Source organism: Rutilus rutilus, assembly GCF_951802725.1.
Source record: "Rutilus rutilus genome assembly, chromosome: 14".
NCBI classification, from domain to species: Eukaryota; Metazoa; Chordata; class Actinopteri; order Cypriniformes; family Leuciscidae; genus Rutilus; species Rutilus rutilus.
Window position 1 is genome coordinate 34,217,607 of NC_140219.1, and position 72,089 is coordinate 34,289,695.

General features: G+C 41.6%; 5 protein-coding genes across 5 annotated transcripts; 2 read left to right on the forward strand and 3 right to left on the reverse strand.

Annotated features, from left to right (window-relative positions):
- Positions 1–21,408: 21,408 nt before the first annotated feature.
- On the forward strand, positions 21,409–23,586 carry LOC311303334 (uncharacterized protein; the record flags this gene model as incomplete). The annotated part of the gene is made up of 6 exons (XM_084429760.1): positions 21,409–21,710; positions 21,791–21,836; positions 22,061–22,152; positions 22,296–22,406; positions 22,682–22,949; positions 23,016–23,586. 6 exons carry the CDS (start codon positions 21,409–21,411, stop codon positions 23,229–23,231), a joined length of 1,035 nt encoding a protein of 344 aa, XP_084285886.1. The 3' UTR covers positions 23,232–23,586.
- A 1,703-nt stretch (positions 23,587–25,289) lies between these two features.
- Positions 25,290–28,271, reverse strand: LOC311303335 (uncharacterized protein; the record flags this gene model as incomplete). Its single annotated transcript, XM_084429761.1, has 7 exons — positions 25,290–25,375; positions 26,520–26,689; positions 26,910–26,983; positions 27,094–27,165; positions 27,539–27,798; positions 27,881–27,956; positions 28,107–28,271. 7 exons carry the CDS (start codon positions 28,269–28,271, stop codon positions 25,290–25,292), a joined length of 903 nt encoding a protein of 300 aa, XP_084285887.1.
- Positions 28,272–31,544: 3,273 nt separating this feature from the next.
- LOC311303505 (nuclear factor 7, brain-like) lies at positions 31,545–34,612 on the reverse strand. The gene is made up of 6 exons (XM_084430026.1): positions 33,972–34,612; positions 33,287–33,382; positions 32,945–33,175; positions 32,805–32,827; positions 32,605–32,723; positions 31,545–32,227 (listed from the first exon to the last, which is right to left on the reverse strand). Exons 1-6 carry the CDS (start codon positions 34,365–34,367, stop codon positions 31,683–31,685), a joined length of 1,410 nt encoding a protein of 469 aa, XP_084286152.1. The 5' UTR covers positions 34,368–34,612; the 3' UTR covers positions 31,545–31,682.
- A 16,470-nt stretch (positions 34,613–51,082) lies between these two features.
- LOC311303528 (uncharacterized protein) lies at positions 51,083–52,304 on the forward strand. Its single transcript, XM_084430057.1, has 2 exons — positions 51,083–51,302; positions 51,763–52,304. The coding sequence occupies exons 1-2, from the start codon at positions 51,218–51,220 to the stop codon at positions 52,200–52,202; spliced, it is 525 nt and encodes a 174-aa protein (XP_084286183.1). The 5' UTR covers positions 51,083–51,217; the 3' UTR covers positions 52,203–52,304.
- A 7,055-nt stretch (positions 52,305–59,359) lies between these two features.
- Positions 59,360–60,829, reverse strand: LOC311303336 (general transcription factor II-I repeat domain-containing protein 2-like; the record flags this gene model as incomplete). Its single annotated transcript, XM_084429762.1, has 1 exon — positions 59,360–60,829. The coding sequence occupies one exon, from the start codon at positions 60,827–60,829 to the stop codon at positions 59,360–59,362; it is 1,470 nt and encodes a 489-aa protein (XP_084285888.1).
- Positions 60,830–72,089: the final 11,260 nt, after the last annotated feature.

Consider the following 72,089-nt stretch of genomic DNA (forward strand, 5'->3'; position numbering starts at 1 on the left):
GAATTAAAGTAAATTCCTATACACTACCAGTGGACTAGCCTACCCAAAAAGTCAGATACGCAGAATTAGAAACATATCTGTTTCATATCAATATCCTAATCAACATTTTCAGACAATGTAAGCTTCATAAGACTATGAAAAACTATGTGAAAAAAGTATATTCAACAGGCTACTCGATCAACAGAGTTAACACAACTACAAGCCAAGTATACTTTGCATACTTAATTATACTTTAATTATATATCGATCAAAAGACTGAGTACAAGTACAGGCCAAATATACTTGGACTTTTCTCTCAGTATAAGTCAAGTACACGTAAGTGTAATTTGAAGTATATTTCTGAGAAGTACATAACGTATATTTTTGAGAAGTTTATAAAATGTAGATTGAAAGTATACTTTCTTATTTTTAGTCTAAAATAAGTATACTAATAGAACACTTGAATAAACTACATTTTCGCAAGGGAAGGGTCAGTGAATTTTTGTTTGTTTTTGTTTTACAGCTTAGATATAGGGCAGCAGAGTGGTGCAGTGGTCTATTTGTGTAGCCCTGCAATAGAGCGGCAGATACGTCCATGCTGCACCTCACCTCTAACCCAGTGCATGATGGGATAGGCTCTAGACCCCCATGCCATGACCCTCTAAAGGAAAAGCAAGTATAGCTATTGGTTGGATGGACTGATAGTTATTTATAGAGAAACTATGCTGCACTAGCCTGGCAAGCCAGACCTACATCAAGATGTTGGGTCTGGCAACTCACCATAGACACGCTCAATCCGAGGGGCGGGATAAACGGCTGTCTTTCAAATTCCCCCGGCACGCAGTAGGACAGCGCTTCAACCAACCAGAGCGTTTTCCCAACAGCAGAGCTTGATAGATTCAACTTTTGCCATATCTGGCCGACAAAACTACGAACACATCTTCCTTTTTTAAAGAATGACTTAAGTGCCGTTCTTTGCTCTTTTCTCAAAGAAAAACGTAACTCCAAGTCCTCCAGAGTCGCGGCCAAAGCCGATTCGAAAGACTGTTCTCCAGCAGCTCCGCCATTCTTTGTTTTCAAGTAGCAGGTAACCGTCGCAACTCTGTCGTCATTATGTTAAGCCCGCCCCGCCTACTCTATACACGACGTGATTGGCCTGACCCAATTTAGGTTTTTGCAGCTCGAAAGTCAGTGGAGAGTTGCTAGACTGCCCTGGCTGCAAAATACATTTTGCTGCCGCTAGGGTGCGTCTAGATTTCTAGGCTAATGCTGCACCTTATTGCTATAACATGTAACAATCATTTTGTGGTATCTGAACATATTTCTTTAACATAAAAATGTTGGTTTTAGGCATTACATAATTATAATTTGAAATTCATGGAAAGTAACAAAATGTGTCAAATGTGTGATTGCTTCACATTCAAGCGTAAATGCTTTTACAATTAAAACAGTGTTTGAAAGATATAGCACTGTAAACCAGCTTGTGATATTCCAGTTCAATGACAACAATCTGGTAAGTTGTTCAGGAAGTTTGTCTCCCTTCTGTAGCCTGAAGACATGAACAACAATATAGATATTTTTGTTCTTTAAACAGTATGTTTTTAACTTCTCACACAAGTCAGTGCCAAATTACAGCATTCATTTCCACAGGACAAATAAAAGCTGATACTCTAAACACAGTGGTCCAGATCAAATGTCATTCATACAGACTAAAATGTGTGGCACCTTTATTGTTAATTGTCATATTAATTTAGGTGACTACAACGTTTAATTATGATTATATAATTGTGTTGGCGATGAATTCCTCTTATTTAACAGGACAGACGAACCATCTCTCGCACAAGATGCCAAAGTATCTGCCTTTGTTGAGCAAATAAGAAGCCAGATGTTTAGTGTAAGGATTTATTCAACTCTATAACCCTTCTTTTTTTTTCTTTTTTTTTTACTTTTCCTGGGATTACACGTAACATATTGTTTCTACTTTCAGAGGACAGGTCATGATGTCTGTGGATCAGCAACATTTCCAGCAGGCAGAGAAATATCACAGAAGTATATTTAAGAATAGCTGTGTGCAGACATGAATGAAGCCTTTTCTATCTGTAATGCATGCCAAGGCTCACACTGGCAAATGTGAAGTACAGTGTGCGAGTTTACGTCACAATATGTTTTTTAGAATCCTTGCAGCATCAGACAAAATTCAGCCATGACGTCATCCTCTAGCGCGACCAGGAAATATTAAAGGGGCGCCTAGAGTACATGTCATCCACTTCTTCATCTGAAGGGACTGTGCAAGCAGGCTGGAGGCTTGGCGACGAGACGCAGTGTCTCGTTCCCTTATCTATCTCAGGAACAAGGTTACAGTCGTAGCCTGAGACGTTCCCTTTCGAAAGGGAACTCGCACTGCATCAGAGCACTAGGGGAAATATCTACCCACGCTGCCATGCTGAGGGGATGCTTTGCCAATTATGGCTGTTACAAGCACAAACACATTTAACTCAAAGTTAAAACCCCTTACTGCTTACACATCAGGCTGTCAGTAGCACTACTCCCTACGGCCACTGCCCGAGCCGACTTTAGAGGGGGGGTCCCTTAAGAGAGTACGGCCCAGAGCCTATAGGCCCTAGCCTGCTACTTTCGGGAGGACCAGTGTCAACCCCCATACCAGGGAGGCTATCATGCTTAATGCTGAAGCCAACAACCTGATTAGGTTTTTCAATACTCAACCACAGTCTCTAGCCAGAGATGATAGCTCTTTCGCAGTGCTATGGGAAGCGGAGGCCTCAGCAGGATGACTCTAAGAGCAGAGGAGGCCTCCCACACTTACACCAATGTGGTCTCGAGAGATTATTCTCATAGTGTGAAAAATTTATAGTGCAGAGCTCAGACAATGAAGGGCCTAAGAACAACTCTCCATTATTGAGAGAGCCCTTTTTCTGTACTACTACCTGCAATACTGTATACACTCACCTAAAGGATTATTAGGAACACCTGTTCAATTTCTCATTAATGAAATTATCTAATCAACCGATCACATGGCAGTTGCTTCAATGCATTTAGGGGTGTGGTCCTGGTCAAGACAATCTCCCGAACTCCAAACTGAATGTCAGAATGGGAAAGAAAGGTGATTTAAGCAATTTTGAGCGTGGCATGGTTGTTGGTGCCAGACGGGCCGGTCTGAGTATTTCACAATCTGCTCAGTTACTGGGATTTTCACGCACAACCATTTCTAGGGTTTACAAAGAATGGTGTGAAAAGGGAAAAAACATCCAGTATGCGGCAGTCCTGTGGGCGAAAATGCCTTGTTGATGCTAGAGGTCAGAGGAGAATGGGCCGACTGATTCAAGCTGATAGAAGAGCAACTTTGACTGAAATAACCACTCGTTACAACCGAGGTATGCAGCAAAGCATTTGTGAAGCCACAACACGCACAACCTTGAGGCGGATGGGCTACAACAGCAGAAGACCCCACCGGGTACGACTCATCTCCACTACAAATAGGAAAAAGAGGCTACAATTTGCACGAGCTCACCAAAATTGGACAGTTGAAGACTGGAAAAATGTTGCCCGGTCTGATGAGTCTCGATTTCTGTTGAGACATTCAGATGGTAGAGTCAGAATTTGGCGTAAACAGAATGAGAACATGGATCCATCATGCCTTGTTACCACTGTGCAGGCTGGTGGTGGTGGTGTAATGGTGTGGGGGATGTTTTCTTGGCACACTTTAGGCCCCTTAGTGCCAATTGGGCATCGTTTAAATGCCACGGCCTACCTGAGCATTGTTTCTGACCATGTCCATCCCTTTATGACCACCATGTACCCATCCTCTGATGGCTACTTCCAGCAGGATAATGCACCATGTCACAAAGCTCGAATCATTTCAAATTGGTTTCTTGAACATGACAATGAGTTTACTGTACTAAAATGGCCCCCACAGTCACCAGATCTCAACCTAATAGAGCATCTTTGGGATGTGGTGGAACGGGAGCTTCGTGCCCTGGATGTGCATCCCACAAATCTCCATCAACTGCAAGATGCTATCCTATCAATATGGGCCAACATTTCTAAAGAATGCTTTCAAATGGGGTTAAAAACCTGTGTAAATATATTTACCATGGTCCATTTATGTGCATAATAAAAAGAATACACTAGCCTACAAAATCGCATCAAGGTATATAAATGAACATTTGAATCTTCGGCTAAGCCGAAAGTATGACCTGAAACATCCTTAATACCATGACCTCCAGTAAAATATAAAACATAAAAATGACCAATAGCCAATTCTGGCTCCATAGCATATCAAATGAATTGTCAGGATGGCATACTCTCGCACCGTTGCTTGGAGCCTGGAGCAGTAATCGGGAACACCTGGTTGTGCAATTAGGAAATCCTACGGAGGCTACATGGTGCGTCCTTCAGAGGATGCATAGGCTGCATCCTTGAAGTCTTCAGTCCTTCGAAGGATGCAGCCTTCACATTGGGGCACAGCTAGTGTTTGCGATCCGCCAAAAAAAAAAAAAAAAAAACACGAAGAAGAAGAAGAAAACAACCCCTGAACCCCATTTCAGTTTCCGGCGCGGTGTAATACCGTACCTCACAGCACATCCAATACAAGTCAATGGAGGAGACAAAAACTACGATAAAACCTGTTGGAAAGCATCTTTTGCAGCGATTTTTGTGTGAGCATATCAGTGGACACCCCTGACCACTCGGTGAGTTTCATGTCTTTGTAAACGAAAGTTTAATGTGTTTTAGGAAGGAGTGTTCGAGTGCACCTATACACCCAGTCTACTGGTGGGGGGGAAAGCGAAAGAAAACTAAAATTCTCAGGACAGCAGCATTTGTCCAAATTTAATCTTAACCGTTCTATTTCATCAGAAACGATCTGTAAACAGGGCTTTAAGTGTAAAATACCGAACTTGTCCTTTAAGACATGGTTAAGCCTATTTTATAGCTTTTATAAATGTGTCTTAGAATAAAAACATTACTGTTGTGCATCTTGACAGAAAATGGTGGCACTGACATTAAGATGCATCAGAGCAATAAGGTATTTGGCAAGCATATGTTTGTAGTTGTAATATGAATATTGATGCTGCTAATAGTTGTATGTCTCTAATGTTTGACTCAAACTGAAATCCACTTTTGTGTTTTGTTACATTTTTCTTAAAATAGCCCTCACTGACACCGATGACTGGAATCTGGCATTCATTTCACTGTTTCACTGAAAATCATTACGTTATTCGAATCGTTCAAAATAAGTTTTTAGTCAGAATGTTCAAATGTTCTGAAATAGTTTTTCTTGTGTGGTTTGGTGGATAGAGCACTTCTGAATTGCTTTACACACATGTAGTGTTGACTCCTTATGTCATGTGGTTACCAGGTCTCCAAATGGCCTTTTTTTTTTTTTTTTACGCCTAGACATTTCTTGAACTAAAAGCTTACAGAAACTACATTTTTTGGGAGTATCATCCTCAAATTTGAATCAAAACACAGTCAGACATTCAGTTTTATATTCATGGTATTTTCAGGCCTTTGACATCAAAGTCTCATACATTTTACCGTAGTGAAGTTCATTCAAAGAAATCGTTTGTCACGTTCATGTATATTTTACCTTGATTTACTCTGTTCCTATAATACTTTGAGTTATTATGACTCTTGGGTAACAAAATTTCAAGTGTCTAGTTTCAAAAAAGACCAGAGTTATGAATAGACTGTAATGGACCATTAAATCCCCCATCACTGAAGTGGGCCGACACCTTTACCTCCAGCCATAGAGGGCGCTGTGGTCTCTGAATACCTGAAAAAGGTTTTCACAAAAGGGGACTCTTACTAAACCTGAGCCAAATATTGCTAAAGAACTCTTTATTTGTTTTTTTGTTTTTTTTTAATGTTTCTCGCTGAATACTTAATGTGGAAATTGTATTTTTATTTTTGTTTTACAAGAGTGTCTGTTACTTACCACCTATTTTTTACAGTCTATGCTTACCACACATGCTTTTATTTTGAAGTCCGTGAAGCGCAGCGGTGTGTGAATGTTGGCGCACTTTCAATGTGAAGCGCCATTCTGATTAACACCACCAGATAAGAGAGTTTTTGGGTCCAAACTGTGAAAATATAGCTTTAAAAAAGGTTTCTTTTTTTTTTTTCTCTTAGCTCCTGGCTGATGAAGGGCACAAGGTACTGAAACTTTGAGAGACTAAAGTGTTTATTGTATCGATCTCCTTTGAAGCTGTTAGTGGGTCGTTAGCATATATGCAGGAGCAGAAATCAGTAGCGGTGGGCAGATCGAGGCTTCGAAACAATCCGACACTGTCTCAACGGTGACACCTAGTGGTCACTTGCAGGTGTTGATCTGAAACAACCTTGACAACGAGCCATTAAAAAATGTGTTGTTTTTTTATTATTGTATTTTTCTAATATGTGAAGCTTGTAACCTGTAGGCTCCTCACTGTGCATAATGCTATTTTGGTCATGAAAAATGAATATTAACAAAAGAAATCAAGCCACAACGTCTCACTTTTTTATAGATTTTTACTCAAAAATATTAATTTCTCTGCTGTGGAAGGACTTAGCCTACTTCTTTTTTAACAGATAATTTCTCCAGCCTTTGAAAAAATCCTCTCACAAAAACCCACGAGGTCAAGATGCGTTGACTTCACTTTTAAACAGATGTGCGATTGTGTGGTCTGTTCCCGACCCTGTCAATCAAACGCTGATTCGGCAGACCCAGAGCCATAGAGAGAAAGAGTTGCGACACTCCCATAGACCTCCGTTGTAAAAAATGGCGGCGCTTTTAACCGCCTACTTCCGGGATTTGAAGATCGGATTAGTTCCAAACACTGTCATTTGGTCGTTGGACACCATTCACTTACATTGCTGCGCGTCGAGTTGTTCCAGAGGTAAATTGCTGAAATATCGACCTCTTTTGAATTGTCAACTGTCTATATTGTATCAGAGGCCCTTTGCGATGCTTATACTGGTCATCATTTTTATATGCATGGCGTAATTATTTATATTTTATGTTGGTTGTTTCAACCAATTTTCAAGCACTGCCTGCTAGCTAGCTAGCGCGACTTCGTCAGCTGTGACAGTAAGAGCTCGGTAATGAATCGCTGCCACCTTTATAGCGACTTAATTAATTTTAATCTTAATCTTAATTTAATTTTTTGGGATATACTAACTTTTCATAATGTTTTGTTGTCTTGAGTGAAGCAGCTTGTGTGAACAATGCTGGACATCTAGGATTGTTATGGCCATCACCAGTCCTGTCTGTTTCATGGATCACCTGCCCCTGGTTTTTGTTTTTCTTGTTCACACACACTCACACAAGCAGACATTTTTTGTTGTCTGTCATTGTTTAATAAAACATATTTTATTTGAAAACCTTCATTTGTATCAGCCATGCTTAATTGATGTCTCAACTCTCAATAGCTGTAACAGAAGTTACAAGTGTTTTGTTAGTGAATTGCTTAAATTACTTGGATTGAGTTACAGCTACCCTTACTCTTAGCCTACTCTGTACACTAACCCAGAGCCATAGAGGAAAATCTTCACTCTGCACTTACCTATAGACCCAAACATAAAAGCGTAAATTCGTTTTTTAATCTGTTATAGTTTTGATAATATGTGTATGGCTTAATCTTAAAATTATATTCTTAGTCTTAACATGATCATATTTCACGTTGTGGTCCTGGGGGTGGCCACTTTCATCAGAAGAAGTGAGCTATAGCTTCTAAGCGAATTCTGAACGGACCGCCACCGCAGACCTCTTTGCGTGATCAAAGGTAGGCTAATGGCTGAATCGGAATTTATAAGCAAAATCACGGGAATCAATAGCCTAATACAGCCCAGTTGTGCTAAAATAAATATCATGAGACGTCCATCATCAGATGAATGATACTGGAAAAGTTAAGTTATAGCCGCTAAAGCCAGTGCTACTACCCATGCGAACATGAACACTATAAGCTTTTCCCTCCAAAAATATAGTCTAAAACTTATCTCCAAATGCAAATGTCACAGGTCGGGGTGGGCCAAGCCAGACTGCACCCACCCCTGGGGACCGGGCACCGCCTCGAGGAGCGTGTCAAGGAACCAGACAAAAACAGAGGATAAAGGAATAACAATTTCTTTATTAAGTTAAAAGCAGGTAAATTTGAAAAGTCCTAATTAAAATCTCTTCTTTCGCCAGAAGCAATTCGATGGGCCCCCTGGACCGGAGCGGGATGGACGTTCGTGGACACCCTGCGGCTCGTCGGAGAGGAATCAGAGGAGGACGCACACCACTCAGGTAAGCCACTGGGTAAGTACTCTTTACAAGGCTCTCAAGGAAGTCTTGGCTACACGGACCCCATTCGGACTGGAACCAGGTAGGTATTCGCAGTGAGGATGGAACGAATGCCGGAGGCTGCCCAGAGGTAAGTATCCAGAGGACGGGGGTCCTCGACTCAGACGGGTCACAGGGACGCAGGTGGCGAGCGGGCCGGACCAGGAGGGGACCCTGAACAGCAGAACAACGCTTTAATCGAGACACATGCCGTAGTTACTCTCTTTCCTTCTGAACAGTAGCAACACTTTGCAACACGGGCGTGGAGGACCACCCGGCAAGAGGACACTTCACTTTGGCTGTGCCCTGCAACGATACAACAGGGTTCAATGGTTCAACAAGATGCGACACTCGACAATGATACCTTCTCTCCTTCTGTACAGGGCGGAGGCTTTCAGTGGGGACAGGTGGGGACCACCAGACGGAGAGGACGCTTCGAGGGAGACACTCCACTTGACTGTACACTGTAACCAGGTAACAGGATTCAACTTCCCAACAGCATATGGAACGTTTCAATTACAATACCTTCTCTCTTTCTGAACAGGACAAGCCTTCAATGGGACAGGTGGAGACCACCAGACGAAGAGGACACTTGAGCGGGACACTCCACTTCGGCTGTGCACTGTAACCAGGTAGCAGGGTTTAACTGTTCAACAGCATATCAAACGTTCACTCAAATACCTTTTCCTTTTCCGAACAGGACAGCGACTTTCAATGGGGCATGTGGAGACCACCAGACGAAGAGGACACTTGAGCGGGACACTCCACTTCGGCTGTGCACTGTAACCAGGTAGCAGGGTTTAACTGTTCAACAGCGTATCAAACGTTCATTCGAATACCTTTTCCTTTTCCGAACAGGACAGCGACTTTCAATGGGGCATGTGGAGACCACCAGACGAAGAGGACACTTGAGCGGGACACTCCACTTCGGCTGTGCACTGTAACCAGGTAGCAGGGTTTAACTGTTCAACAGCGTATCAAACGTTCATTCAAATACCTTTTCCGAACAGGACAGCGACTTTCAATGGGGCATGTGGAAACCACCAGACGGGAAGGATGCTCTAAGCAAGACACTCCACTTCAGCTGTACACTGTATCGATGCAACAGGATTTGACCATTCAGCAGTAATAAGACATTCAGCTGCAATACCTTCTCTCGTTCCAACCCGGGCAGCGGCTTTTGATAGGGACGTGTGGAGACCACCATACGGGAAGGATGCTTTAAGCAAGACGCTCCAGTTCAGCTGTACGCTGCAACAATGTAACAGGAATTAATAGATCGGCAGCATTAACAGAGCGGGGCTGTCTCGAATGGTAAGTTGGGCGCTTGATGTGACAAACCCTGTTCAGAAACAGCGGGTGAAAGACTATAGAGGAGAGTGCACAGCAGACTATTAATACTTCTCCACACGATAAACTTCACTCCATAAAACAAACCGTGTGAATCGTCACTTCAGGCACTGCATTCCACTCGCACACCGTACATTCGGGCCAGCACTCACCCACCGGTCTTTCTCCCACCAGATCGACTCTCGTCTCTCACACGGGCTCCACTTCTCTCAGAGACAGTCAAACGGATGTAGTAATCGTCACATTCAGTGCAGGAAGAACAAAGGTTGGAGACAGATCATTAATTCACTCGGTGTAATACTTCACTCGTGCCACACGCTTTCCAGACTCTCCACACCACTTCAGTGTCAGTTCATATAAACAACGGATCAAATACTCATCACTTTGCGTCTTTCCCACTGTCGACGATATCCCCTGGATTTTCACTGACAAACTTCACTCTCTCATTTCCATTTCTCGGCTTCAATCTTCGCCCCGCTTCACAGCCCAGCCTCAATACAAACAGCCCGCCGACAAAACACAGTATCTCACGGGAGGAAACCCAACCTATCACGGGGGAGAAAGAACCACACAGACTGTCTGTTTCCTCTCTCTTTTTAAAGCCCCATCTTAATGCGCGTTCCTCTCACAACACTCTCTGTAATTCCCCTCACCTGCTGTCAATCAGGCAATTGGCCTCGCTGCCATGGCAACAGATTTCGCGGTGTGATGAGACGACCATCCACAAGAGGTCTCCAAATAATACTGCCTTCACGAGGATTTTACTCTCTCTCTTTATCTGGCTTTTGTCACACCGTGACATACCCCCCTGCCAAACCGTTCTAGTCCCTAGAACGGGATCCGGACACCCAATCTCCATACCTGGATGGGGGTTGTCCCCGGTTCTCCCTTTGGGACCGTCTTGGCGGGGAATTCGGTTCCTCGGGCCTTGGCCCTATCCCCACTCTCTGAGGGACCACAGCCCATCCCACCACGGGAGGCATCCACACTGGTTCAGTAGGCGGTCTCTCTACAGCTGGTTTGAGGTAGTTTGGACAAGGGCGCATCAGATTGCGGTGGAGCACCCGCTCTGGCCCTGCTCTCCCTTCGGGACGAATGGCATACACAGGCTGATCGAGGCGCGGCTGTCGTTGGATCACATACGGCTGGGGCTCCCACCGATCACTGAGCTTACCCTTTCCTTGTCGTCGGTTATCTCGAACTAGAACTCTCTCGCCAGGCAGTAGTGGTGCACTTCGTGCCGTACGGTCATACAACCTCTTATTCTTGGCTGCGGCTTGGTTGATTCGGTCTGAGACCCGTTCATAGGCCAGTTGAAGGCGTTGATGGTGTCTGGTCACCCACCCCGTTACACTGCCTCCTTCTTCAGCCGCCGCAGTCCCCAGCAGTAGGTCCACTGGTAGCCTCACATGCCTTCCGAACATCAGGTAAGTTGGTGCGTAGCCGGTCGTACTATGAATGCTGTTATTATATGCCTGTACCATCGCCGGGAGGTTATCCACCCAATGTCCCTGTTGGTCACCTTCCAAGGTCCCCAAAAGACCAATCAGCGTCTGGTTAAACCTCTCACACCCTCCGTTCCCCTGAGGATGATAGGGCGTCGTATGAGTCTTCTTACATCCATACAATTGACACAACTCACGTACTACCCTGGATTCGAAATTGGGTCCTTGATCCGAATGGAACACTTCAGGGCACCCGAAGGGCTGGATGACATACCTCCACAGGGCATTAGCGGTAGTGATGGCGGTCTGGTCCAGAGTTGGGATGGCCCAGGCATATTTCGTGAAAAGGTCTGTAATCACTAAGATGTTCTGGATATGGTCGACCGGCCTACCCAGCGTCAGATAGTCCATAGCGATGATATGCATCGGTGCTTTGGCTCGAATGGGGACCATTGGAGCTCGAGGCTCCTTCCTGGCTTTAAACAGAGTGCAGCGCGAGTGCCGTTGTCCTCTCCTGCCCCTGATGACCAAGCTTGGTGTGGTAAGCATCCAGCAGGGCGTGACACCACTTCTCGGGAACCACTACCTGACAGACCGGGTCACCCGAGTGTGAGTCCTGAATGGACCGACAAATCACCCCCTCTTTCAGATGGAGCCTCTCCTTCTGGCCCAACAAGCCTCTCACAATTCGATTTTGCGCCCGGCGTTCCGCACCCTCCGGCCAATTGCCCCGCTCCAACCAGGCCCGGACCATTAACAAGTCCTCGTCTTCGCCCTGCCACATCCTCCAACGCTGTGGATCCCATCCCCAACTTGCAGGCGGCTCCTCCGGTGGCTGCCCCAGTGCCTCCACAATGCCCACCATCATTTCCTCATCACGGTCTGCCTCCAGCATGGGTCTCGGATCTTCCGACCCTCCTTCAGGCCACCTAGACAGCACGTCTGCGTTGGTATGTTCCCTTCCTGGCCGGTACTGTAGCTGATAATCAAAGTTGGCCAATTGAGCCACCCACCTCTGTTCTACCGCCCCCAGCTTGGCGGTTTGCAGGTGTACCAGCGGATTGTTGTCGGTCACCACGGTTACCTTTGCTCCCCATAGGTAGTCCTTGAACTTCTCACTGAGCGCCCACTTCATAGTCAGTAACTCGAGCTTGAAGGAACTATAGTTGGCATCGTTTCTCTCCACAGGGTGTAGACTCCGACTAGCATACGCGATGACTCTCTCTTCCTCCTGTTGTTTCTGGGCCAAAACAGCCCCCAAGCCCAGATGGCTAGCGTCCGTGTAAAGAATGAAGGGCTGTGTGAAATCGGCATATGCCAGAATGGGTGCTTGTAACAACTCTTGCTTGAGCTTCTGAAAAGCAATCTCGCATGCCTGGTCCCACTCCACCACTGGGGACCCTCGGCCCCGGACATGTCCCGTTCCACCCAGCAACTGGTTCATGGGTTTGGCGATCTTGGAGAAATCCTTGATGAATCTCCTATAGTACCCCACGAAACCGAGGAAGGATCGAACCTGGCGCACAGTCTTTGGGGCCGCCCACCCCTGTACGGCCGACACTTTCTCTGGGTCCACAGCGATCCCTGCCGCACTCACAATATGGCCCAGGAACTTTACCTCCTTCCGGAAAAGCTGGCATTTATCCGGTTGGAGCTTCAGCCCGTACTTCTCCAAAGAGCGGAACACCTGCTCCAGGTGCTGAAGGTGAGACTCAAAATCGGGGGAATAGATAATCACGTCATCCAGGTACACCAGGGTGGTATCCATCAGCTGGCTCCCTAAACAGCGCTGCATTAGTCGCTGGAACGTGGCAGGGGCGTTGCAGAGGCCGAAGGGCATCCGGTCCCACTCGTATAACCCAAAGGGGGTCGTGAAGGCCGTCTTCTCCCGGTCCCGCTCGTCCACCTGCACCTGCCAGTAGCCGCTCGCCAAGTCTAGTGTGGAATACCAGGCCGCCCGTGTGAGGCTAGTAAGGGAATCCTCGACTCGAGGCAATGGGAAAGCATCCCGCTTTGTCACTAGGTTCAACTTCCGATAATCCACACAGAATCTCCATGCGCCTGTCTTCTTCCTCACCAGTACGATCGGGGCCGCCCAAGGGCTGCTGCTCTCGCGGAAGATCCCTCTATCCAGCATCCCTCGCAACAGAGCACGAACCTCAGAGTACAATGTCGGGGGCACCGGTCGGTAGCGCTCTCTACTGGGTGTGGCCCCTCCAGTGGGAATTTGATGCTTAACGATGTTAGTACACCCATAATCCTCATCGTGGGTGGAGAACAACTGTGGCCATTTTGATAGGAAAGCCTTAAGCCGCCTTGTCTGATCCTCCGCCAGCCCTTCTCCCCGTAGGGACTCACCTCTAAGGTGGGCCGGCAGTCCTTCTCCAGCCTCTCTGCTGTGCATCCCCGTCTGCGCCAAAGCAACCTCCACTACGGTTGGGCCTACTTGGCTGAACTTGACTTCTCCTGGCTCTTGCACTTGCTGCGGTTTCACCGAGATGACTCGGGCTAGACGCTGATGACGATACAGTTGGATTGGAAAAGGATTCGTGTTCCGAACTCTCACCCGAATTCGGCCTCTTTGGGCGGATGCCAGTCCTCTGGCCACCTCCACCTTAGGACCTTCGTTGTGTGGTTCCACCAGCACCCACTCCTCCGGGTGGTAAAGTCTAGGGGGCACCCTGACCCAGACCATCGCCTCGCTTCGAGCCGGGACGGACAAAGCATAACGGCAAGCCACTCTCCCAGTGCTCTCCCGGTCCTCCTGCTGCTCGGCCAGGCAAACTCGGCGACAGTCTGCCCGAATACGCTCCCATTCTCTGCCCTCAGGTGTCACAGTCGCTCGGGCCGGCCCACGCTGGAACAGCTCTTCCCAGCAGTCGGAGATGACATTCATGCCCAGTAGGGCGCGATGAGACCCCAGACACACGTCACGAACCACCACCACTCCTTTCTGGGGTACAACCATACCGTGAATCTCCAGGTCTGTCACTACATAACCCACATACGGGATATCGAGCCCATTGGCCCCTCGCAGAGTTAACCAGGGGGCCTCAGTCGTCGGTCGGCCCTGGGTGCCGAATAGTTCCTGAACCACGCTCTCCGCAAACAGAGTGACTTGCGACCCCGTGTCCAACAAACACTGCACCTTCTTGCTGTTGACTCGGATCGTGATAATCGGACAGCGGCCCACTAGGCGTTCTTTAGACAGTCCAGGAGAAGAAGGGTCTGAAAAGGGGGTCCCGACCACTTGACCCACAGTGGCCGGAGACTCTAAAAACCCCCTTGTGAAGCGCGTCTGGAAGGGCACTAACGGATGTAATGTCCAGCTTCTCCACAACCGTTACAGATAGGACGCCCCTGTTCATCCCACTGGAATCGGGGACCCATGGGTCGGGCGAAACGACGCTCTGGAGGGCGACTCCCGTCAGAGTAGGTCCGCTCTCGCGGTGAAGGAAGTGAATGGAGGCGTTCTCGGCGGAGCTCTTCGACAACAGATTTGGACAGATCAGACATTTGTTCTCGGATATCCTTTTTCAATTCTTCCCGAAGGGCATGCTTCCAATCGGAGGTGGCAGGGGCCGAAGGCCCACTAACAGCGTTCGCCACCAGACAGCTGGGAGGATCTACACCTTCGGTGTGATCACGCTCAAGGGCCAGAGCTTCTCGCCGCAATTCTTCAAACGTGAGGTCAGGGTTCCGTCTCAACTGCACCCGCAGACTCTGACGTACTGGGCCCTCTCGTAATCCCAGCAAAAACTGATCTCGCAGTAGGGTCTCCTCGTCGCCCAGGCCGTGGTCCTATCTTCCCCTTAGCCTGGTGAACTGTTCCCTCAGTTGCAACGCGAATGGCCGAACAGTTTGTCGAGGCCCTTGCCTACAATTAAAGAATTTGGTTCTCAGGACAGCTACCGGGGTGGTGTCTCCGTATTGTACCGTGAGGAAATCAAAGATGGCTCGGACTGTGGTGCGGGTTGCTTCCGGTGCTGCCTGTACTTCTCTTCTTGCTTCTCCCTCTAGTGAATTTAATACGAACTGTACCTTCTGCAGGGCGTTCAGCCCTGCCAGGTATTCCACCTGGGCCTTCCATGCTGACAGGCTTAATTCTGACCCCGGACCTCCGTACTTCTGGGCCCACGGGGCCCCCATAAAGAAGGGCATAACCGGCTGTCTGGCCTCTGGCTCTTCTTCCTCTGCCATTTAGGACCTTGATCGCTCCACTCGAGACGGTAACCCTGCCGACTACGCCAAAGTTCTGTCACAGGTCGGGGTGGGCCAAGCCAGACTGCACCCACCCCTGGGGACCGGGCACCGCCTCGAGGAGCGTGTCAAGGAACCAGACAAAAACAGAGGATAAAGGAATAACAATTTCTTAATAATTTCTCAATAAGTTGGGCGCTTGATGTGACAAACCCTGTTCAGAAACAGCGGGTGAAAGACTATAGAGGAGAGTGCACAGCAGACTATTAATACTTCTCCACACAATAAACTTCACTCCATAACACAAACCGTGTGAATCGTCACTTCAGGCACTGCATTCCACTCGCACACCGTGCATTCGGGCCAGCACTCACCCACCGGTCTTTCTCCCACCAGATCGACTCTCGTCTCTCACACGGGCTCCACTTCTCTCAGAGACAGTCAAACGGATGTAGTAATCGTCACATTCAGTGCAGGAAGAACAAAGGTTGGAGACAGATCATTAATTCACTCGGTGTAATACTTCACTCGTGCCACACGCTTTCCAGACTCTCCACACCACTTCAGTGTCAGTGCATATAAACAACGGATCAAATACTCATCACTTTGCGTCTTTCCCACTGTCGACGATATCCCCTGGATTTTCACTGACAAACTTCACTCTCTCATTTCCATTTCTCGGCTTCAATCTTCGCCCCGCTTCACAGCCCAGCCTCAATACAAACAGCCCGCCGACAAAACACAGTATCTCACGGGAGGAAACCCAACCTCTCACGGGGGAGAAAGAACCACACAGACCGTCTGTTTCCTCTCTCTTTTTAAAGCACCATCTTAATGCGCGTTCCTCTCACAACACTCTCTGTAATTCCCCTCACCTGTTGTCAATCAGGCAATTGGCCTCGCTGCCATGGCAACAGATTTCGCGGTGTGATGAGACGACCATCCACAAGAGGTCTCCAAATAATACTGCCTTCACGAGGATTTTACTCTCTCTCTTTATCTGGCTTTTGTCACACCGTGACACAAAACTGACATTAACAAAATGCAATAATGCAATAACAGCTGAAAAAGTACTTGGGTGTGTGTTTTATTTTATATTTACCGTTCAATAATACAATCGCTGCTGTCTGTCCCATAGAAGAACATGACAGCCAGCGTATGTTTTGGAACTATTGGGGCTTACATGAACCACGTGACAGCCGTAGCGGCGACATCAAAGAGTGTCGCAACTCTTTCTCTCTATGGCTCTGGGCGGACCATGCCACCTGTCGAAACACTTGTGAAACACTCCGAAGCTTCATTTAGCCGTAGTCACGTGACATGGGTGTTTTGAATCGCGCTTCGGATCAGTGTTGCGAAACATCTGCGCTTCGGGATCTCGAAAAGCTTCGGAACGCCAGTTTCGCGTCAGCCATCCCTAGAAATCAGTGATGACCATTTCATTTGCTTATATGTGTTATGTAGAGAGTGTGTGTGATTCATTGTTACGGTCACATGCAGAACACAGTGTATTATTGCCTCGTTTCTCTTGATCTGCACTTCTGTTTGCACTTGTTTACAGCAAATTTGAGCCTTTATTTTTTTAGGTTTTTCTCTCTAAATTGAGATCGTAAGCTGTACCAAAAATAATTCATAGTTTTATCATTTGTCATTTAGTCCATATTGCACTTTAAAAGGAGATTGTTGTAATTAAAACAATTTATAAACTCATATAGGTCATAGAGGTAAAGCACTTTGAAATAAGTTTGTCAGTTGTTTAAAACTCATTTTTGGCAGGTGCTTTATCTGCATTAAACATTATTATTGTCAGTGTTAAAATAATTCATAATAATACAATAAGGCAAGGCTATTACATTAGCCTGCATTGTGCATACTAAAAACTTGATTTATTGTCACACTATTTATAGTGTAGTCAATTAGATTGCAAATGTGTATTCATTAGTTTGTACGTTTGTTATGGACATTTATGCACAATTTGCAGTGAGAAGTCTAATGTTTATTTGTTAGTTTCATTTTATTCAGCTCTTACGCAGTGGCGTGGCGTGGGGAAAATTTCTGAGGAAGCCAATTAAGACACAACCTCTAAGCTGTGTGTTTGTTTTAAGGGGTGGGGGCAGAAAATCATACGTTACCATTTGTATGTTGCTATTTGGATGAACTATTAGAGCGCCCAGCATCATCTTACCGGGACTTAACGTTACGCTTGTTACAATCCAACACTTTGAGCACGTAACGTTAACGTTAGATACCTAAAATATGTTGCGCATACAGCTCAACTAACGCGATTGTTATAAAGGTGTTTGAACAACAAAACACATCCTCTTGCACATATTTGACAATCGGAATATCAGATATATCCTGCTATAGCTAATAAATTAGTGAAATTTTGAATAAAAAAAGGAAATAAAAGCTGATCATTCAGCACTATTGTGGCTGCGGTGTGACAAGCAGTGAAAGACGCGTCTCCATGGGAACCATAAAGTGATACTACGATCAATAACGGTCGCCTTGAAAAACGTACGTGTGAAAAGGTTGTTTGTAAGGCTTACATTTAAATGTGTCTTTGTTTTGTTTTGAGTGTATGGTCAATAAATAAAGGAATTAAAAAGATGGGCACAAAACCACAAATCTTCCGCTATTTCATTCATTCATTCATTGACGATGATAACGTGATGTGATTGGCCTGATGCCAACAAGTTCATGGCTTCCCTTGACACTGTCCTGACCAATCACAGGGGAGCAGTGTCGTGACAATAGCGTCACCTGATTGGTTAATCATTCTTTTTTTTTTTCTATCAAGGGATGCCAACTCAGCCTGGCCTCCTCACAGACACAGGGTGCAGTACCATGTTTTCAACGCTCATTCACCATGTCACTTTTATAGGGGCGCTGTTTTACACATCATAAAACACTCAGTAATGAATGAAGAGAGACGATGAGGAGATGACAGAAGGACTACGTAAACTGTGAAAACAAAAGTGTTTATTAAATGACGATTATATTCTGAAAAAGTGAGGAAGCCTGGCTTCCCTTGGCCTCCGCAAGAAAACGCCACTGCTCTTACGGTGTTTTGGGAATAAAATTCTTCATAAACATCAGTTCCTGAGAGTAAATTGCATCTGTTCAGCCGGGAATGCTCATAGACCATGGGGTTTAAGAGCTGCAGACACTTTTATTTGAGTACGTCGTTTTCAGAAAATTCTCAAAAATAATGGCGCATATTCAGAGGAGAGAAGCAACTTTAAGGATATTTACCACCGGTTACATTAGGACTCACATCCACATCACTGATCCAACTGTAAATGAGCAGACAGACATACAGCAATAGAAAAGCATTCGCAGCATCAATGTTCAGTTTGTGTTTGAAATGCTGCATTTACAGTGATTGATTTCTGACGCTGAAGTCAAAGCTTAAGACTTTATTCTGAAGAGCGTTTCTGAGAAGTCTTACACATACGGCTCTGATCTGGGTAACACTTTATTTCCATAGTCCACTTTAGATATTCTACTGACTATAAGTAACTTGGCAGCTACAAGTCAACTTATTCTCCTAACCTGAACCCTAACACATAACCATAACCTACCAGTCTATTGACAGTCAACTACAGTCTACTAATACTCTAATGACAGTTAGTTGACATGTAGTTGCAAAGTTACTTATAGTTAGTAGAATATCTAAAGTGGACTATGGAAATAAAGTGTAACCGCAATTTGTAATCAGCCGAATCAAGTATTTCTACACTAAGCGTGTATATTTCATTAACACTTTTGTGGATTATTTCAACAACAAAAAGATCTAACCTTTATAACTGAAATAATTATTCATTCACAACAAAAACTTACATTTTTTTCATGTTTAAAATGAACTGGTTCAGTGATTAGAAAATATAATTATACTTTATTAACATGTGAAAATTGTAGAAAATGAATCTGTTAAGTGATAATTAGCCTGAAAACATGAATGCTAAAATGGTCTCTAAAATATGAAGGTAAAACAGTAGCAAAACTCGAGAGCTTGCTAATTTGAATGTGAGAACTTGTAAAATTAATATTTGTATTTGTAAGTTGAAATTTATACTTGCAGCTCTGATGTGAAAAGCTGCATCTATCGATTTGCACACACAGACAATACTCAGAACACCCGTGTTTTGAATTCGAAGTTGCAGATTAATAGTTACAAATGTGTAAAGTGTCATTTACATAAACAAAATGACAGGCACAATTGTGTACTACACATTTATCTTTGTGCTTTAGTTCAGTTTCGTTGTACAACCACAAGTCGGCACTCACAACCTCTCATATCTGGCAGTACAACTTCAAATCCTAGCGCTTTGACTTTTGCTACTCTTTTTGCGATATTCTGTAGCAAAACTCACTCGTGCACTTGTAAATGCAGACTTGAGAGAGCAGAGTCGGGGGCGGGGCTGGGGTCAAAATGAAGTAATATTATTGGTCGATGCCTCACCAATGAACAACGCAAGCCACAATGCAAACATTTGTATGCATATGTATCAGCTATTTTTTAAAACGCTTGGAAAATATTTTTATGAAATATCATTAGTTTTACTGGTTTTTATATATCAGTAAAAGCGCAGCAATGCCGTTTAATTGGTTGGAGCCATATGGGACGTTTTTTGCGCCATGACGTCACTACACAGAGCAGCTCGCGCCGTTTTGGTGGTGTTGGTCATAGACATCGTGGTGGTCGATCGATTGCGATGGCGGCATCAAACAATCCGAGAGTAAGTTTTTATTATTATTTTTTTATTTTTTTATAACCGTTCTAAAGAATAAAATACTTATTAAATTTTCCTTGAGTGACATTCTGTATATTAGGCTACTAATGAATAACGTTACCACTTATAAGTAGGTTTAAGGGTGGGTTAGTGTGTAAGGGATGGGTCAACAGTGGTAATTACAGAAATTAATTACAAATGTAATTACATAGGCCTATAGTTCTTTTTTTAAAGATAAGTATGTAAAAACATGCAAGTACACAATAAGTACATTGTACAAAATGATTAATTTAAATCTAGGTACATAGTAGTTAAGACCACGTAAAGTGGGACCCGCTTAAAGTTAACGTTTTGCCACAGACAGTTCTAAATGCTCAACATAATTCATCATTCTAGGCGTTTTCTCTGATAATATAAAATATTCAATATACAATGTACATCGACAAGGTTTTTAGCTACAAAGTCAAATTTTACCTCAAGGTGTTATCACATAAATGGCCGATTTACTGTACAGTAGCCTGTTTATTACACATCATAATTGAGTAACGTTATTCCAAAGTGCCGCGATGTGTTTATCCTTTTACTAGCTACCACACCTGTTGACAAAAAAAAAAAAAAAAAAAAAAAACCTGCATATGTTGGTTAGGTAGGTTTTGAAACCTGGTTTACGCTGGTAATGTGCTGGTCATAAGATGGTTTAGGATGCTCATGTGCTGGTCCTTAGCTGTTTTAAACTGGCCATGTGCTGGTCCTAAGATGGCCCTAAGCAACTAGCTCCTGCTCAGGACCAGCACATTACCAGTTTAAATCATACTTCCAAATCTACCTAGCCAGCATATGCTGTTTTTAAAAGGGACATCCATGCCTTTACCTGTTCAAAATACTACAGCTTAATAATACAAATACTTTTAGATGTATAGTTAAAATGTATGTATAACTTAAATATTATTGAAATGTAAAATAACTGTAATGTAATTGTTTCAATTAATATATTAATATTATTATCTTTCAGGAACTGTTCTTGAACCATTTATTACAACGGCTTTATACCCGTCTGTCACTTTGGCTGGAACGTGTTCCTCTTGACCTTGACTTCTTGGAATTTACATGTTCTCAGGAGCTGGTCATTTTTAGTGCCATCTCAAATCAGGTACCCATTCCACATGAACTGTATGATGCACTTTATCACGTACACCAGATGGTTGCAAACAGCACTAACATGGATGCACACGTCATGGTTTCCCAGGAGAAAGGAAACAATGGTCGTCCACGGATTGTAATTTCTAAGGACTCTGTATCCAAACTAATTACTTTAGGATTACCTGTGGCATGTATTGCAAGGTTGCTAGGGGTGTCCAAGTTCACAATTCATAGACGCATGGTGGAATGGGGATTGTCTGTGAAGGCAACCTACAGCAACATAACAGATGCAGAGCTAGATTCACTCGTGGCAACAATCCACACAAGCAATCCGGATGCGGGTTACAGAATGATGATGGGTCTGCTGAGAGCACAAGGTCATCGGGTACAATGGGACAGAGTTCGCTCTTCGATGCATCGAGTTGACACTGCAAGCATTGTGTTCAGGATGTCACAGTTAGGATGTGTGGTTAGGAGGACATACTCTGTCCCCAGCCCAAAGTCCCTGATGCACATTGACACAAACCACAAGCTGATACGGTAAGTTAAACATAAAAATTGTATTTATTATATACTGTTTGTGCAATTCAGTATTTGTGACAGAAATTTACTTTTTCAAGGTATAACATCGTGATATTTGGAGGTATTGATGGCTTCTCCAGGAAGGTAAAGATAAAGAGACTGCTTAATTGAACTAGAAGAGTGATGAATTAGTGAATGGTGGTTATTTTGATTCATAAACTTCTTAAAACACATACCAACAAAAGAATAATTGAAATAACTTGCCTTTTACGCAACAATTTTTTGTACTTGTCATAATACTTTCTAACAATGTAAATGAAAATGGAAAACAGGTATGATGTTTTTTAAAAACATGTTTATTAATGTAGATAATGTATCTTGGTGTGTCAAACAACAATCTGGCTTCTACAACACTGTCTTTCTTCCGTGAGGCAGTTCAGAAGTTTGGATTTCCACTGAGGTAAAACTTGACTTTTTTGTATGAAATAAGTGGAATATAGGTTTAAAGTACTGAGCTGATGTAAACATAAATACATATAACCATGGAAGGTTATGTAAACATTGTATGCTGACACATTATTTGTAATCAACATTTTTTGCCAGGGTTCGGGGCGATCATGGAGGGGAGAACGTAGATGTGGCCTGCCTTATGTTCTCTGTCCGGGGAACAGGGAGAGGTAGCTTCATTGCGGGTAAAAGTGTTCATAATCAAAGGTAAATTTTAATATTATATGATATATTTAACTCTTGTGCACTGTTCATTTAGAGTGTATACTATGACTTTTTAGGGTCAATAGAAATACACACAGTGATCAGTTTTTGCAATTATGCCACATTGTTGTGTTATCAAATTATTATTTGAAAATAGTATTCATTAAAACTTTAAGTTGCAGTCTTCCTCTCATAAAGATTATAAGATAATTTACCTGGGCTTCTGTTATAGAGCTGACCATGTTGAAACATTTTTTCCCCTCACTCCTTTAAAACAGAATTGAGCGATTGTGGCGGGATGTGTTCACTGCGGTTACCTCCCACTTTTACCACGTTCTGCACCAACTGGAAGAGAATGGGCATCTTGATCTGTCCAGTAGTCTTCACATCTTCTGCTGTCACTATGCCTTCATCCCACGGCTCCAAGCCCATCTCAATATATTTAGAGATGGATGGGACAACCACCCTCTTTCATCAGAGGGCAACCTCTCTCCTAATCAGCTGTGGCAACTGGGGCAGCAGTACCATTCTGAAGAGTGTGATGAGGTAGGCATGTGGTCTATTTATTTTTATCTTTTTTTTATTTTTTTATGCTAATTTATAATTTCTTAGATTCTACAGATTCCACAAATAGACTGGGAAAGCAGCGGTCTTATCCCCAGTGACACAAGTTCTGCCATCCAGGTTCCTGAAATTGAATGTCCACTGAGTTCAGAGGAACTTAATGAACTAAAGGCTGCTGTGGACCCAGTACAGCCATCAGAAAATTTCGGGGCAGATGTTTACATTGCTACACTGCAGTACATGCATAGCATTGGCTACATGTAAGAAAGTTGAAGTATCAGTAATTGAGATAAAACAACAAGAAAAAACACACAAAGAACAAGTCTGTCTTGATATTTTATTTTTCTTGAACTGTATCAGACAATAAATGTATTCATTTTAAGCAGTCTTTTGTCTTACTGCAACTGAAGCTGCCTCAAAAAAGCGCTCTGAAGTATAAATGCTGAACTAGTAAATGACAGAACAATTAAAAGTATCACTTTAACACAATGTAAACAAGTTTGAGTCATTTAATATTACATATCTAAAACAGTTCCTTTGAACAATTTCAACATTTTAAGTAAAACAGAAACATAACAATGCCTGAAATAACCATTTAAAGGGTTAGTTCACCCCAAAATGAAAATTATGTCATTAATGACTCACGCTCATGTCGTTCCAAGCCCGTAAGACCTCCGTTCATCTTCGGAACACAGTTTAAGATATTTTAGATTTAGTCCGAGAGCTTTCTGTCACTCCATTGAAAGTCAATGGACGACATACTGTCCATGTCCAGAAAGTGGCTCAATCTTAAGTTTATCAAGCGACGAGAATACTTTTTGTGCGCAAAAAGTAAACAAAAATAACGACTTTATGCCAAATAAAAGTATTCTCGTCGCTTGATAAACTTAAGATTGAGCCACTGATGTCACATGGACTACTTTGATGATGTCTGTATTGCCTTTCTGGACATGGACAGTATGTCGTCCATTGACTTTCAATGGAGTGACAGAAAGCTCTCAGACTAAATCTAAAATATCTTAAACTGTGTTCCGAAGATGAACGGAGGTCTTACGGGCTTGGAACGACATGAGGGTGAGTCATTAATGACATAATTTTCATTTTTGGGTGAACTAACCCTTTAAGATTTGCAACTGAAAGAAGTTCATGTAATTTTATACAAGGCCAAAACCAACGTCACTAGTGGCAATACAGCTTTCCAGGTGTTTTTTGAACTGGTCATAGGTTGTGTAATGAGCTGGAAGACGGAGAATGCAAAAACAGGTAGAGGATGTAGGGTGTTCTGCCTGTACCACCTTCACCTGCATGTCCTTCATGGGCAACTCCCAGGCCACCCAGAATTTGACCAGCTGCTTCAATTTACATTGATCAGCTAAAATGGAGCAGACAAATAGTGAACAAGATAAACTATCAAAACACTAATTTTACAATATATATGCAAGTTAGTGTTAAGATCTGTAAAATATTAATCAATAACATAAAGAAAAGGTTTGTATATGGATTTGTATCAGCACCAGGCAGTTTAATGGCCAGTTTTGCTATCAGGAAAGTACAACACAACATACCAGTTTCCACAAACTGCCTTAGGTACCCTGAAATTCTGCATTGGGTGGTAAATGGGGGTGCATTATCCTCCTCTTCTTCTTCTGCCATGGGCCAGATGATGTTGTTTAAGAGAACCTAATTATAATTTTAGTATTCAATAAGGGCATACTTTAAATGTATGAATCTACACTGGAATTAACATTCTGATAATTAATGTGGGGTAGTATAATTGAATAAATCACCTGTGTACTGCATTCAGCCATTGACTGGCTTGGAAAAACCACAGATGACACATCCGGTCGGGCCTCCAGTAACTGCCATACCTTGGTGTCTTTCAAACCTTCTCTGATCTGTTTTACTTGTCGCCAAGTTCGTGTCAGCACCTGATTATGACAATCATTTGATGAATCCCATTTGACTGAACATTAATGTAATTAGGAAACAAAATTTGTGTTAATGGATTATTGTGGTTTGTTTTGCTTTCTGTTTTTACAGTTTTTCATATAAACACATACAATTCTAACTTACTGCTAGACTGCTGAACCCTTGCATGAGGAGAAAAAAAAATCACTTACTGCATGCTGAAGAAGATTATGTAAGAGCCAAGTGCGGTTTGTTGTTGTCAACGCTGGAAGGTCCCAGGATATTGCCAGATGGTTAATCGTTGCCTTCTCATCCTCAGTAAAATCATTCTTTGAATCACCTGCAGCAAGCTTTATAAATAGTGAAAGAATACAATGAAATATACAAACTCATTTACCTCTATCAATTTGGCATCTACCGACTTACCATCTGTATTGTCTCCCTGATGTCAATGTCAGCCACATCTTCAATTGTGATGGTTGCTGTCTGTGGGGAGCCACCTACTAACACATGTATAATGGCTGGGCTCACACCTGCTAATGAAGGCCCACCATGGAGGAAAGAATGGCCAATAATCCTGCCTGCCATCACAAACAAGTCGCTCTGCAAAAGGACTTGGGAAGTAGATGGAATAAGGTGGTCTGCCTGGCCTTCAAATAATGCAGTGCCTCTTCCATTTCCTGTTGGTAAAGCAGAAAAGGCCAAAACTTTTTTGAGAAAAAATGACACTGTCTATTAATAAAAAAGATCACACACAATGTTTACAAAATAGTAACTGAGACATCTTTTTATAAAAATATTTTTTTCTAAACCTGTATGGCTGTCCTTTGCAGATCACAAAAGAAGATATTTGTCAGAATCGTATATGTTGTTTTCTATACAATGGCTCCAGAAAGATACTGTGGCTTTAAATTGATCGTTCCTTCTGATTGACAATTCAGTAGAAAGAACCAACATTTAAACTATCCAAAACTGTCCTAAAATCATGGAGAAAGACAGCCATACAGGTTTTGAACAACATAAGGGTGAGTATAACATGAGACATTTTGTGGCAAACTTGCTCTTTAAAGTTGTTGCATAGATAAGGTCCATGATGATATTCCTTCAAACAACTAACCTGCATTAAAGAGGAAACCATTCTGCAGCTTGTGCATTGCCATGCTTAGAAAATGGCGTTGAACACCATCCCCAGTGGCAACATCCCCTAAAAAATAGTAAACTTTAAGATGTATTACAGGTAAACAAGGTATATCATAAAAGGTATCAATAATTAAAGCAATATAGTGTATGGCATAAATGACAGTCTGTTATTAAGCATTTTAAACATTAGTATTACTGTAACAGTACCTTCCAGTCGGCATTGGAGAGGTCTAGCCCAATCAATTTTGGGGACCTTGTAAAAATTTATTATTCTCCCTTCCTGGTCCTCCATGTCTTCTCTGATATCGATTCTTATTTTCAATGGGGGCTCATCTTCTTTTTGTCGAAGTGCATACCGCCTGTAGAGTTTTGCTGCCCTTTCTGGAACCTCAATCAATTTCCAATCTGCAGCCCCCCAAAAAATAATTTCATGGTATAGTATCATGGAGAGAACTTTTACATCAACTTTTTACATTATGAGAAAATAAAACACAAAATCCATACCATCACACACTGAAGGTAGACTTTCAGCTGAAACAGATGCTCCCGGTGTTAAATGATTAGGATCAAGATGGAGAGTAGTGCTTTGTTGTGTGCTACTGCTTTGGGATGGTGTTGATGCACTTTCATCAGCAGAATGTCCAACCATAATCGAGGTAAAACTTTCAGGGAAGCTACAACAAAATACATAATCATCCATTGCCCATGTAGGCTTTAAGGAAAGTTTTAAACCTAAACAACAGAATACCTGAATAACAGAATTCACCAATTTTCTTCAAACCATTAACTTTCATAATTTTTCTCTTTTCTAGATATAGCAGTAGATCTATTTCATATTTGCTGTGGACAGAAAAAAACCATCCTCTCCCTACACACCTATAATGTCTACAGTACCTTTCTCCACATGTGCTTGCATGATAAGGCATCACTTCTGCAGGAAATTCTTCACCACATATCGGGCAGGCATCCTAAAGAATGAGAGAGACTCAATATGACATCAGACAGGTGTACATAACTGTTACGGACTGCAACTTTATGTTTTGTCTTGACCTCACTTTCAACGTAGATAACCTCTTACCAGACAAATTACATCTGAATCATTGCTCAGTCCTTGGGCCTCTTCATTTTCTTTTTCAGATTCAGATTCTACCTGGAAAACAAAACAAAACAAAACCAAAAAAAATCAGATTCTATTTATATTCAATATAAAAAGAAGGATCATTAAAACTACGGCAAAGGCCAAATAATAGATATACGTAAAAAAAATAATAGATGGCTATATAAAAAAAAAAAAAAAAAAATCCATGAAATAAGTGTGACTGAAGGTAGCAGCTGAGCCCACCATCTATTCAGATATTCAGTAATAACCTAAATAGCTCAAGAAACCGAACAATACACCTGACCCTTGGACATAAAATAGATAACTAACCTCTTGTAGTGGACTCTAAAGACACTTTAGATCTGTTTATTGTATACATATATACTTTATCAGTTTTTGCGAATGATACTGAAAAATAACTTACAGTATTATTACTCTGACAATCCTCAAGGTGACATGGCAGCAACTGTAATGGGACTGATGTACCACAGGTCATGCAGATGTTTTTGGGCATGTTCTGAAATTCAGGTGCATCATATGGCAACGGGGTTAAATCAATTTCTTCTTGGAGGGGGACGATATAGATGACATTCTTCCCATTGTTAGAGGAGGCTTTCAATATTTTTGCTGTGTAGCCCTGGGAACCTTGGGGCAGAGAAGTAGTTTTCCTTTGTCCACTGCCCCCTTTTAAACATACACATAAAAAACAATAACAATACTGGTAAAAGGATTAAACATGAAAATGCATTTGGTTTCATAAACTTACCTGAGGCTTTTTGGAGAAGCCAACCACCCCTTAAATTTTGCAACTTTGGGTACTCCTGAAAGAGTACTTTGGTTATCTGGATATTAAAAGGCATAGATGTAAGTATTAATGCAACAACAACGAAAACATTTACATGTACACAATGTAAAAATGTACGAACAAAAGCTTAATATCTTTTATGTTTCCAAAAACATATTTAAACATGAAGTTTTGCACCATGGCTCACCTCAGTATGATCAGCATCATCTGGAATATTTACAGTTCTTCTGCCTAGGCCTGCTTGTAAGAGGACTATTTCATCTTTGGGAGTCTTTTGGGAGTTTTTTGAAATCAAGCAAAACTGGAGCTCTAAAAACCTTACAGATGTAACTCTCGCAGGTTCAGGTGCCATTTTCTTCATTCGTTTACGGCCTCCATTGTAAATTGCTGGAAAAGCTCTTTAATAAAACAACAAAATATGTGTAAATACGTAAAGTTATTATTAAATTAACACTTGCAGGAACAGACCATTTGCAGTGTGACTAAAATAGGAGACAATCAAACATTCAATGTAAACTAATATTAAACACAACATAAAATGCACAAATATTTGAATTGACAATTAATGGACACCTTTAACCAAAACAACTCTTAGTTCACTAATCAGTGGTACAATTCCCCTTTAGCTACCTGGATTTATGAGCCTTGCTTAAGGCTGTATAGACCAATTTGGAGTAAACATCATAGTTACATCTCTTGCAGCTGTGTGCACATTGTGGTGTCAGAAAAACAATGGTAACAAGTGAAGGAAAACAAGTAAAATCCATGGAATAAGAGAAAATGTATTGCTGTGCCTTTGGATATCAGAATCAGAATGCAAATAATCTTTAAAAAATATCATCATCAAAGAGGCCATTTGAAGCTAAATGCAGACGTTTAAACAGACATACTATGGATGAAACCTGCTATGAATACTCTACTTTTATATAATAATAGGTCTACATAATATTTACATATGCAGTTCATAGGGGACATATTGTATTAGCCCTACAGTTACAGGATGTATTATTATTTAAACCTATATCAATTTATGTAACATTTACCTACTTTTTCTCACAATTCTGTTTTTTTTCTCTGTATAACCTAGTGAGTTTGTAAATTTAGAAATATGGGATTAAAAAAAAGTAGCATGGGATATAAATTCATGATTCTGAGCTAAGTGCAAAAGAGAGAATGATGAGTAGTTTTTCCTTTTCAGAATTGTCAGATAAAATCTTGTAATTGCGCAAATAGTTAGAATTTTTAAATTTAAAGTCAAATTACCCTTTTTTATATATTTTCTTATTTCATTTCTTCCATAGACTAATACTATTCTGCCACCAGAGAGGCTCTGCCCATTAAAAAAAACACTGTTTGCAAACACTGAATTTGTCTTTTAATGACAGATCATGGATGGGCCATAATGGGGTTCTTTCCTGAAACTAGTGCTTACTAGCTTACATCTTGACCACATCACACCAACAGATTGCTTACCAACAGAAATAAAAAGACATTACTGAATCTGCAACCTTGCATGCAATAGAACAAATATATAATTTTTTTTAATTTTTTCCCCATAATTAAAAAAAAAAGTATATAAATATGAACACTTGACTACGAAGGGGGCTTTGGGTATACAATTCCTTACCTTTGCATTTCATGTTGAACTGTGTTTGGCCTACTGACAGCCTGGCCAACCCCAAAGGAAGCACTGGTACCAGGTTGAGGTGCCACAGTGGGAGAACTGTTGGAATTCCCCTGTGCTTGAGGGTTGCTATGCTTTTGTATGCAGCTAAGCAGATTCCTTACAGCACTTTCTATTTCTGAATTCTGCTCCTGTAAAAAGAAAACATAAGTGCATTCACATTAAATGCAACAACAACAACAACAATAATAATAATAATAATTTAATTATTAGCAAGAAGTGACCCACCCCACATGAATAGTACAGTGTAATGATTCTATTACAAAAAGGTTGGTCACAAAGTATCTTGTCTTGTTTGTTTTTTAATCAGTACCCATGGTGGGATGTGTACACTGATTATAAAAATGCAGATATTTTTCTTATTTTTCAGAATCTTTCATGTTAGCTTAAAAAACATGCTTAATGCATTGTAAAAACTGTCATTTTCATAAACATTATAAACATTTAGGCAATTATTGTACCATGCACATTTATTAAACAATTTAATTAACAAAAAATACATGAGAAGGCACTTATAAATTTTAACTTTGCAGTTATATATAACAGTCTTTAACAATACTGAATGTATAAAAAAATATATAAAAAATAAAAACTTACTCTCGGATTGTTTGATGCCGCCATCGCAATCGATCGACCACCACGATGTCTATGACCAACACCACCAAAACGGCGCGAGCTGCTCTGTGTAGTGACGTCATGGCGCAAAAAACGTCCCATATGGCTCCAACCAATTAAACGGCATTGCTGCGCTTTTACTGATATATAAAAACCAGTAAAACTAATGATATTTCATAAAAATATTTTCCAAGCGTTTTAAAAAATAGCTGATACATATGCATACAAATGTTTGCATTGTGGCTTGCGTTGTTCATTGGTGAGGCATCGACCAATAATATTACTTCATTCTGACCCCAGCCCCGCCCCCGACTCTGCTCTCTCAAGTCTGCATTTACAAGTGCACGAGTGAGTTTTGCTACAGAATATCGCAAAAAGAGTAGCAAAAGTCAAAGCGCTAGGATTTGAAGTTGTACTGCCAGATATGAGAGGTTGTGAGTGCCGACTTGTGGTTGTACAACGAAACTGAACTAAAGCACAAAGATAAATGTGTAGTACACAATTGTGCCTGTCATTTTGTTTATGTAAATGACACTTTACACATTTGTAACTATTAATCTGCAACTTCGAATTCAAAACACGGGTGTTCTGAGTATTGTCTGTGTGTGCAAATCGATAGATGCAGCTTTTCACATCAGAGCTGCAAGTATAAATTTCAACTTACAAATACAAATATTAATTTTACAAGTTCTCACATTCAAATTAGCAAGCTCTCGAGTTTTGCTACTGTTTTACCTTCATACTAAAAGCTCTATTTATGTAAAGTGAAATATAAATGAAAACGTGTGTTGTATGGATATTGATTAAATATTGAAAACCGGACTCAATAACACATCCATACTCCACACACCAAACATCACTGTTGAAGAAATCACGTCCCTTCCTCTGGTTTAATGCTGTAGTTACTCCAAGTTTCCTCACACAAAACCTCACAGCAACACAAACAAAATTATTACACAATCATTTATCCAGTTGACTCTAATATGCAGAAGCAGAAAACTTTATAGACCAAACCTGAGAAAACGGCACCATCTTGAAACATTTTTATTTTTTTTATTTTAAAGCTTTGCCAACAAAACAAAAGTCTATTAACAAAGACTGCATCATTTTATAGTTAAATGGCCCTGGGCTAAAAATAAATTGGCAGTTTTAATGAGTTTCAATGGGGACATTTTTGTCCTCAAGGTCCTGAGTGTAAATATTTTGTGTACAATGTGGAAATGAAATAAGAAAATTCTAATAAAAATACACACTTGTGCAAAAATGTATGCAGTTTGCATTAACACAGGAAAAAAATTATAAAAAAAAACCCAGAAAGAGACAAACATGTCCTTAAGGAAACACAAGGGTAAAATTGGCTCAAACCTTTATTGAAGTGTGATTGATCAATGAAACCCTTTGATTACAGTGCTATTATTGAAGCATAATTTACAAAACTGTATTAATCTAGAAGCTGAAGCAGATTTAACTGTGATTTTCTGCTGTAATAAACAGTTTAACTGGTAAGATCCTCAGAGGAGAAGTTGTGCAGTAATTAGATAAGAATGGAAAGACAGTCTCTGTGAAGGATGTCCTGAATCTGCACAGACAGTCTTTAGTTACAGGATCAGAGAATGACACTGTTCCTCTGTCATAGTCCAGCTGAACTCTCACACGCTGAAGCTTCTGTTTAACAGTGAAGTAAGTGCCGGGTTGCTCTGGGGATTGTGATCTGTATTTGCTGTTCCTGTACCGCACACACCAGACATTAGACTCAAAGAAAACGTTTCCCTTCCTTTGGTTTGATGCTGTTGTTATTCCAAGAACCCAGAATGTATTGTCTCCAACCTCCACATCCCAGCAGTGTGTTCCTGAGTTAAAGCCCTCAGATCCCAGGACACATGGACACCTGTCAAACCTCTCTGGATTATCAGGAAGTGTTTTATCTCCATCACTGAACGACACACTGGTCAGATCAGCAGAGAGTGTGAGACGAGGATGTGCTGTGTTTGGATCCAGAGTCAACGGAGCTGCAAAGAGAATAACATCAGATTACAGGATGAAATATGATGTATTAGAAATGAAAAAAAAAAAAATGTTGTTGAAAGAGATCATAACTCAGGCTATCATAACAATGGTCTCTCAGTTACTGTCAGAATGGATTGAGGCTTCAGGTTTAATATCAGTATTCAATAAACACTATTGTATCCTAATACATAAACATAAACCATGAGGAATAGACTTTTCATTATGAGTTCGCTGTATGATCTGATGATTTTCTGAAATACAGTTCAGATTCATTCAGTAATTCAAGTGATTATTAAATATATTTCTATCAAATGTTGATGTTGTGTGTGTTTATATGTGAACTATCTTCTGCACTGGTGTCAAATCTGCTGAGACTCACTGTGTTGGACAGTTTCCAGCATCTTCTTCCAGACTCTGAACGGCAGGTTACCCAGATAACGCGACACATGAATCAAAGCTCCAGAACTCATCCGTGGATCCGGCTGTGAGATCTGGACTCTGAGGAACATTCAGGAGTCAGAACTGCAGTGAATTTGAGTTCAGATCCACTGAGAGAAGAGATACGAGCAGCTCACTTACCTTTCCATTGAGGCCTTAAAGTTCTGGAAAATATAGAGTTTGAAAACATTTTAATATCTTATCAAACACTCTCAGTGTCAGTGAGTCTCTCTATACAAGTTGTTTTATGCACAAAGAATGAAGCCAGATTGATTTGTAACCTTTAGAAACGAGACGTCATTGTCTTTCATCATCTCCTCCATGTCTCTGATTGTGTGTGAAAGAGCTGAGATGTGTGTGTTCATCTCCTCCAGCTTCTTCTTCATCATCTGCTTCTTCTGCTCCTCTTCCTCTCTCAGTGCAGTGATTGTAGCTTCTTCTTCGTCTCTGAGAAACTGATGAAGCTTCTCAAACTCTTCTTTAATCTGACGCTCTGTGTGCTCAGCTTGAGACTAAAATCAAATCACATTCACTTCAGTCAGCGCTGTATGAACACACACTCCACTAATGTCAGTAATAAACACTGTGTGTGAATGTTGAGTATTAACTCTTTATATCCTCACCTTGATGTGTTCAATTGTTTCATCACACTTTTTCTTCATTTCTTCTCCATGTCTGAGCTTGTTTTGTAAGGACGTCAGTGCTGTATTAAACTCCTCCTACAGGTTAAGATGAAAATCTGTGAAACTTATTCAGCTATAAGAGGTTTAAACATTGGATGTTTGGATGTTTTTATTGTTATTATTATTGTGTTATTATATGTTGACTGGGTCATTCTCAGGAAGCATTTGTGTCTGAAATGGCAGGACATTATATATTTTAATTATAGAATCTGGGATGAACATCAATAAATCATGTTTTCATCAAACAAATGTGTTTTTTTTGCAATGGCCAATTCTTAATTATTATATCCATGCAGTTGTATATATTTGTGGTTGTGCAAATACAAATACAGAAAGTGAAAGTATGTTAATATCAATCACTTTTTGGTGTGTCTTAAATCACATTTTATTATTTAGAAAATATTAATAACCCATGACATTTCTATTTTTTTTAACATGTTTTGTGCAGATGCTGTTACATTCAAGAAGATTTGAACATCAGAGGGTTGAATAATTTTATATCAGTAGTAAATCATAGAGATTTAGTCTGAGTAAAAATAAACACTGGTGTATTGTACACACAAATAATACTGTTTCTATGTATAACACTGTATTCAGCATATGAAATGATAAACATTTGTCTTACCTTGTAAGATGAAAGCACTTCACTGATGGGTCTGAATGTGTGATTGGTGTGTTTCTCTGAGTCTCTGCACACTAAACACACAGGCTGTTTGTCCTCCAGACAGAAGAGTTTGAGTTTCTCACTGTGTAAACTGCAGATCTCCTCAGATCCTGATGAACGTTTCTCATTTCCCTCCTTTATCAATGAATCACACAAGTTTTTTAATGTGAGATTAACTGGAGGAAAGTCTTTAGATGATCTCCTCCTGCAGACAGGACACTCCTGAGTTTTCTTAGTTTTCCAGAACTGTTGTAGACACTCTTTACAAATACTGTGACTACAGGACAGAAAAACAGGAACATTGAAGATTTCATAGCAAACAGGACAAATATAATCATCTTCAGCTGCTGAAGCCATTTTCACCGTTTGAGTCTCGAAAACTAAACTTTACTTTCACTTTCTGAACGACGGTTTTCAAAAATGAATCACAATGAGAATCAAAGATCTGCTGTCTGTTCAGAAATGAACATCACAAAAGTCCTTCTGTAAAGTTTTTCTCTTTGTTCTCCATTGATTGCTTATTCTTTATTGCTTTTGTTGAGACAAAGTCGGTGTGACAGAAAGGAGAAATAACAAGTCAGTCTCTTCCTGGTTAGTGATGTAAGACGGAGGAGTTTATGATCACCTTTGGGTTTACAAACAGGTCAAACAGGAACGTCAGGATTTCTTCAGGTAAAATGTATTCAAAATGGACTTGCATTGAAATGTTAAAAAATAATGAAACTTTGAATAAAACACAAAAGAACAATTAAAATACAAAACTATTAATTATAAACGACCTCAACATGCATATACATGTTTTATAAATTGCTCTTTATTTGAGAGTTTCTCCAGGGTCTGTCATGATGAAATGACATCAAATTTAAATACATTTTCTTTATGTATAGCACATAAAAACAACAGTAGTTGGCCATTGTGCTGTACAACAGAAGAAATATCTAAAAAACAAAAGGAGCACTTTACCGCACTTCTGCTGGCACAGACAGAACACATCGCAACAAATCAATGCACCTCACGTTCCATGGCAGGACACCAAAATCGCTGGCGGACAGCTGCCAACATACGCCCCCATCCCCGGATGAGTGACCAATTTAGAGGAGTGACCCCAACAAAGAACAGTCGGACGAGCAGACTTAACGACAAATAGCTTCCCCTCAGGGCACCCCCGGGGAACGACCATAGGGCAGGCAAGCCTGGCAATTGCCTGGGGCCCCGCATTTTAAGGGGCCCCGAGGACTGATCATTCAAACAATCAGAAATGTTAATATAAAGACGCAGCAACATCTCTGCATCCCCCTTCATCCCACTCAGTGGGGCTCCCCCTCTCTCATTATGTTTTTACCGCCTCGCCTCAGCAGCCTTTTTCAAACTGGAGCAGCGCTTACTCACGATAGGTAGAAAATGCATGATTTGATTTGTTAAACATGAAAAGGACTTATCAGTTTGGTATGGCCGCTCGCTCCAACGTTAACCTAGATAAATGTTCGCTATTATTTGTTGGAGTAGGAATATATTTGATTGGATTTGCTTGTGTGTGTATATGTGTATGTATTGTTGGATGTTATTTGTTAAACTCAAACGTGTCTGTCAGTCTTGGCCAGGACGCTCTTGTAAAAGAGATTCTTAATCTCAATGTGCTTCTTTCCTGGTAAAATAAAGGTTCTAATTATTATAATATATCCAAGTGTTTGTGGATTGCGCTTACTGAATGACATGGAGGCGCTGGCGCGATTGTTTTTTAAGACATTTATTATCATTATCCTGCTTTTGCAGCAAGATTTATGCATGCGCTTGAGTGCACAATAGGCTATATTGCTCCATGCACACAGCATTTAAGCAGAAATTAATATAAACATGCGATTAGTCGACTAATTGCTTAAATGAATGACTACTAGAAAAATCTTTAGTCTATGGCAACTCTAATCAATACATTTACTATAGTTGGCATTATTTAATTAGTAGGCTAATTAGTATCCAGCTCTTTACATTAAATTAGTTAAGTCAACAATTACTTAATGAACTAATACAATAATAAAACAAAGATTAAATTAAGATGAAAACTATATGTCTATATAGAATTGCTTGTTTCACCACACAAATGATACAAATGTTACACATTTAAAGATTTATTGTATCTTGAAGATTGTTGTATTGTATTGTATTGTATCTTCTGTTATAAAGATGAAGATTGACATTTCGTTAATTAAAAAAAATAAGCACATAAAGTTGTAAAAAATACTGTTGTAGTGCTATCCTATTGCTTGCAGAGGGAATGTGAAAGACAACCGTTTATCCCGCCCCTCGGATTGAGCCCTGCCAATGGTGTGTTCCCAGACCCAACATCTTGATGTGGGTCTGGCTTGTCAGGCTAGACATCAGTGGTAAAGGACACCGTTTTTTAATGGTGATGTCATTCAGCCCACGTTAATCGATTCAGAGGCGCAAAGAGACGTTTTTCTTTTCCCAAAGAAAAATCCTGCATCGGCAGGGGAGGAGGAAGGAATGATGGTAACGGCCATGAGCGATATATCAAGATACTTCTCGAGCACCTCACGTTCAGGAGCGGACAAGGAGTACAAACGCCCGTGGGAGGAGAGGTGCCAGAGGGAAGGTTGATACTACAATCATACAGGCGGTGGGGAGGGAGAGAAGCGGCCCGGGAACGACTGAACACTGCTCGCAGATCATGGTACTTTTCCGTAACGCCAGATAAATCAATCGATTCCTCCTAAAAAACAGACAAAGAGGAAACAGAGGGAACAGCAGAGACAAGACAATTGGTATGACAAGACAAGGTCATGAAACACGAGAAAAGAAATTGTCTCTTGGTGGTTGCCAGACGTGGTGAGACTCACCGGGGTAGTGGCCAGATGAATATTAGAAAGTACGCTGCCATCCAGGGTGAAAGCCGTAGAAGTCTCTTTTAACCCGTGAAGGGGGAAACCATGTTCAACAGCCCACGTCTCATCAAGAAAATTACCCTCAGCCCCTGAGTCAATTAAAGCAGATGTGCAGGTGACAGAAGTGGTACCCCAGCGAAGAATGGCTGAAATCATGGTGCGGGACTTGAAAGATGGGGATAGTGGAGTCGTGCTCGCCAATACTCCCCGAACTACTGGCGAGCTGTCTCTTTTACCGAGCGTGTGGCGACGAAATGTCCAGTACACCGCAGTATAGGCACAACCTCTCCCGAATACGGCGTTGGCGCTCAGCGGAGGAGAGGTGAACTCTCTCTAGATGCATGGGCTCAGGCTCTGGGCGTGGTTCAGGTGACGCTGTTGGAGTGAAGGGGGAGGTAACACTTTATAATAACGTTCAGTTGTAAGTCATCAATAAGTGGTTAGTTAATGATGAACTAATCATTTACAAAACATTCATAAATGATTAGCAAGTGATATACTAACATTTTATGTATGTTTTGTAAATTCCGTTACACGTCATTTACAAGTAATTAGTAAATGATTAACTAATCATTTATGAAACATGACTTGCATTTATAAATGATTAATAAAAGATATGTTCATTATGTTATTGTTATTGTCATTATTGTAGATTCAGTTATAATTCATTTACATTTGATTAGTTAATGATTAACTAATCATTTACAAAACATGACTGTGTTTCATGAATGTTTGATAAATTGTTACTTTTTTTTGTATGTTTTGCTCACATCAGGTGTACAGTGTGTCACATGCCTGTCCTGTCTTGTGCTGCACATGGGTGTTTTGTTATTTTGGGCCATGTGCTCGTGTCTATTGTCTAGCCCCTCCCATCTTGTTATCTGATTATTGGTTTATTTGTCCCACCTGTCTGTCTCGTTACCCTCCTTTGTTTGTTCCCCTATTTAGCCTCCTTGTGTTTGTAGTCTTGTGCTGGTTCGTTCTGTCACGGAATGGTAAACGAGAGTCGAGGATACAAATGCAGAGTTAATTTATTAGTAACAGGCAGGTACGGTACAAACACAAAAACTCAGGAACTCCAGGAAACAAGAAACACGGACAACGAACCAGCACAAGACTACAAACACAAGGAGGCTAAATAGGGGAACAAACAAAGGAGGGTAACGAGACAGACAGGTGGGACAAATAAACCAATAATCAGATAACAAGATGGGAGGGGCTAGACAATAGACACGAGCACATGGCCCAAAATAACAAAACACCCATGTGCAGCACAAGACAGGACAGGCATGTGACACAGTGGTTAAATACTGTTTACTGAATACATGTTACAAATACATGGTTTTTTAATACTGTTAAAAACATGTTTCAGAGAAGACAGCTGTCTATACCCTCACCAGTCAGCACTTACACTGCAGTACACACTACAGTGTTCAACACCTGCAATAGATGATGTGTAAATGCATGAATAAATCATTAATAACACTTTCCCGCATCCCCTAATCTAAAGTGTAAACTATTCATCACTTGTAAATGTCAAGTGGTAATCTATGAATGATGTGTAAGACATTTACAAGTGATGAATAGTTTACACTTTAGATTAGGGGATGCAGATAGTGTTGTAAATGATTTATTCATGCTGAAGGGAAAACACCGCCTCACACTGGGTAAGAAATGGATGGCACTCAGTAGGCTCACCGGAGTAGCAGGGAGGATTGTTGATATGAGGCTCGGAGGTGTGTCGCGACCCAGACAATGATGGCTGGTCTTGGCGCAGGTGGTGTAGCTGACCAGTCAAATCCGACACCTGGGCAACGAGTGTATCCACGGCATGCTTGGTGGGATCTAATTCCTAGGCATGTCTACCCAGCATTGCTCCCTGCAGTTCAACAGCTGAGCGGATGGTCGTCTCGTTCGCTGGGTCCATCATGGTTGGTTTATTCTGTCACAGTGCGAAAAGGACCCAAAAGCGAAAGTTGGTTGCAGAAGTTTATTGAGGATCAGATAAATGTCAAAAATAGGCTGTCTGCCGTTCACCGGCTGTCTATGCGGACGCAGAACAGGACAATGAAACTGAAAAGGACCAGGCAGGGTGAGAGGCACAGGTAGTTGCTGTCAGCAAGTTCACACAGGAGATGATGAGCACTGACTCCACTTTGCAGATACAGCAGCACAGACTAGCACGTCTGGCACAGGATAACAGGTGATATCTCTCGTCTGATACACACACACAGGACGGAACAGGACAAGATTAGGCAGAGGTAAATCACAATGATGAGGCGTCTGTAAAGGGCATGAATGAACAAACAATAAACCGACAAAGAGGGGAGAAGAACACAAGATCTAAATAGCAAGAATATTAGGGCAAATGGGAAACAGGTGTGGGAAGATCAGTGAGGGTGCGAACGCAGATTGAGATTGAGTGAGTAAGGCATTTATACAGCGCTTTTCATATGTACTACTGTACACCCAAAGCCCTTTACAATCATGTCAGGGGAATCTCTCCTCATCCACCACCAGTGTGAGCATCCACTGGGATGATGCGACAGCAGCTACAGAACAATGGCACCAGTGCGCTCACCACACACCAGCTATAGGTGGAGAGGAGAGAGAGTGATAGAGCCAATTCAGTGGATGGGGATTATTAGGAGGCCATGAATGGCAAGGGCCATTGGATGGAATTTAGCCAGGGCACTGGGGTTACACCTATACTCTTTACAAGAAGTGCCATGGGATTTTTAATGACCATAGAGAGTCAGGACCTCGGTTTAACGTCTCATCCGAAGGACAGTGCTTGTTACAGTACAGTGTCCCCATCACTATACTGGGGCGTTAGGACCCACACAGACCACAGGGTGAGCGCCCCCTGCTGGCCTCACTAACACCTCTTCCAGCAGCAACCTGGTTTTCCCAGGAGTCTCCCATCCAGGTACTAACCAGGCTCAACCCTGCTTAGCCACCAGTCTTGGGCTACAGGGTGATATGGCTGCTGGCATTGTGTTCAGCTGTGCGAGAGTGAGAGAAACTTGACTCCTGACAGTGCAGAGCTTGAAAGCCACAGAAACAAGGCTGAAACAAATAGTTGAAGAACAAAAAGCTGACTCAGTGTGTGAGAAAATCCATCAGTACTGCCAGTCTGGGTGGCCAGAGAAAAGATAGAAAGATAGAAACCTTTATTTGTCCCGCAATGGGAAAATTACGAAAAAAGTCACCAGCAGAAAGAGCTGTTGCCATATTAGCAAGAACGAGGGCATTTTTCCATAGAGGGAGACCTCCTTTTAAGAGGACAAAGGATTGTCATACCTAGATCCACGTGGCAAGAGATACTGAAAATGTTTCTTGTTCGCTGGGTCTATCATGGTTGGTTTATCATGATGGTAAGTATATTGAATTGAAAGCCTAAATAATTTCAGCCTTTATATTTAAATTTAAAAAGGTCACATATAGGCAACTGTCAAAAGTATGTAATGCCCATTTCCATCAAAAGTCAAAGAGTCAAAGCCATATAAGAAATTGCTCATTTGCTTTATTAAAATCCATTATTGCATCTGGCTTTTTCCTTATTATTATGATTATTAGTTTTTTTTTAAATATATATTTATTTAGATCCACATCTTCAGAGACTAAAAAACCTGCTAACTTCTGTCACTGTCTCTGCATCAGTGGAAGTAGAAGAGACGCCCATCATGTCTGAATGGACCTAAAGACAGGTAATCTCTGAATAGAAATTCAGGGCTGCAATGCCAGAGATCTTGAATTGCATGTTGGCTACAGAGACAGTAACCCAGCATTGCTGTCAACAATGCAAAACTGTTGATGCTGTTGTCCGGTGCCTAGACTGTGTTCCCTCTGGAGGTCAGTTTTTCTGTTCAACATGTTCAGATGTTCAACATGTTCAGATGTTCAACATGTGACTCTGAGATCCAGAGACATTTTTTTTTTCCATGATAGAGAAGCTTTGTTTAATGGTTTTTTAAAACCTGATCCAACAACGTCCTTAGACACATGCCTCCGTACCCACATGTCTAAAGGCCTCTACCATCATCCCCATTCCCAAAAAAACTGCCATAGACAGCTTGAACGATTATAGACCCATCGCTCTGACGTCTATAATCATGAAGTGCCTGGAGCGATCAGTCTCCCAGCACATCAGAGATTGCCTTCCACCCTCCTTCGACCCCTACCAGTTTGCCTACAGGGCAAACCGGTCCACGGAGGATGCCATCGCCCTCACACTTCACACTGCGCTGAGCCACCTGGAAAACAAGAAGAGCTATGTGAGGATACTCTTCGTCGACTATAGCTCGGCGTTTAACACAATCATTCCGGACATTCTTTACAGTAAACTGATACAGTTACAGATCCCCCTCCCCACCTGCATCTGGATTAAAAACTTCCTGTCGAGCCGCCCACAATCTGTGAGACTCGGCTCCCACCACTCCTCTACACTCACACTCAGCACTGGTTCCCCTCAAGGCTGTGTTCTGAGCCCCCTGCTGTATGCCCTGTACACTTACGACTGTTCTGCAACTCATCCAAACAACCACATTATAAAGTATGCGGACGACACCACAGTGGTTGGATGTATCTTCAATGGAGACGAGACAGCATATAGGGCTGAGGTGAAGGATCTGTCGCGCTGGTGATCAGATAATAACCTGACCCTAAATATCCTTAAAACAAAAGAACTAATTATGGATTTTAGGAAGAACAGACATGACCACATCCCCCTCCTCATAAACGGAGATCGAGTGGAAATCGTCACCACCTTCAGGTTTCTGGGCACACACATCTCTGCTGACCACTCCTGGACCTACAACATCAGGGCCCTGGTCAAGAAGGCTCAGCAGCGGCTACACTTTCTGCGTGTCCTCAGGAAGAATAATCTGGACACAAAGCTGCTGCTGGCTTTCTATCACTCCTCTGTGGTGAGTGTACTAACACACTGTTTAAGTGTGTGGTATGCAGGCTCCACAGCTGAGGACATGAAGGCTGTGCAGAGGGTCATTAACACAGCCCAAAAGATCATCGGCTGCCCGCTACCCAGCCTGGAAAACATCTCCACAGCCTGCTGCCTCAGGAGAACCAAGGCCATCACAACAGACTCCTCACACCCTGCTTACCCCCTGTTTGATCTGTTGCCCTCGGGGAGACGCTACAGGTCAACCAAATCCCACACCAGCAGGCTGACGAACAGCTTTTTCCCCTGGGCCATACGAACTGCAAATACCTATGGACACTTACACACATAAGCCCGTCCCCCCCTTAATCACCCCATACCCCATGAAGAGCAGACAATTAGCCCACCTCCTCCTACCTGCACTTTGAAATAACTACAGACACTTTAAGATTTTTAACGTTTTAAATAGATTTTATGTATATATATATTGTTTCCTTTACATTTTACATTTAAATGAGAGCACCTTGTCCGTTTAGCCTATTTGTCTTTTGTCCTGATGTATGTTGTTTTATTTTTATTTTATTTTATTTTATTTTTATTATTTTTATTTTTTATTTTTTTTGTTGTTGTGTGGTGCAAGGGTAGCTCTGTGAGAGCACCCTAAATTTCGTTGTACCTCCACAGTGCAATGACAATAAAGGCTATTCTATTCTATTCTATTCTAGTGGTGGTTGATGAAAGTGGCCAATATCAACTCAGTGAACAAGGAATGTTCAGATAATGTAGTAAGTGTCCTCTGCAGTTTCCTTTAACTGATTTCTTTTTTTTTTTTTTTTTTTACTTTGTTGAGTAAATGTGTAGACATTACTGAGAATACTTTCTGAAATTTGATTTACTGCAGTGTGTATGCTTCCGATTCCTCCACCGATGCAAATCTGTTCCTGTGGTCCAAACCAAGACTTCACAGTTATCCCAGGAATGCAGACTGTCTTGGTGACTATCAACAACATGTGTTGTCATTTCCTTCTACCTTTTTATATCCGACCAGATGAAGTCAAGCATAATAATGACTTACTATTATTCTTTTGTCCTGCGCTGTACAAATACTGGTCAAATAGTAAACACACGTTTGTTTCAAGGTCCATACAACCTGTGCCTGCCTATACTGTCCACTTTGTTCTTCTAAATGGACTCCTGGGATTAGTGACTTGCTTGAATATAGACACTGGCCAGCAAACACCAGCTGCCAAATGCTGTTCAAGTTTGATGTGTTCACATGATTTGAGCAGATGAAATTAGCTAGCCCAGCTTTATCCCAACAAGCATTTCTCAAAATGCTTGAACATCGATCTCTTTGCTCTGGTTGGGTAAGGGCTGTTTTCATTTCCAAAGGGTTTTGAATTCCAGACTTCAAAATCTTTTATTAACCAAAATAATACCATCCTTCTTTCCAGACGGGTAGTATTTGTGGTGATATCTTCCATAGAGTCTTTCGGGAGTTTGCCTTCTGCAATTTTAAGAAAAAAGATCTGTGCCTGATGGCGCCCTATAAATGCCCAGCATGCACACCAGACTGCAGATGGTAATAGAAAACATTACCGGTTCAAGAAGTCCAAAGGGTCAGTGGAATTGTGTTTTTGTTTTACAATTTAGATATAGGGTGGCAGAGTGGTGCAGTGGTCTATTTGTGTAGCCCTGCAATAGAGCGGCAGATACGTCCATGCTGCACCTCACCTCTCACCCAGTGCATGATGGGATAGGCTCTAGACCCCCATGCCATGACCCTCTAAAGGAAAAGCAAGTATAGCTATTGGTTGGATGGACTGATAGTTATTTATAGAGAAACTATGCTGCACCTTATTGCTATAACATGTAACAATAATTTTGTGGTATCTGAACATAATTCTTTGACATAAAAATGTTGGCTCTAGGCATTATATAATTATACTTTTATTTGAAATTCATGGAAAGTAACAAAATGTGTCAAATGTGTGATTGCTTCACATTCAAGCATAATGCTTTTACAATTACAAAAGTGTTTGAAAGATATTGCACATTTTTAAACCAGCTTGTGATATTACAGTTCAATGACAACAATCTGGTAAGTTGTTCAGGAAGTTTGTCTCCCTTCTGTGGCCTGAAGACATGAACAACAATATAGACGTTATTTATTTTTGTACTTTAAACAGTATGTTTTTAACTTCTCACACAAGTCAGTGCCAAATTACAGCATTCATTTCCACAGGACAAATAAAAGCTGATACTCTAAACACAGTGTTCCAGATCAAATGTGATTCACACAGACTAAAATGTGTGGCACCTTTATGGTTAATTGTCATATTAATTTAGGTGACTACAACGTTTAATTATGATTATATAATTGTGTTGGCGATGAATTCCTCTTATTTAACAGGACAGACGAACCATCTCTCGCACAAGATGCCAAAGTATCTGCCTTTGTTGACCAAATAAGAAGCCAGATGTTTAGTGTAAGGATTTATTCAACTCTATAACCCTTCTTTTTTTTCTTTTTCTTTTTTTACTTTTCCTGGGATTACATCTAACATATTGTTTCTACTTTCAGAGGACAGGTCATGATGTCTGTGGACCGGCAACATTTCCAGCTGGGAGAGAAATATCACAGAAGTATATTTAAGAATAGCTGTGTGCAGACATGAATCTCGCTGCAAGGCTTGAATCACTAGCGTGGTGAAATATATGCCAACCCAATGTTCCTGCAGAAGGAGCTGGCACAAGCTGCAAATGCAACACTCTTTTGTATGAACATTGCTTGCCGGTAGATAGCCATTGCCAAATGGTAACTGAAGTTTTTACTGATGTTTTACCTTTATTAATCTATGCCATGCATGGAAATAACACCATGACTAGCTAAAAATCACACATTTAATATATTATGGACTTAGAAAGTTAATATGGCTACCGTGTTATCAGTACTACTGATACCACAGATTACCAGACATATGACTACATACTGTAGTGTTCTTTGATTGGTTACAGGAATTGTACAAGTCACATAGGTCCTGGTTTGTCTCCTTACCAGTTTTGCAAATTTTCCCATTACAGGTACTGGCCTTATTTGGAAAAGATGGCAGAAAAGTTATCCGAGCTCCAACCACTTACCATGATGAAGCCTTTTCTATCTGTAATGCGTGCCAAGGCTCACACTGGCAAATGTTAGGTACAGTGTGCGAGTTCACTTTACGTCACAGTTTTTTAGAAACATATTCTTGCAGCATCAGACAAAATGTAGTTTGATTTTTATCTCTGTAAATATGCACGTTTCAGAAAAGGTTTAGTGCACATTAGTGAAATACTTGAATGCAGTGGTTATCAAACCTGTCCTGAGGACCCCAGCACTGCATTGTGTACAGTATTGGCGCTTTTCCACTGCAGGTACGGCTCGGTTCGGCTCGGTACGGTTCGACTCGGCGCGGAACGGTTCGGCTCGCTTCGCTTTTCCACTGCGTGGTACGACTCGACTCGTTACGGCACGGTTCGGCTCGCTTTAGCTCGTTTGCTTTTTTTTTTTTTTGAATTTTTCATTCCGTGTTTCCCCATCCACTCTTCGGCAACTGACGAGAGGAACGTCTGCACCTCGTCCACTGACCACGTTTCAGCCATTTATTTTTTTGAAGTTTATACTCTTTTTTTGAAGCAAATACTTTTAAAACAGGTTGGCTGTTGTCTACTGGCTATTTAAATCTAGCGGGTTTAGTGTCTCGTGTTGTAAATACAATGACGCTGGTAGAGATGATTCTGTCTGACCAATCAGTGATCTGCAGTGTTTTCACGTCACATTTTAGTATCGGTACGGTACGCTTGGAACCTCAACAGAGGTGGTACCATTTAAAGCGAGCCGAAGCGAGCCGTACCGTACCGTACCGTACCATGCAGTGGAAATGCGCCAAAGCGTGCCGTACCGAACTGAGCCGTACCGTACCATGCAGTGGAAAAGCGCCATATGTCTCCCTTATCTGACACACCATATTCAGGTCTTGCTGTCTCTACTAATGAGCTGTGAGTTAAATCAAGTGTGTCATATAAGTGAGATTGTGTAGTGTGTATAGTGAAAATGTGTAGTGCTGGGGGTCCTCAAGGACAAGTTTAAAACCACTTATTTAGTGTGTGTGTGTTGGGTGAATATACTGTATATGTAGGAGCCATTTATTTGCCTTATTTGAAGGATAATTGTGTTAATCTGTGTTTTCTTGAGAGGTGCACCCTCTGCAGGACAGGAGAAGGTAAAGGCCTCGGCCTGTCTTGTAGGAGTGTGTGCTCTTTAGACCTTGCCTTCTGTTTGTTTGCCAGCAAAAAAAATTACATTACCTTCTCTCAGTTTACATTAGTTTATTATCTATAATCAAGTTTATAATAAACAACAAGAAAAGCATGTGGAACTTGGTGGACAATGGATTTTTAAGACAAAGGAAGCGTCAAACCCCTCAGCAGACCCAAGTAGTGACTAACAGGACAATTTGATTAAGGATAGTCACTACAATATATATATATATATACACACACACGCACACGCTTATGAACTTTTAAAACATAGTTTTATTTTTATTTTTAACATTACTATCAGTGATGATACTGTTAACAGTTCTGATCGTTGTGGTTTGACAGCAGGGCTGTTTGTAGGATATGCTTCCTAAACTCTTCCAAAAGTTCTGACTGCAGTTGTGAAAGCTTTTCTTTCATTATTATACTACCTCAGAACATTTTATATTTTGTCTACAGACTAATAAATAAGATTTGAATGATAAAGGACTTGATCTTATTTTTTGGTGGAACAGGTCAATAGCTTCCTTTCAAGGGCAGCTCTTACTACAAAGTACATGACCAAGTCAGGTTGGTTGAAAAAGGGTTAACCCTTGTGTTTGACACAATGCTAATTGATTTGTTTTTATCTGTTTAGTTTTTTAAAGGCAGAGGAGATATGATAACTGTGCTTGCCATGGGACAGAACCATAGGAAGGTGGAGAGTCTCCACAAGACACTTGGAAGAAGGCTACACTGCACATTAACCTCCGGGGTCTGAGGGGTTTTCTGGGCCCTGGAGAAGGTATTTGACACTTAAGTAAAAATAAATGTTGATTTCAGATGTTATTAGTCGTTTACAAAAAACGTGAAAGTGGTTCATCCATTGCACTTCGGCTGTGCTGATCCCTGCGAATTCCCCAAATTCTGATTCGGGAGTATAGATAAAAGCCCGCCCGCACTTACAATTGATTGGTTGGGTCCTTACATGCGCTTCGTGAGGCACACTAGCACACACACACACAAGGTCTCTCGCTCCCTCTCTCTACACGTTCTTCCCCCGGTAGACGTAGAATCCACAGATAGATCAATGAGAAGTCCTATTGCAACGACCATCATTTGAAGTGTCACACAGTTCTGAAATTATCGTACATTATAGGATTTTTTCCATGATTGATCGTACATCGTACAGAGGTCAAAATTATCGTACAAATACGCTAATTATCGTACATCTGGCAACACTGACACTCAGAGAGAAGACAGTGCTGTGCAACACCATTCCTGGCTGTGCAGAGAAAACGGACACCGAAGCAGTGTGCAGTCTCTCTGATGATTTTATTCTGCCTTGGTAAGCACAAGGACATGGTAAGTAATATGGTGTATTTTTGTGCTTTTTTAAATTCAAAAAGTTCAGTTGATTGTTAATACAAGTAATAACAGTCAGCAGTTTAACACTGCCACCCAGTAAAAAAGGTGCAACATACAGTAAAGAATAACACATTATATTCTGTTATCTGAAATATTATCTGTAATGTTCCCATATGAAGACATAGTGATAATCTGATAGTTATTGTTACTCCAGTAACACACATACTACACTAGTAGTGGTCACCGATCGGATCCGCTTCTATTGTTGTGATCCTTTAATTTCTTGAAATCTTGTTTTAATTTTACTTCTAATAACTTTTCTCGTCACTGTTCCACCTGCGGTGGAAACGCGGCTATAGTCTCATTCATTTTACCCTAAGTGAACTTCATTCAAAGAAATCGTTTGTCACGTTCATGTATATTTTACCTTGTTTTACTCTGTTCCTATACTACTTTGAGTTATTATGTCTCTTGGGTAACAAAATTTCAAGTGTCTAGTTTCAAAAAAGAGTTATGAAGTTATGATGAATAGACTGTAAAGGACCATTAAAGGGATACTTCAACGTTTTTTCATATTAAACATATGTTATTTCCTTAACTAAGACGAGTTGATACATACCTCTCTCATCTCAATTGCTCTGGCGCACGGCGACACTTTGATAGCACTTAGCTTAGCCCAGTTAATTAATTAGGATCCAAACAGAGATGAAGTTAGAAGCGACCAAACACCTCCACGTTTTCCCTATTTAAATACAGTTACACGAGTAGTTACACGACCAAGTATGGTGACACAAAATAAAACGTGGCGCTTTTCTAAGCGGGTAAAAAGGATAACTATAATGTATGGCGGAATAGCACTCGGGAGCACTTCAACTCGGCGCAGTAAAAAGTCACGCCTGAAAAATCCTCTCCCCCTCTCCCTCTCACTTCTGTCATTAGAACCAACGTGACTTTTTACTGCGCCGAGGCGAAGTGCTCCCAAGTGCTATTCCGCCATACATTATAGTTATCCTTTTTACCCGCTTAGAAAAGCGCCACGTTTTTGTTGTGTTTGTCTATTGTTTAAACAACACAAATCAGAGTCGAGACAACGATGGGCAATTCTTCTTTTCTTTTTACTGTGCAATATCAGAATTACCAACTTTGTGAACACATGTATTTCTTCTTTTTTAGACAATTAACCAAAATCTAACCCCGAGTTAATCTAGAGTGGCCAAGCAGTGCTTATTCCTGAGTTTACTCTGAGTGCATTCTACTCAATACACTACACTTCCTCCCCCTAGATAAGAAAATCTTAACAAACAATATTTCTCTGTTAACAAAACTTTTTTTTTTCTTTTTCAAAAGGAACAAACTTATGCTACTGTATGACTATAATGTGCCACTCCAGGTTTCTTTTTATAAATCCAGACAGGTTGGTGGTTTCCGTACATGGGTAGGGTAACGTTTCTCTTCACAAGTTGGAGTTAGTGCTTGTGGCACTTCACTGGAAGATACAGTGCCATCTTGAAGTGTTGTTGTATCACTTCCACTGGAAACAGTATCAGTAGTGGTGAATGGAACACTCGAGGGAACACTTTCCAGAGGAACATTTGATCTTCTCAACTGATCAATGTATCGTCTCCAGATAGTATCTGGTGCAATCTCAACTGTATATGAGAGTGGTCCTGTTCTTTCTTTGACCTTTGCAGGTGTCCATTTGTGATCTCCTCTGTAGTTCCTAGCAAGCACACTCTCTCCTATTTCCATCTCTCTCGTTTTTTCCCTTCCTTGTGATTGCTTTATCTGTCTGTCGTGTACGGTCATCCTCAAATTAGGTTTCAACAAATCCAGCCTTGAACGTAAGGGTCTACCAAGGAACAACATGGCAGGTGTTCGATTTGTGGTGACATGAGTTGCATTTCGATATGCAAACAAGAAATTGTGTAGCTTCTGGTTCAGTGTGATCTTTTCACATGTCATGGCCCGTAGTGCATTCTTAAAGCTTTGCACAAATCTCTCAGCTAATCTCAGCTTAATCCAAAATTTCAGAGACAGCACCATCAAGAGACAATGACATTGATGACAATCACACAGACAGACAGAAATGTACAAGAGTGGAGACATGCTGCCATCTTGGAGTTAATTTCAAATGCAAATGGAAAGTTTGTGCAATTTGTTTGTTTTTGTGTAAGAATGCCTCAGCCTTGTAATATGGCATTAAATAATTACTGACTTTTTCACAGAGCACTGGTATCATGCAGTTTGTGTTAAATTGTGTTTTTGTGGTTAAAAATAATAATAATTATAATTATTTTTTATTTATATAGCGCTTTTCCAATGCCCAATGATGCTATGATGAATAGAAAGTTCAAAAGAACAATATTTATCTGAAATCTAAAGCTTATGTAACATTAAACACTACTGTTCAAAAGTTTAGGGTCAGTTTTAATTTTATTTTTGGGGGAATGAAATAAAATAAATCAATACTTTTATTCATCAAGGATGAGTTAAACTGATCAAAAGTTATGACGATTTTACGTTACGCGCTGAAAGTACAGGCTTGTTCGACTTCATGCAGCTCTGCACAGACCGAGCGACGGCTGACTTGAAGCAGTGCATGCCAGTTAGAAAATTTGTCCGACTTGATACCGCGCCGACGCCACGTGACTGTGACGTATGCCATCAGAGTACCGTGAGAGCGATTCGAGAGTAGCCGGAGAACTCAGCCAGCGCAGCTTCTCAAGAGCGGCTGCAGGAGCTCTGATGATGACACTCTGTTCCACGATTGGCCGGATTCACCGCATGACAACGATCACATGTGTTTCGTGTTTATTCGAACACCTTTAGTTCCGCTAAAGCTCACAAATCAGTTTTTTTATAACAGTAAACACTCTTTTCATGTAGATGCGATGTTGTATTGTGTCATGTTTATCAAATTAAAACTAATTAAAACAACGTAGACTCCACTTCATTGATAGAAGCTTATGTTGAACTTTATGAAGCAGTACATAAAGTATTGAATGAAAATGTTTCTGAAACATCTGTATATTATTTGTCAAATATTGCATTTATTTCACTTCAGCTGTGGTAAAGTATGCAAACACCACGTGAGCGGTCATACGGGAACCAGAAAGTGTCCGACGTTTGCAGCTCCTCCCGCCAGCACGCGGCAAATCTCGCCGATCGGTTACACCCAGCCGCAGCCGATGTCGAACACACCTTATAACATATAATTTGGTTGTACAAACATAGTGTTGCACGTTTTAGTGCAAAGATGAGTATGTTCTGTGTATGCCTATTTTGTACAACATTTGCAACTGTTTTTATCACTTAATTAGAAGCATCACAATTTTAAATTTGTGTTTTCTTACTTTACATAGCAAATACTGAACAGACATTTTTTTTATGCAAAGTATTGAAAATATAATAAATAAAAGCTCTGTAAACACTTGCATTTTTTGCAAGACTATAAGTGTGTAGTATTACGACATCTGGCATGAGCGCAACGCTCCGCTCCTCCAAACCTAATCAAACACACCTGAACAAGCTAATCAAGGTCTTCAAAATTAGGCTACTAGAAAGCTACACGCAGGTGAGTTTCATCAGGGTTGGAGTTACCCAGACCTCCTTGGATCTTTAAAAACGCGTTTTCAGAAAACTTTTATACAGCGGTTCAGCAGCACGTTTTTGCATTGGAGTATTGTGTGCATCACTGTTCCTTCTGACTGATTAATTCAGCGTGTTTTACAGCAGAGCTCTTTATATCACAGGTCGAGAGAATGACAACTCGAGTGTACTGCTCATTGAGTGTTGTTTTATTGTGCCTGTCTGCATGTTTGTGCACAACACACAATGGAGTCACAGGTGAGAATCTTTTAGCTTCATTGCACAGTCTGAAGAAATGCATAAATGAATGCCTTACAAAATATGACTTATTTTGAAAATGTAGCTACAGTACATTTAGTTGCAATTTATGAAAAACACATTACCTGTCCATGTCTCCTATCTGCATTGTGCTTGTATTACACACCTCACTACTCTTGTCATCAAAACTGATTGACAGTTTAGTGATAAATGTATTCTTGATTTTATGCAGATAAATATGCATATTTTCAAGTTTGAGACCTATAAAGTTTGAGAACTTCTATAGAACTGTCTTCTATAATTATTTTTGACATCCTACTCCATAACATACATTTTCATACAGTTTCACAGAATAGCTTTACAAAATTATTAAAGATAATAAATATTTTAAATGCAATTCACTCTGTAACACTTGCTATTCATGATTTGAGAGACTAAAGATGACTCTGTATCCCTCCAGTGACGCCTGCGGCTGAACCTCCAAAGCTTCCCATGACACCTGTGGCCGAACCGCCAAAGCTTCCCATGACACCTGCGGCCGAACCACCAACACCTGCGGCCGAACCGCCAAAGCCTGCAGTGAAGTCTGCGGCCGAACCACCAACACCTGCGGCCGAACCGCCAAAGCCTGCAGTGAAGCCTGCGGCCGAACCGCCAAAGCCTCCCATGACAACGGTGGCCGAACCGCCAAAGCCTTTCGTGACACCTGCGGCCGAACCGCCAAAGCCTTCCTTGACACTTGCTGATGACTTCGGCCTCCTAGGTCACGGCCTTCTAGGTCACCTCCTCCTAGGTCACGCCCTCTTAGGGCGTCATGATCACCGTGACGGCCGCTGTGGTTATGATCACCGTGACGGCCGCTGTGGTTATGATCACCGTGATGGCCGCTGTGGAGCATGACATTGATTTTGCTGAACTCATGCTGAAGTTCTCATACAGATCAATTCAGTGCTTTATTCGTTTTGAACGTTCCCTGTTTATCACCAAATAAATCGTTTAATGAAATATTTTTGCTTGATTGGAGTTTTTGGTAAAAAAAAAATACTTCTCTCTCTGTGGAGTACATGTGGTTATCCTCTGTGTCGACAAGTGTTTCATCCTCTGTATAGTCGAGGAAGTTGGTTTATCCTGTCTAATCAGGGAAGGTTAACGCACAGCAATGCCAGAAGAGTCATTCTCTGTAAAGTAAGGGAAGATGTATCCTCTGCTCAATCAGGGAAGGTTAACAGCTTTTACAGTTCAGGGCCCGTATCCCTAAAGAATTTTTGTGCAAAAAGTGGCTCCTAGCGGCCAAATTCTAAGAAAATTATCAGAGTCATGACGTTTTCTTAGAATTTCCCCTAAAAGTGACACAAAAATCCTAGTTAATATAAAAGCTATTCCTCAAGATTCCTAGCGCTTAAAAGGGCTCCTAAGGCGAGATCTGCTAAGAGCAGGGAAGAGGACTTTTAGTGGCTTAGGAGTTCCCCTAAGCAGCTGCACAAAATGGCCAACAGAGGAGGCAACCTTTATGTTCGTTCACCAACTGGGCCAGCAACAAACCTTGCTCCTCAGTCCAGTTCGGCTTGCGATTCCTTTTTTTTTCTCCATTTTCTGTGTTTGTAGGATATTTGTTAACAAGCCTTCATAAATAGACCAGCCAGCAATCACAGACATTGATAAAAGCTGAGCCGTGTTACCCTCGTTAAGACCACACTGAGTTGTAACGTTGCAATTTCTACTTCATTAAGGATAGGCCATCTTGTTTTCAATGGGGTCCATATGGGAGTGAAAGTACAAAATATGCCAGCTAGGATATTAATATGAGCAAATAAGACACAAATCATTATTTGAACAGGGTGTAATGAGCTTAAGTTTTCACATATTTTAGATTCTAATGTTAGGCTACCCCTGCAGCTTACTATTCATTTTCCAGATATTTTCTTGAATGTGAAATATTATTTACAATTACAGTCTGCATAAGATTAGAGTGTATAATTATGTTTATTGATTTGAGGGTACATCCTTTGCTCATTATCACCAAAGGTTAATTTTCATCAAACTTGTAGGATCAACCAATCACGGCTTTTGAAATGATGACTCATACCTAGCAACGGGGTCAACCACACCTCCTCACTAAGATAGGATTTTCCATCCATTCCTTGCTCAGAGTTCACTGAAAATGTTCTGGAATCACTTCTAAGCTAAAACTCCTGGCAAGGAATTTTTAGGTTAAGTCAGGAGCTCTCTGAGAGGATTCTCAGAATCTTTAGGGATACGGGCCCAGGTGTTTTATCCTCTTTGTCAGGAAAACATCACAAGGTTAAAATAAATGCTATGTTAATCCCCAACCACTGATAAGAAAAGTGAAGACCGTCTTTTCAGCTTGCCACTATAAATTGTTCTTTTTCTGCACTAAACTAGTGAATTTTGCCTAAATATATTCAGAGATAATAGACAAGATGTTATAGAATAATTTAACAAACCCACTTTTGACAAGAAAAAAAAACTGACATTCAATCTATTTTTAGATCTGATGACACTGCCTTTCTGCACCTGTTGAACCCGTGCAGAGTTAGGCTGAGCCTGAATGGAAGAATAAAAGAAGTGTACAATTCGCTCTGAAGGAAGAGATCTGGGCCCGTATCCCTAAAGATTCTGAGAATCCTCTCAGAGAGCTCCTAACTTAACCTAAAAATTCCTTGCCAGGAGTTTTAGCTTAGAAGTGATTCCAGAACATTTTCAGTGAACTCTGAGCAAGGAATGGATGGAAAATCTTATCTTAGTGAGGAGGTGTGGTTGACCCCGTTGCTAGGTATGAGTCATCATTTCAAAAGCCGTGATTGGTTGATCCTACAAGTTTGATGAAAATTAACCTTTGGTGATAATGAGCAAAGGATGTACCCTCAAATCAATAAACATAATTATACACTCTAATCTTATGCAGACTGTAATTGTAAATAATATTTCACATTCAAGAAAATATCTGGAAAATGAATAGTAAGCTGTAGGGGTTATAGCCTAACATTAGAATCTAAAATATGTGAAAACTTAAGCTCATTACACCCTGTTCAAATAATGATTAGTGTCTTATTTGCTCATATTAATATCCTAGCTGGCATATTTTGTACTTTCACTCCCATATGGACCCCATTGAAAACAAGATGGCCTATCTCAAGGGGCTGTCCTTAATGAAGTAGAAATTGCAACGTTACAACTCACTGTGGTCTTAACGAGGGTAACACGGCTCAGCTTTTATCAATGTCTGTGATTGCTGGCTGGTCTATTTATGAAGGCTTGTTAACAAATATCCTACAAACACAGAAAATGGAGATTCCTGCACGATCCAATCTGTAGCGTCTCAATAATTCCCTGTCATCCAGTGATTGCAGGACATCTCTCCTGCCTCCTCTGTTGGCCATTTTGTGCAGCTGCTTAGGGGAACTCCTAAGCCACTAAAAGTCCTCTTCCCTGCTCTTAGCAGATCTCGCCTTAGGAGCCCTTTTAAGTGCTAGGAATCTTGAGGAATAGCTTTTATATTAACTGGGATTTTCGTGTCACTTTTAGGGGAAATTCTAAGAAAACATCATGACTCTGATAATTTTCTTAGAATTTGGCCGCTAGGAGCCACTTTTTGCACAAAAATTCTTTAGGGATACGGGCCCTGGTTGAAAACAACTCATTCAAGTGTTTTCGCGCTGAATGGAAGGAGAGATACCGATCTGTAATTCTCCAGATGAGCTGGATTTAGAGTGGGTTTCTTAAGCAGTGGGGTTACCCGAGCCTGCTTAAATGCTGTGGGAAAGGTACCAGTGTGAAGAGAGGTGTTTATGATGTGTGTGAGTGTGGGTACAACCGAGGATGAAATGGCTTGAAGTAGGTTAGTAGGGTTAAGAAGAGAGGAGAAGGTTTTAAAAAAGCATGCGAGAGTCAGAAGAATTGTTCATTTTGTTGTGATAGTAAGTCATTTTAGCAGTAGAGACATTAGCAGAGAAGGAAGAGAGGAGGGATTGATAAAGACCAAGGTCAGTAGGATCTTTCGAATTAAGCCACTTCCTACCTGAGTTTAGAACAATGTTCTCGGAGATCATCAGATAACCAGGGGGCAGAGGGTGTGGCGCGGGCTAGCCTGGAGGAAAGGGGACAGAAGTTGTCCAAGCAGGTTGTTAAAGTGGAGAAAAGATTATCCGTTGCACTGTTAGTATCTAGTGTTAAAAGCTGATCAGGTGGAGGAAGTGTGGATGAGACCAGTGAGGATAGAGGAGAGGGTGAGAGTGAGCATAGGTTTCGCCGAAAGGTGACCTGTGGAGGAGTGTGTGTTGTGTTCTGTGGCAGGTTGATGTTGAGAGTGAGGAGGAAGTGATCTGAGGTGTGCAGTGGAGTGGCCAGTGTATGGTCAATGGAGCAGTAGCGCGTGTAAATAAGGTCCAATTTATTACCTGATTTGTGAGTAGCCCCAGTAGATATTCGTTTGAGGTCGAATGAGGCAAGAAGAGTGTGGAAATCAGCAGCCTGAGGCTTTTCTTGGTGGATGTTGAAGTCTCCAAGAACTATGAGAGGAGTACCGTCCTCAGGGAAGGATGAGAGTAGCACATCAAGCTCTTCCAAGAAACTGCCAAGCTGCCCTGAGGGACGATATACAACTGCAAAATGGATTTTAATAGGGCTAGTGATAGTAATTTAATGTGATTCAGCTATTGTCACACAGAGGTGGTAAATGATCAAATTTCCAATCGTTTGAGCAGACCAGTACCACTAGCCCTATCAGTCAGGTGAGGGGTGTGTGAGAAAGTGAATTTAGTGGAGAGGGCAGCCGGTGTGGCAGTGTCCTCTGGTCTGATCCAGGTCTCAGTCAGGGCCAGTAGGCTGAGACCCGAATGACTAGAAATAGATGTAAAGAAATCAGCTTTGTTTACAGCGGACTGGCAATTCCAGAGACCAATAGGAAAAGAGAATATAGTACTAGACGACACCGGAAAAGTACGCAGGTTGTTAGGATTGGACTGTCTCCGACGTGTGACATTTGATTTACGCGTGTTAGTAATAATAGGGATTTGAAAACACATAGTGTAAGAGGGGTCACAAACAGACAGATTGGATGAAAAGTTGTGTAGAAGAGAAAGGAAAAAACAAGAAAATTAATACTCAGGTGCCTTGTCGGTGTCCTTGCTCAGTGGAGTCGCACAGGTAGGTGCGAGCATTAGCATCTGACTCCAATATAATTATCTGACTACATTAAAGTTGTTGTTATTCTTTAACCTCTTATTCTTTAAAGGTAAAGGTCTTTCTTAGAACTAATAGGAAAACGTAGGATTTAATCTGAATGTTTAGATAACGAAAGTTAAAATCACTTTAGCTTTCAACATAATCAGTGATAAAAGGAAAGATTCTCAAAACCTTTAAAGCAGGCAAAGTTATTTATTAAGTTACATGTTTAAATTTACAGACAGTAGAATGGAACAACATACTGTATAGAAACTCAGTTTTAACAAATAATGCACTGTCGTGCAGAAGAGGCCGTAAAAGCCTTTCTTGTAGTATGAGGTTACTCACATGTGTGCAGGAGTGGCGGGGTTAAAGCCTTTCTCTTAGATCGACAGTTACCTTTCCTTCTTATACCCTGAGCAAAGCATTGTTAAACATGAGTGGAATACCAATACCAAACCCAACTGACAGGAAACCAAAATATGAGGCAAATGGGTAGTGATCAAGAGGGGGAGAAGAACATTAACATATTCTACTAAATGCATGTTTAACCAATAATACCTAGATTGTACATTAGAATACTTTAATATCTCTATTAAGTTCACCACCATTCATTTCAGTTTATAGGTTGTCAGATGAGACCAAACATGGCATAGTTACATATTAGAACATGCTAGTAAATAAACCATATGTAGTTGAAAGCATATGTCCTGTGAAGCAAATGGTACAGATGTGTCATTGAGGTGCAAACGACTCTGTCTCTCCCAACAGAACCATCCTGTGCCTGGAGTGTCAAGTCAAGTCAAGTCAAGTCAAGTTTATTTATATAGCGCTTTTCACAATACAGAATTGTATCAAAGCAGCTTCACAGTATTAAATTAAAATAATACATCAATGTTTGTTTCTAGTGGAAAACGTCCACGTTTGGTAATGCTGATCAATAGTATTGTTGATTGATTAATTAAATTAAATATCCCCAAATATCCCCAACTGAGCAAGCCAAAGGCAACAGTGGCAAGGAACCGAAAAACTCCATCAGGTGACCTAATGGAGAAAAAAATAACCCTTGGGAGAACCCAGGCTCAGTCGGGGGCCAGTTCTCCTCTGGCGTTTATGAACTAGAGGTCAGATTTAACTGTAAGATTAAAAGTATTATATGAATGCCTGGCTGAAGAGATGTTTTTAACCTAATCTAGTTTTAAACTGGGAGAGCGAGTCTGAGGAACGAACAGTATCAGGAAGACTATTCCAGAGTTTGGGAGCTAAATGTGAAAATGCTCTCCCTCCTTTGGTGGACCTAGATATCCTAGGTATGACCAAAAGCCTTGAATTTAGTGATCTTAAAGAGCGCGATGGATTATAAGGCAATAGAAGATCCGTTAAATAGACTGGAGCTAAGCCGTTTAGGGCTTTATAAGTCAGTAGCAATACCTTGTAATTAATACGGAACTTTATAGGTAACCAATGTAGTGATGATAAAATTGGTGTTATATGATCATATTTTCTTGATCTAGTAAGAACTCTAGCGGCGGCATTTTGGACTAACTGTAGCTTGTTTATTGAGGATGCAGGACAACCGGCTAATAAAGCATTACAGTAATCTAGTCTCGAGGTCATGACTGCATGAACTAACTTTTCTGCATCAGAAACTGATAGCATGTTACGTAGCTTAGCAATGTTTCTAAGGTGGAAAAAGGCTGTTCTTGTAACATATGAAATATGATTTTCAAAAGACAGGTTGCAGTCTAGTATAACACCCAGGTCTTTTACTGTAGAGGATAAAGTAACAGGACATCCTACTATGTTAAAGGGTAACTAAACCCCTGGTCAGAGCCTGACTCCACCCACTGGCAATATTTGAAAAATGCTAGAAAAGTGGGCAGACCCCAGCGGAGATAGAGGGGACGAACCGAGAGCGGGGGGGGGGGGGGGGGGCGTGCACCTGAGACCTGCTGTCAGACTCTCTAAAATGGAGAGTGACTCACAGGGTCGCAAGACGACGTACATGCATCTGATGAGTTTTATCGAGTTGATGTCAATAGCGCGCGCTCTCTATATGCATATTCATACTTTGCCGCTATGTGAAAAAATCCAGCAAAATGTGCCGACGCGTTTGTCGACCCCAGAGGATTAACTTTAGCCTAACCATAAATTGTGATTCAAATATATATGATCACTCACATCAAGACGCCGCTGCGGTGGTGGAGTCCATGCAGGATCGAGGAGCAGCGTTTGGCACTGCGTCGCTGTTCAGCGCGAGCTGTGTGGAGAAGCCCGTTTCTATTGCGTTTCAAAAGCAATTCCGCGTAAAATGCAGGTTTCACACTCACGGTCTTCCAGGCCAAGTGCATGCAAACACTGGCGCCTAATTTCCAAGTCTGCTGGAAAGCTATGCAGTCCAGCAGTGCTGTTGCACTACACCAGTGGTCACCAACCTTTTCAAGCCGAAGATCCCTGACCTCGGCCTTAATGAAAGGCAAGATCTACCTATCGAAGAATAGATAGAAAAAGACAGCCCAGATTGTACTTCCAACTTGAGGCCTTTTATTTAGTATTTTAATTGTATTTGAATTTAATATACATTAAATGTTCTTTTCTTTTTCTTTTTTTACTTAACCCGGAAGCAACCATCATATAATCAGATCATATGAAGTGGCACTGAACTCAAGAAAAATGCCATTGTCAGCAGTAAAGTGCTTATTCACTGAAGTTTCTGACGGTACTACCTACCCTTAACATTTTATAAATAAACTGTGCAAACAAAATTATCAACAATCTCAATTAAGCTAAGTGCAGTTATGTCCCATATGCAACATCACTTTTCTCAATGCCACCAGAAGGCAAAACTGCTGCAGTAATGTTACTCACTCAAGTCAGTGTGATGGCTGTGACTGAATACTCTCTGTGAGTCCTCTGAAGTCTGGCTCATAGCTAGAGACAGCCAGTTTGAGGCAGTCTGTGAGGTGTCTGTCAGTAAGGCGGCTCCTGTATTTTGATTTGATTATTTTCATCTGTGAAAATGCCATTTCACAGAGGTAAGTTGATCCAAAATAGGCACTCACTTTTAGTGCACATGCAGTGAGGAGCGGAAACTTTTCTCTGTTGACAAGTCCCCAAAAGTCACTGTCCCTTGATCTGGCTTTCAGCTCAATGTCATTTTGCAAATCAACCATCTCCATGTCAACTCCACTTGACAAAGAAAATACTTGCTGGAATTTGGCTGCAACCTGTTCTATATCAATGAGCATGAATGGGTTTGAGACAAATGCAGCAATGCATTCCATTTCGTTTAACTCACCAAAACGCATATTGAACTCTGTTGCAACTTTGTCCAGGTGAGCACAGTATTTCTCAGGGTGAAAAACGTCCTTGTCTTTAATGCTCTGTGACATTTTTTCCAGGTTGGGAAAGTGTGTTAGCCTCCCGTTTTTAAGATGTGTGATCCAAACACCGAGCTTAGACTTAAAAGCATTCACTGCGCTGATCATGTGTGGCAGGTGTCGGTCTTTTCCCTGGAGCTCGTTATTGAGTGTATTCAGCTTTGCGGTCAAGTCTGTCAGAAACCCCAGGTCACACAGCCACGCATCATCTGACAGTTCCTTGTGCTCCTCGTTTCTTGCAGATAGAAATGTCTTTATCTCAGGCAGTAAGTCAACAAACCGCTGGAGCACTTTCCCGCGGCTCAACCACCGCACATCAGCATGAAGTAGTAGGTCTCCGTACGCGGCATCGAGCTCATCCAGTAACGCCTTGAATAAGCGACGCTGAAGTGCTTTTGCTCGTATCGAGTTTATCAGTTTGACCACCAATGACATTACGTGTGAAAAATCTACGACTTTCCCTGCTAAGGCCTGCTGATGAATGACACAATGATAATTCTTGAACTCGGGAAAATCAGGGTCATTACGGCACAGTGCTATAAAACCAAGGCGCACGCCACGCATCGCCGGTGCTCCGTCGGTGGTAATTGCTACCAGTTTATGAATGGGGATATCATTTTCGCTTACATATTTTTTAAACTCAGTGTAAATATCCTCACCTCGCGTTCTCTCCTTTAAGTGCAAAAGAGTGAGGAAGTCCTCTTTTGTTGTAGAATCCTGGAAAGCCATTCTGACAAAAACAACAAGCTGAGCTGTGTCCACTGCATCCAGAGATTCGTCGAACTGCAGTGAAAAATATTCACAGAGTGACAAGTCCTTTAACACCTGTCGATCCACGTCCTCTGACAGTGACTCGACCCTCCTTGCCACTGATGCAGGGCCGAGAGGTACAGCACGGAGTGAGGCTTTTATGTCGTCTTTGTTTTTGAAATCCTTGAAAATAGTCTCTGCAGTAATGGCCATGGCTTCCTTGAATACTTCGCCATCCGTAAAAGGCTTTTTGTTTTTAGCCAGAAAGTGACTTACACGAAACGATGCTTCAGTAGCAGCCTTATTTTGATCAGCAGATTTTGTAAAAAGTGATTGCTGGGCCTTCAACTCAGATCTCAGCTCGTCAACTTTCCGTGCACGAATCGCGCTCTTTTGCGGGTAGCGGTCTTTAAATTTCGGATGGTTGGTATTGTGATGCCGCTCCAGATTCCCTCTTTTACATAATGCTTGTTTTTGGTGGCACAACATACATACACACTTATCTTTTACCAAGGTAAACAGAAATTCCTGTTCCCATTCTGGATGAAAATTGTATGTTTTTGCCTTCTTTCGTGGAGCCTCCGCCATTCTAGTTTGTAGTATGTTACCTCGCGCGGGCTATCACCATGGAGATCCATATTGACGTTTGCGACAGTTAATTTACGGGTGCTTTTCTTTTATCTGATTGGTCACTTCATTGAAAATAAAGCAGTTGGATTAAGAAATACAGATGCTTGCAAAACTGAAAACGTTTTTATTTTCGGGAGCTACCAGGACAGTGATAAAGATCTACCAGTCGATCGCGATCGACGGGTTGGCGACCACTGCACTACACCATAGACTGTACTACACCTACCACTGTACTAAATACAGATAAATCTACGCTAGCTCATCCAAGGGCGTGGTAGCTCGTACCAAGGGAGGGCGTGGTGAGCTGGAACCTGCTTACGTCACGCAGTACCGCTTACGTCACACAGTACCGCAACATCCAATAGGAAAATTCAACTGCAGTAGCCACCGTTCAACCTTAAGAGGGCAGCACTCAGACGTTTTTACACCATATATTGTAGAATTAAAACACTTTATACCCAAATGTCAAAAAAGTTACTCGAATCAATGAACAGCACTAATAAAGCCCCATTCTTACAGATCATTAACTAAAAAAAGTTGGTTTAGGGTTTAGTTACCCTTTAAAGTTGTAGTGTGAGAGGTTTTGTGGGCGGTTTTTTGAACCGATGATTAGTACCTCTGTCTTATCCTGATTTAATAAAAGAAAATTTCGCGTCATCCAATCTTTTATATCTTTAACACACTCTGTCAATTTGGATAATTTAGCGTTTTCATCTGGCCGTGATGAAATATAGATTTGAGTGTCATCAGCATAACAATGGAAACTAATTCCATGTTTCCTTATAATACTTCCAAGTGGGAGCATATATATTGAGAATAACAGAGGACCTAACACAGATCCCTGCGGCACTCCATAGTTTACTGGAGTTATGATAGATTTGTCTCCATTTAAATAGACAAAATGGTAGCGGTCAGATAAGTATGATCTGAAACAGCTTAATGCTTGTCCTTGAACACCAGTATAATTTTGTAGTCAATCTAAGAGTATTGTGTGATCTATAGTATCGAACGTAGCACTAAGATCAAGTAAAACTAGTATTGAGATACAGCCTTGGTCAGAAGCTAAAAGTAAATCATTTGTGATTTTAACGAGCGCAGTTTCAGTGCTGTGGTGCGGCCTGAATCCAGACTGAAACTTTTCATAGATGTAATTTTCTTGCAAGAAAGAGCCCAGTTGGGCGGACACAACTTTTTCTAGTATTTTAGACATAAAAGGAAGATTTGAAATGGGTCTATAATTTGCTAGATTATGTGGGTCTAATTGTGGTTTCTTAATGAGAGGTTTTATAACTGCCAGTTTAAATGTTCTTGGAACATGACCTAAAGATAAAGATGAGTTAAAGGTCCCGTTCTTCGTGATCCCATGTTTCAAACTTTAGTTAGAATAGAATAGAATATTTATTTGTCATTGTAACTGGTACAACGAAATTAAGTACAGTCCTTGTCAAGTGCCAAACATCTAAAAATACAAACAATAAAAATAAAATACAGTACAGTACAAACAGTCGGACGAACATTGGCACAGTGCTCATTCATTAAATGCATAGCTAAACAGAAGTGTTTTGAGTCTGGATTTGAATGTGATTACTGTAGGAGCACATCTGATCTCCTCTGGAAGCTGGTTCCAGCTGCGGCTGGCATAATAGCTAAAAGCGGACTCGCCATGCTTAGAGTGAACCCTTGGTATTTCTAGCTGATATGATCCTAATGATCTGAGTGATCTGTTGGGTTTATATTCAGTGAGCATATCTGCAATGTATTGAGGTCCTAGGCCATTGAATGATTTATATACCAGTAATAATACTTTAAAATCAATCCTAAATCTAACTGGGAGCCAGTGTAAAGACCTGAGGACTGGTGTGATGTGTTCATATTTTCTGGTTCTGCTCAGAATCCTAGCGGCAGCGTTCTGTATTAGCTGCAACTGTCTTATGGTCTTTTTGGGAAGGCCAGTGAGGAGTCCATTACAGTAATCCACCCTGCTGGTGATGAAAGCATGAACAAGTTTCTCTAAGTCTTGTCTGGAAACAAAGCATCTAATTCTTGCAATATTTTTTAGATGATAGTATGCTGATTTAGTTATTGCTTTGATATGACTACTGAAACTAAGGTCTGACTCTAGTGTCACACCAAGATTCCTGACTTGATTTTTAGTTGTTTGACCCCTAGAGTGAAGGTATGCATTCACCTTGAGAACTTCATCTTTGTTTCCAAACGCAATGACTTCAGTTTTGTCTTTGTTTAATTGAAGAAAGTTTTGACACATCCAACTGTTGACTTCATCAATGCATTGGCACAGGGAGTCAATGGGGCTGTAATCGTTAGGCGATAGGGCTAAGTAAATCTGTGTGTCGTCTGCATAGCTGTGGTAAGCAATTTGGTTCTTTCTCATTATTTGGCTCATTGGAAGCATGTACAGGTTGAACAGGAGTGGCGCAAGAATTGAGCCTTGAGGGACTCCGCATGTCATGGATGTCCACTCAGACTTATGGTCTCCTATACTCACATAATAACCTCTCCCATCTAAGTATGACCTGAACCATTTTAGGACTATCCCAGAAAGCCCCACCCAGTTTTCCAGCCTGTCAAGAAGTATGTTATGATCGACAGTGTCAAATGCAGCACTGAGGTCGAGTAGTACCAGCACCGATAATTTGCCTGAATCAGTATTTAAGCGAATATCATTTATTATCTTTATGAGCGCTGTCTCTGTGCTGTGGTGCGGTCGGAAACCAGATTGAAAATTGTCAAAGTATCCATTCAAGCTCAAGAATTTGTTCAGCTGATTGAAGACAACTTTTTCAATGATCTTGCCTATGAAAGGAAGATTTGAGATCGGTCTATAGTTGCTTAATATGGTCTTATCCAGATTGCTCTTTTTCAGGAGGGGCTTGACAACTGCAGTTTTCAGGGAGTTTGGAAAACTCCCAGAGAGAAGTGAGGCATTTACCACTTCTAGAAGATCTGCTTCTAAACTGTTTAACACACTTTTGAAAAATGATGTGGGAAGTGTGTCAAGAGCACATGTTGATGTTTTAAGGTGCTGTACGGTTTCTTCCAAAATTGTGCCATCAATTTCTTTGAAGTCAGACATAGTAGCTACTTTCTCAGGTGGTCTGATCTGTCTGACCCCAGGGCAACTCAAGGATGTGCTGATCACCTTTCTGATATTGTTGATTTTCTCAGAGAAGAAAGAAGCAAACTCACTGCACTTGCTGTCTGAGAGCATTTCACTGGGAATCTGGTTTGGCGGGTTTGTCAGTCTCTCTACAGTAGCAAAAAGAGTGCGTGTGTTGTTTAAATTGCTGTTTATAATATTTGAGAAGAAAGTCTGTCTAGCTTTGCCTAGTTCCATATTGAAAGCATGAAGGCTGTCTTTGTAGATGTTATAATGGACTACAAGTTTTGTCTTCCGCCACATGCGCTCTGATTTTCTGCATTGTCTTTTCATATTTTGCACTGCTGTTGAGTTTCTCCAAGGTGCTTTTTGTCTGCCACTCTTCTTCCTGACTTTAACAGGAGCAATATCATCAATTACACCTTTAACTTTTGAGTTAAAAGAATCAAGGAGAAAATCAACAGAGTCTGCAGATATGCTTGGTGTTAAGGATATAGCCTTCATAAATAGTACACTAGTGTTCTCATTTAAGCATCTCTTCTTGACAGACACAGATCTAGCTTCAGTGGCAGGAGAGATCAATATATCAAAGAAAATACAGAAATGATCAGACAGCGCTACATCCTTAATGACAATCGATGAAATGTTTAGACCCTTACTGATAAGTAAATCTAGAGTGTGTCCACGATTGTGTGTGGGTCCATGTACATGCTGAGTCAGATCAAAAGTTTTTAAAACACTTTTGATTTATTTTGCCATATTGTTCTCTGCACTATCTATGTGGATGTTAAAATCTCCAGCAATGGCAAAACAGTCAAACTCTGAGGTAATTGTAGATAACAGTTCTGTAAAGTCCTCAGCAAAGGCTGGAGAGTATTTTGGATGCCTGTAAATAATGAAAAGTAAAATGCGTGGAGCACCTTTTAACACAAAACCCAGATATTCGAGAGACAAGTAATTCCCAAATGATATTTGCTTACATTGATAGATATCTTTAAAAAAAGCAGCTAGACCCCCACCTCTCTTAACAGCTCTGCAGACACTCATAAAAGTAAAGTTAGGAGGGGCTGCTTCATTGAGGATTGTTGCACTGCAGCTGTCTTCTAGCCAGGTTTCATTTAGAGGCATAAAATCCAGGTTGTTTGTGGTTATTAAGTCGTTGACTAGAAGTGATTTATTTTTAAGTGAGCGGATGTTAAAGAGTGCTAACTTAACAGACTTACTTTTCCCCACAGCAATATTAGTTTGACGTGTAATAGGCACCAGATTAGTTGAGTTTGCTGTAAGGCTATTGAAGGCCTTAGACTTTCTATCTTGTAATAGAACAGCAACAGAGAAAGATACAGGCACACTGGGTTCCCGCTTGTTTTGTAAACATTTGACAAAGTTACTGTTATCAAAACGGGGACCTGACACATATCACTGAGAGCTGGTATCAGTTGTTTTTGGTTCACCTCGAGCAGATGGAGGAGGGTGTGGGCCCTGGCGTTGTGGCAGAGGCCGAAGAGCTCTCATAGGAGGGGGAGGGCGAGCTGGGACCGCAGGATTTGGTGGTAATGGTGCCTGTCTTTTTTTGGTTGGTATCTGGGGGCTTGCAGCAAAAGAGTGGGATAGTCTGGTTCCAGCATGCACCAGTTCTTCCATTTTCTGTGAGAAGCACAGAAGTGGCGATGCTGGGGAGAGGGTTAACGTGTCTGGTGAAAGGGGCTGTTGCTCTGGTGTTATCGGAGGCTGTAATATGCTGTCCTGGCTTCCCTGGCTGTTTTCCAGGAAGTCGTCCTTGGGTGCTGAATCTTCAAGCAGTTCTGATATGTCTGTCTGTGGTGAGCTCTGTGGGCAGGGTTCAGCTGAGATTAAGTCCGTGAGCAGAGGTTGTTGTGGCGGAGTGGTGTTATCATTGTCCTTGTGTGATATGTCAACCGCATGTCCATTTTGCTGCTGAAGTGAAGTCCCGTGGTCATTCATACTGTGTCCAGGTGTGTGTGTGCCGTTCAGATTGAGTGGATTGGCACAAACTGCAGAAGGATGATTTAGGGAGAAGTAGATATTGTCCTTTAGCACTCTTGAACCAAGTTTGTTTGGGTGATGGCCATCCCGATGAAACAGTTGTCTCTGACTCCAGAATAGATTGAAATTGTCAATGAAGTTTACTCCTTTTATATTGCAGGTTTTTTGCAGCCATGTATTAAGCCCAAGTAACCGTGAAAACCTGTTTGTTCCTCTTGCTGGGAGAGGTCCACTGATGAATGTTTGAACTTTCAGTCTTTTAAGTGTTTCAAAAAGTTCATGGAAATCCTTCTTAAGGAGTTCTGACTGCTCTTTGTGAATATCATTCTTCCCCACATGTATGATGAGTCGATTTGCAGTTTTATGTTTCATCAGAATGTTCTGAAGTTCCCTGTTTATATCAGAAGTTGTTGCTTGTGGAAGGCAGCACGTAGTTGTATCCCTGCTGCTAATGTTTCTGATTATGGAGTCCCCCACTATCAGAGTCCTGGGCTCGGCTGCGCTCTGAGCTGAGTGCCGCTGTCTGCTCGACCTTGAGCGCCAGTTAGCATCAATGTTAGCCACTGGCCCATTCAGTCTGTGCTCGATCACATTCATCACGTTTGGGGATTCCTCATTTACATTCCTTAGTACTTCAAATCTGTTCTCAAGATGTATAGGCGGTGGTAGTAGACCAGTGTTTGCAATCCTTGTCAGAGCTGTATCTGGGGTAGAGGATGCTACTGCGGCAATATGTGATGCTCGTGACAATCTGATGTCTCCAGTGTCTTTGGGTATAGCTCCCTGTTTGTGCCATCGATTAGTAAGTCGATCGGCTTGTTTCTCTATCTGTCTAAAAGTACTAGTTTCATGGGACTCACCGGTATGCTGAGGGTGTCCATGAAGAAGCTCTGTTGTGTGCTTCGTCTGGTTTGGTGGTCCCGTAAATAACTTTGTTTCAAGAACTGCAATCCTTTGTAAAAGTCTGTGGCAGTTGGTGCAGCAAGTAGATTCCAGAAGAGGCATTTTCTCTTATCCTTGAGGCAGTTGTGTTTTCCTTTCCCGGTATGTAAGCTGGTCGGGTAAAAGAATTCTCAGTTTTTGTAGTAATCCAAACTTTGTCGTATGAGCACTGTGCTGATTTGCTGAAGTTAAAATTAGGTGATAAAAGGAAATAAAATAAAGGAAATAAAATATAAAAAAAATAGGAGATAAAATGTAAAAGCGATAGAGCAAAGCGCGGAGCAGTAAGCAAGAGCGTCCGAACAGTAGCTGAGCAGGAAGTCAAGTAAAAAAATTCTTCCGGATAAAAACAGGTATATTCGAAAATAAATACAAAAACCTTGGTAAAACAGACATTTTGATCAGGTTTGTACGACCTGCTAAAGACAGGGGCAGAGAGGACCATTTCACAAAATCCTTTTTACATCGATCCAAAGGTGGGCAAAAACTTGCCTTAAACAAATTATTAAACGATCTTGTGACTTGTACACCCAAGTATTTGAACCCCTCATCTACTTCTCTGAACGAGATAGAGGAAGAGTCTCTACAAGAGCCCGGAGTGATCGGGAAAAACTCGCTCTTAAGCTTATAGCCAGATAACTTGTCAAACTCCTTTATTAGTGAAATAATTTGAGGTATTGAGGAGGTTGGGCTTGATACATATAATAAAACGTCATCTGCATATGCTCTGTACCATGCCGTTTAATGCCTTTAAAATTTGCTGACTGACGGAGTGCAGCAGCCAAGGGTTCAATTGATAGGGCAAATAACAAGGGAGAGAGGGGGCACCCCTGCCTGGTGCCCCGGTGCAGAGGGAAGTATTCAGAGTATACATTGTTTGTGCACACTGAAGCAATCGGGGAGGTATATAAGAATCTAATCCATGAGATTAGGTCTGTAGGAAACCCAAACTGTATAAGAGTGTTAAATAAGTATTCCCACTCTACCCTATCAAAGGCCTTTTCAGCGTCGAGAGAGATTACTGCTTCAAGTTCACCTGGGGGAGAATTTGTGTATATTATATTATCTAGTCGTCGTAGATTATTAAATGGGTTACGGCCTCGAATAAATCCGGTTTGGTCAGTCGAAATTATAGTAGGGATAATGGGTTCAAGGCGTAGCGCAAGAATTTTGGACAAAATTTTTAAATCCGCATTCAGAAGCGAGATTGGCCTGTATGGTTCGCAACGAGCGGGATCTTTACTCTCCTTTGGGATAAGAGAAATTGAGGCCTGCGTGAGCGTTGAGGGAAGAGTTCCTGTATCGAACGACTCACTATAAACAGCCACAAGAAGCGGGCCCAGCAAGGCTGCAAACTTCTTATAAAATTCTATCGGGATCCATCCGGTCCCGGAGCTTTACTGCTCTGCATTGCCGCAATAGCCTGCGCAACTTCTGCTGCAACCACAGGCCTGCCTAGGTCAGAGTAAAGGTCAGAATTAATAGTTGGTAAATCTATTTTTTTAAAGAAGGAATCTAAAATTGCAGAATCATTCGGATACTCTGAAGTGTATTCACCTTATTCCGCCCCGCCCACTTTTACTTCTGTCCAGTACTTCCGTTGTAAACCAACTTCCGGTTTAGCGGACCCTCATTCAATTTCGAGGAGAACTGCAGAGAAGTCTCAGTGATAAAATGTCACATAAGATAAGCTAATTTGTGCCAAATGTGCTATGTACGTGTGTACCAACAGCACAGCAATGCACTGTTTCTCGGGGTAATTTTTAAACGACTTTTAGGTGTTTATATGACCCGTCTGCCTGTCTGATCGCAGCCCGGCCGATGTGTAGTGTTTAGCCTACATTAGCCACAAACATCTAATGTTGTAATGGTCTCACTACAGGACACATACACATGCTATACCTTGTTTGAAAGCTATGGTCCTCTAGAATTCAGTCGCTGGATTTATTTTACAGCCATTACTTGTGTTAGAGATCAAACCATAAGAAATTGCAGTTAGCTAAGCTAACGTTACCCTCTTGTTCATCTAGTTGAGGCTCTACTTTCTTTCTACACCAGTTCGTGGCTATTTTTTTCTCATCTGTTGGCTATACACTGCAAATGTATCTGGTGATTAAGCAAACAAACTGTGGTGTAATAATGTTTCAAACTTTACATGTAGTAGTGTTTGTGCACATCTTCATAACTAAGTAATAGCTATTAGAAAGACACAGCTATTAAATAATTTGATTGTGGCATTGTTTCAAAAGCTTCAAGTGAAATGTACTTTAGTACGTTGCAGCAGTTGTTAATAACCATAGGCCAACGCATTTGGCTATAATATTATAGTCTATCTACGTATATCAAGACAGATAACAGATTGGACCAGGGCAAACAAAGCGCTAAGTAGCTAAACCAGGAAGTGAGATTACGCGGATGGCGCCACCCAGTGCTACTTCCGGAATAAGGTGAATAGGGTAGAGTAAAAATGAACAAAACTGTCATTAATATCTTTCAGATTATGTACCATGGATCCAGATGGGGCCTTAATATGAGTAATCATTTTAGAATGATTTAATTGACGAGACTGAAAAGCCAATAATTTACTGGCTTTATCCCCAAATTCATAAAATGTATAAATGCCGCGTTTTTAACAACCTCTTCTCTTCATATGCAGTTGACATCAAGTTATACTTGGACTGAAGACTTATTTTTTTTTTTTTTATAAGTGAGGGCAGGGAGAGATGGCGTACTGTTCATCTAATCTGTTAATAGCTTCTGAAATATTTCTGAGTTTAGCGCCAGGATGTGGAGTGTTACGTGGATCGTGACGTGTTCTGTGACGTGGAGCGGAGATGCGTAGACCCTGGCGGCGCATGCGCGTGGAATTTTGTTGTTGTTTAACTTCCTTCGCCATTAAAGGCTTGACTAAACCAGTCTCTCGTGTCAGCGGTTCTCTGTACCTTATTATACACTGGCGTGGTGGCAGCTTTAACGCACTCACTCCCCAAACAGCCTGGTGAGTTCATGCGAGATTAATTCACACTATCAACGCGCATAAACGAGCCGCGTTGTGGATTATCTCTGCTGGTGTAACGCGAGACTTAAGCCATGGCGAATACACACAGAGCACCGAAACAATGGTGCCTCACAAAAGTTGAGACTGTAAATTCATTTGAGAACTGGCGTCAGAACCTCGTCTACACTTTATCTCTGGACACAGAGTTCGCTCCGTTTCTAGTCGACGGTGCGCGCTGGGAAAAAAAGACGAGGGCTTCACCATTCAGAGGTTTTACCGATGACGACGCAGATGTTCCCGCGGCGCAACGGCGCACGCGCCAACAAAAGGTCAGCATGCTTGAGCTTATGCTGGGGCAGATCGCTAACTACTGCCCAGTTATTTCCCGAAATACTGTTGTTAAGAGCTCTACATGCATTGATAACATATGGCAAACAATCAGACTACATTATGGATTACAGTCGACTGGTGCACATTTTATTGATTTTTCTGCTATTAAACTAGAGTCTAATGAAGGACCAGAGGATTTGTACCAGAGATTAATGGCTTTTGTTGAGGATAATCTACTACGCAGAGACTCTGGTATTACTCACGGAGGTGAACCCATCGCAGAGGATGAGGAGCTCTCCCCCACGATAGAAAACTTTGTTGTTCTCACTTGGCTTCGTCTTATACACAGCGAGTTGCCGAAGCTTGTAAAGCAGAGGTATGGCACAGAGTTAAGTTCACGCACTCTGGCGTCCATTAAACCAGAGATATCTCAAGCCCTGTGCTCATTACTAGATGAGCTGCAGTCCTCAGAGGATGCTAGAGCAATGCGCTTGGCTGTGTCTAACCCCCCAAGACAGAAGCTGGCTTCACTGGGTCGACTAAAGAAATCCTGCCCACTTTGTAAAGAGGCTCGCAGACCAGACAATCACTTTCTCAGTAAGTGCCCCTTTCTGCCCCCTCCTGACAGAGCTTTCATTGCTAAGGCGCGGCAAGTTGCTGGCTCACTGAGCCACTCTGACAGCGAGTCTGAGGACGACAACGAGGACAGTGCATCCAACCTTAAGGCAGTACAGCGCAATCATATTGTGCAGTCACCATGCATCGAAGCCTTCCATGGCCACATCCCCATTAGGCTGACCATTGACAGTGGGGCGACAGGAAACATGATAAGGGCAGCATGTGCGAGCAGACTGGGCCTTAAAGTCTCCAGTAGTACACAGTCAGCTCGTCAGGAAGATGGCTCCTCACCATTGAAGGTAGTGGGGGAGACACGCACACACTTTCAGAGAGATGGTCACAAGCTCTTTTTCGACGGACTTGTGGTAGAGAACCTGGATTCTGACATTCTCGCTGGCATCCCCTTTATGGAATGTAATGACATCTCCATCCGCCCTGCTCGACATCAGGTCAGTGTGGGGTCTGACACATACGAGAGTATGGTGCCAGTCAAACTTATGGAGACAGACATGCCATTCGGCGAGCTCACGTACTCCGTGCCACCTCATCACATACTGTGTGGCCGGGGGATTTTGTCGAACTTGAGCTTCCAGCAGAACTAGCAAACATTAGCGACAAGCTTGCTGTTGAGCCGCACGAGGGCCGTACACACTGGTTTGCCCCATCATTGGTCGTAGGGGTATCCGGAAAAATCAGGATTCCCAATTTGACTGACGTACCGCAGGGGATTAAGAAACATGACCATGTTTGCCGTGTTCGCATGACCTACGTTCCGGAGTCCCTAACTGAACAGGCCCCAATGGAGACTCCTCAGGCCACTGTTTGCAAGT

Bases quoted from the DNA above. Each gene is read 5' to 3' on its own strand.
- LOC311303505 (XM_084430026.1), bottom strand. From the start codon at position 34,367: ATGGCTTCAGCAGCTGAAGATGATTATATTTGTCCTGTTTGCTATGAA. The intron at 33,383-33,971 runs GTAAGACAAATG...CTTAACCTGTAG, and splicing joins AAGTGCTTTCATCTTACAAG to GAGGAGTTTAATACAGCACT. The intron at 32,724-32,804 runs GTAAGTGAGCTG...AATGTTCCTCAG, and splicing joins TTTAAGGCCTCAATGGAAAG to AGTCCAGATCTCACAGCCGG.
- LOC311303528 (XM_084430057.1), top strand. From the start codon at position 51,218: ATGACAACTCGAGTGTACTGCTCATTGAGTGTTGTTTTATTGTGCCTG. The intron at 51,303-51,762 runs GTGAGAATCTTT...GTATCCCTCCAG, and splicing joins AACACACAATGGAGTCACAG to TGACGCCTGCGGCTGAACCT.